Below are 72,089 nucleotides of genomic sequence, written 5' to 3'. Positions count from 1 at the left end.
TGTACTGTGCAGACCTACCCTTCTACATGGACTGTTCTCTGCTGTTGAACACTCCTTGAAAGCAGCATTCTCTAGGTATGTACACATAATCACAGTATCCCATTAGGAAAACACTTACTGCATCAGCTGCAGGCACAGCAACACCTCTCTGCATGTGATAGTGAAAAGAAATTACATTGTGGGCAACAGAGGATTTGAAAAAATAAGAAGGCAAATACAACACTGGTCACTGTCCCAAGTTTGCAGGATTAGAAAATCCATTTTGACATTATTTATACAAAAGAGCAATAACAAAAAACAGTTTAAAAAAGTGAGTTTGGGGAGGGGGGAGAAAAATGAGAACACTGAAGCAAAGCTTCCTTGCTTCTTCTGTATCTCATCATTAAATCATAATCTCATTTGACTAATGCTTAGAACAAGATGGGGAAAAACAAGAGGAAAAGATAAGAGAAATCTTCTTATGGAGAGTGCTCTAATAGCTCACATTAAGCTCTTGAAAGGCCAGGAAGCTTATTCTAATTAAGATATAGTAGGCAATATGTGGTAATTGTGTCACAACTTATGCAGTTTTTTTCTTTTTCATCCACGCTATGATATGCATTTGAATATTAGGTCGAATTATCCAAAGAATCATTTTTTTAAATTATTTTTCAGCTTTGATAGAAACATTTCCTACTTTTTAAAGATCTCTTCCACAAAAGCAGTTTTTACGAACTACTGACAGTTTCTTTTCAAAACACTGATTCATTTCTCTCTCAAAAATAAAGAAGTCTCTCCCCAGTCCTCACTGATACAAAAAGGCAGCTATTGAGCACATGTCCATTGAGAAGATATTTTTATCTGCTAATACTATAGCCAAAACATACTCTTCTAGTATGTTGTGTCTAGGCAGATTTCTACTTTCCCCGAGTACACTTCTCTGATTTCTGATGAGCAGTTCAGTCTGCACCTTCTGCCTAGGTGCTGTTCTGAGCTGCAGTAGATGCTTGTCCTTCTTACTGGCTTGGACTCTTTCTCAGTTGTCCATATTTTGATTGTAAAGGCCCAAGAATCAGAAAAGATTGAGATTAACAATGAACTAAAGGTTTGAAATGTAATCAGCGGGGAAGTGGTGGGGAAATGCCACGACTCAATTCCCTGTTTCACCCAAACCACACATTGCCTACAGATGTGCACAGCTCTTTTAAGGGTAAGGGAAAAAGACAAAAACAATCATGAAATTTGCTCTAAGAAACCCACTATGAAGGACATCAGATACCATCAGAGGATCAGTGTACCCCATACAGGCATCTAAGAAACCTGTTTCCACTAAATTAACAACCCAATGATAAGACAATTACTAGCAAATTACAAACTACTTTGATATTTTAACTGTGACTTAAAATACCAGTGATACGTTGCTATTTTAGACACTAATAATATTATTCAACAGTTCTGGTATATTGCACTATCAGATACTAGATCTGAGACAAATTCTCCATCTTTTGCCAAGTTAGGAGACAAACCTCTGGGAAACTTGTGTGTTGTTCACTTAATTGAACTCAAGTTAAATTGAGTACATTCTGTCCATTGCTAGAATCCACATTCTAATGATTTCTCACATTCATAATTCCAAACTTCTTCCATTATCTCAATGACTTAGTAGTATTCTTACTCAGACTGATCACCTCCCCCAGCCCCACCCCAGCCCTTTCAAGGACAGTTGCAAATGTGTTTTCTCTTTAGTTGCATTTTAAATTAGAAAGCCTAATTGGCTCCCACCTATGGCTGAATATAAAGTTAAATAGATGTCTCTCGCTCTATTTCCTCAGGATGAGTCATCTAAATTGTTAAAACAGCAGTGACATACACAAGTAAGAATAATAATGTCCTTGTTGGTGACAATTCAATAAAACAAGCAAAGTAGTCAATAGCGGATGACCTGAACTGTTGTATATTTCATTTTTCTTAGCCTTTTTTTTTTAATTTGATGATTGTCATCCATTTCATTTCATTAACCTGATTACAATAATTTTGAGTCTAAAACTTCAAGCATCACATTGGTATCTGTATATAGTTATAGGCCCAGAGAAGTCTGTAATTTAGCTTTATAGGACAGACAGCTAGTCCCTCTCAGTGTCTGTATAAAACTATTATGGTAGGATGGGTCTAGAAAAATCTAAGTAAGGCACCAATGCAAACTGTAGAAACATATAGACTCAATGCAGGTCACTAATCCCACCTTTCACTAATGACTTTGATTGTAATAAGTAGTTAGGTTGAAGAGGTTATCCTGGGTTTGACCCTTCCTTTTCACTCATTTCCTCTGTGCATCTGTGCTTATATTCATGTCCCTGCCAGCTTCTGAGCTAAGCAGCTGCTTTGAGTCCAGTTTGTCCAAAATACGCTTGGCAAACATTTCTTTTGGTGACTCACAACTCCCTTTTTTGTGTACAGACCCTTAATGAGAGCAGTGAAATAGCTCATGTTGCTGTGAGGTCAGCTAGACCCTCTTACTGGGAAGATTTAAATGTACACTAAGTCCCTGAGCTTGTTTACTGCCCCATGCTAGTCTTGCCAACAGCTGAACCAGCACAAGGAGTCGTGATTGAGCAGTGGGGAATTGTGTAAAAGAATGTATGGGAGCTGGTGATGTTCTAAATTTCTGCACTGTGAACGAAAGCAGGCAGCTGGGTAGAAGGTACAGACCCTTCTAATGCTCTAAACGAAGGAAAACTCTGTATGTGAACACTTCTCACTGGACATGAGTAGATCCACTTTGTTTCTCAACATAGGTATTAGTAAGGGATTTTATCTATTCTGAGTTCCAGCACTCAAAGTGTTGTTAGCCTGCTAGGACATTCGCCCAAGTCTGTTGCAACTAGAAAGCTGTTTGTACACGCTGGAGAACCTGAATTGGCTGGGTAGATGGGCTGGAAAGGATGCTCTAGGTCTTCTGGAAGATTAAAATTTTTTTTGCTTTTTTACCTGCTCAGAAGTCCTGCTGAAGGTCTGCTTAAATAGAGAATCATCTGTAGCCAGGACTGTGTGCAGATTTGAATAGAACAGAAACACAGAGGCAGCCTAACCAAACTGCCAGATTTTTCTTCTGTTGGGAGTACCCTGTAAAACTCTGGGTTCCACACATTTAATTCCTAAACATATTCCAAAATGACAAAGTATCTCTCAAATTCTCAGACCGTGTTGTTCCTTGGGAGCCATGGGGTAGCAAATGTCAGTGATCAATCTTGTTATAAGGAAGTTAGTAGGAGATTCCAACATTCCTACCAAAACTTAGGAAAGAAAATCATCTTACTTATATGGCAAAAAAATTGACACAGCAAAGAAATCTTTTTTTTCAAAAGGGTATTTTTAGGGGAAGAACAATAAGGTAGTGAGGCTGTCATTGCTATTGTAATTATGCAGCAATCAGGTTTGAGAGAGAACATTCAGATCTACAGAAATCACACAGACAACTGTTGGCTGAAACTTTCTAATTCACCTGAAATTGCATTTAAAAGTTCCCTAATGATAAGGAATACATTTGCAAATCAACATTGAGCTGATTAATAACTCAATATTTGCACAATTCTCCCATCTGATCTTTTTGGGTTTTTGTTTGTTTTCTTGTTTTTTGAGGAAGGAAGCTTCCTGGGAGATGCAGCATATGAAAAGGGTTGTCAGGCTGTAGTACATAAATCACTCCAGAGTGGTAGAGTCTTGGCACACACCCAAGCTGAAAGTTCAGTGAATGGCAGGCTATGTGTATCACCACAGTGGCCACTGAATGTGGTACCTGGAAAAAAAAAAGGTTGGGAGCTCCTAGTTTACAGTGTGCTAGTGCTATCAGGTTATGTGTGTGTCAGACCCAGTCATTTCCCTTTCCAAAATAAAGAAATACAATGTACAGGCACCAAATAAATTACTGTTGAACAGCTATATGCCATGCTGCATGCACAATCTCTTACAGTGATAGACACTAGACAGTTTCCAGTAGGTTACCCCATAGTGACAAATAGAAAAACTGCCTTGTTTGTATCATTAAGTAAGGATGATTCTGTATCACAAGGTTTGACAGGACAAAAGTTCACCTGTTATTTATCCCACTATAATTTGTAATGTTGACAGTAAGTTCAGATGTGGCAACAGAAGTCAAGGTTTCATTTTTCTCCTCTTAGAATGAGTCTGAAATATTTCCAGAGTGAAGAGAGATCTTGATTTCTGGTAAAATATTCAGCATGCATTCTGTTTCAGTATCAGATCAGCTCACAAAGGAACACTGCACTTTGATTTAGCAAAACGAATGCTGGTGGATGGCCAGAATTTGAATTTTGTGAAATATCATTAGTTATCCTCAGAAGTGCTGTCTCTGTGCTATTCGGAGTGCTGAATATTCAGATGAATTAGGAGGAGATCTCAATTTGCTAAAAGACTATGCAGCTGGAGAGTGACTTGCTCATCATTGCCAAAAGACAGAGCAGAGCACGGCCCTTTATATAATAACATGAGATTTTAATGAGATCCAGAGCTTGGTGATAAAGTTTTCTAAATGGATGCTATCAGCTTCACTTATGACAACAGAGCAACTGATGGCAACTTCCAGCTATTCTACAGTCTGTCTTTAGTCCATCGTCATTAGACATATGGACCCTAAGCATTTTCATTGGAAGCAGTGACGTGCATACAACAGTGGACTGCGTATGTTAGGTTTGCATTATGGTTTCTCTCTGGGGCATCCAATCAGGCTTTGACCTTGCTCAGGAGGCAGACAATCAGAATTTTCTAGCACTAGCCCTGAATAAATGGAAAATTACAACAATAGCTGGGGAGAATAGTCAGCCAGTCTTCATGACTCCCAAGTATTCCTGCAAGAGTAGACCCCAAAGCAGATTGTAACAGGAGAGGCAGATCACCAGACTTTCCCAGAAGTCTGCACATTTGTATCAGTGATATTACAGGACAGGGTTGCCAGGGTCTGTAGGGTCAGGAGATGGACAGTAGGTATAGAATATCCAGTACTTGCTACAGTTATTTACAGAGACTGATAAAAGGCAGTTACCAAGGTGGATAGCTGAAAGGTTATGGGCAGATGTATCATATCCTGCTTGTCCAGGTTTTTTAGTTTCCAGGGAAATAGCAAGTATAAGTTTGTGCTTAGCACAGTGCTAACACAGGGCTCATGTCAGACCACAACCACCCAAGGAAATGATTGCTTTGCAGTCACAAATCTCTCAGAGCTAAGAAGTAAACTTGCTAACCCCAGAATCATGCAAATGTTCAGCCAACTGATAAAAAAAGTCAAGGTCTCAGAGGTCTGAAGTCACGAGCTGGGCTTCTCAGGATCCTGATGTTTCAAATCAAAGTTTATTTTAGTGCTCAAATACTGCCATCCACGTTGCTCAGTGGTAGGTCAGTGAGAAACAGCCCTTTGGAATAAGACACCTACCAGCAGGTGGAAAGCCTTTGGTTTACTCACAAGAACCCAGCTATTATACTGCCAAACCCCTGTACATTTCTGGCCCTGCCAATTAGCAGTTAAATGTCAATAAGCATGTTATTCAGAATTGGTTAGTGCTTTATTAATGCAGAAGGTAATAGCAGTCCTGACAAAGTTAAACACACATTCAAGAATTTTAGGCTGTTCTTTAAAGAAGTAACCATTAGCATAACAATAAAATGCAGCGGTTCTCCACACATTAATGAAGCCCCCTCAAAGCTCTGCAGGCTCCCAGCTGACCTTGTAGGATAGTATTGTCTGGGCAGCCACTGCAGTGGCCTGCTGGCAGCAGAGTGGTACACATATACAGTTAATAACCAGCAAAGGTCCACAGCCCTTTCAATAAACACTACTGTGCCTGCTTTGACTCAACAGTGCTCTGAAGAAATGATTACTGAAGTATTATAAAACGCTGTTCTATGTGCAGCCTACCTACCACCAGTGGCACAGAAAAAAGGAGAGAGATCAGAAAGATTATGTGGGAGAAACTGTAAAGAGAGAATGAAAATATCTTATTATTCTGAATTTCTGAGCAATGCTGTGAAGAGTTAAGACCAGCTTTTCCTACACTTCTGGGAACCACAGGTTGTCATCACCCATACGCCTCTGGAAAGCTGATTGTCTCTACAAACATGACACACTTTCCTGTTTAGTGTATAATTCCGATGTTCTGACCATTTGACTGCCCAGTGCCTGCAGCTTTCATAGTGCTTCCTCAGTTGCCAATGTGACAGCAGGACATTCAGGACTCTTTGTTCTCCCTGCATGACCTCCCTTAAGACTGTGGACTTCTTTCACGGAGCAGGTATCTAATTCTTTCCTTTGTTCTTTTTTTATTATTATTTTTATAAAGAGCAAAATCAGCATTTGAAAGACTTCGTTAATAACTCATTAACCAGCAAAATTAGTTTCTCTGTTTTCAAGACAGCTGACCCTCTCTGGTGGCAATAGCTGAAGTAGCTGTCCATCTGGCACTGCCATTTTCTCCCCCTCCTGCCCCCAGAGGTATGAGGGAGTGCTGCCCCACCATGACCCTGCCCCTGAGTTTCTCCTGTGCTGACAGCTTTCCCCCCCGTCCCCACACAACCACACCAATGCAGTCGGTGAGCCAGAATCACAACCCCATTAAAGACCTTCCCAACGCGGTGCAACCCCTCCCTTGGCCCTGCTGGCCCCCTTTGCCCTCTGCCCAGGTGGGAAGGCCAGGTCCAGGTGTGCCCCACTCGGCTCAGCTGGCTGAGACACCCCAGATGGCTTTCTTGGCACACAGAGGAAGATCTCCATCTGGTTTTTATACCTCCTCTGGGTTTAAAAAAAATATAGCTCAGATACACTGATACATGAATTCATTCACATGGCCTCGCTACCAAGAAGGTAATTTATGAGCACTTTGATTTTGTTAGCTGAAAGCTAATGGCATTGTTCGCTTATCTTTCCATCCAAATTCAGTCTTCCAGGGAATCCTAAATGAATGTGCCAAGCTGCTAAGGTTTTGGCTTTTCTCCAGAGGAAGCAAACCTCTCCTGGCTGCCGTGTCGGCACCAAAGGGCGCACAAAGTGGAGGCATGGCTCCAGAGCCAGGCACAGGAAAGCCCCCTGCTCCCCAGGTTTCTCAGGGAGGCATCTCAGAAAAGGCAGTGCCTCTCTTAATAATCATTTTTGCTCAGGGACATCCCAGTGAAAGTGCAATGTAGTAACAAAACATATTGCTACTGCGGCTTTTAAAGGTTCACATGTTCACTAGCAAGCTGAACGAAGAAAGTGTTTGCAAAAATTATCAACTTGTTATCCCTGGCATTTCTATCAACTAAGGCAACTCTCAGATGTAGTGTGACAAAGCTGTTGGAATATCAGTACAAATCAATGGTTTCATTTTTAAGCCTATTACTTTGGGGAGATCAGCCTGGACATGATCAAGTGCACCACATCTTGCCCCAGTAAGCCCACCACTGCACATCCTTGCCAGCCAGGAAAACTACTCACCACAGGTCACTCTGCCAGGGGCCCCTCTGTCCCAGGGCTACACTGCTGGAATCTGCAGTTCATCAACACGAACCCTGCTCTGAGCTACTCAGTGCCGGAAGAGCCTGACCATAGCAATCACATTGCTCTGCACAAGGGGTCATGCCATCCCGTCTCTCAAGCCGGCAGTTCCACAGTCTTTACTTTTTTTTCTCGGAGGCTACGTGATAGAAAGAACCTCCTTGAGATTACACAACTAGCTGGTGAGAGCTGGAGAAATAAATTAGTTTTTTTGCAGCTGACAGCCATGCTGCTTCCTGGCCTTTTTGGTGCTCTCCAGCTTTCTCTCAAATTTCACTAAGTCTCCCTGCAGTGAACCTGCAGGTTTACAACTACTGGAAAGGGCAAGCAAGAGCAAGCCAGAGATAAGTGCAAGGCAAAACAGAGGGGTGCCCTTAGCATGTCTCCTGCCTACTTTCATAACTGTGTTAGCTGAGCAGTGCAAAACATACAAAGGCCTCAAGTTCTTCTGACCTGCAGAGTAGCTGTGACAGTCCTGGGGGTAGGACAGGGAAAGGCAAAAACAGTTCAGCTGACAGTACAGCAGTGGAACAGCATAGCACAAGTCTTCATTTACAGCAAACATAGGCATCAGCAGGCATTTCCTCATCACTTGCAAATACCCCATGACTCTGTTAGATCACAAAGCATGAATGCTGTTGTGAATGACAGCCCCATCTTCTTATAAAGGATGAAGAAAAGCAATCCCACCTACTGGAAAATGGAAACCAGCTTTAGCTAAATACAAGTATTTTACCAGTGATTCAAGTTATTCTTCTACTCATAAACTCTTCATCTATAATTTTTATAATGAACTGAGATTAATCTTTTACACTTTATTTTGCAAGACAAATTAAGCACATTTTAATAATTGATACATACTGGGCATTCTTAACACTATCATGAAAATGTAAGCACGTTCCAGCATATATCTGCTGTTAATACATGCATGCACCCTACTACAATGGTATCTATGGCTTAGTAATATAAGAAATAAATAAGCCCATACGGACCCGGCTAGCTGCTTGAGGGTTCAGCAACCAAATCCGTTCATTCAAATGAGACAACATCTTTTATACGCACCTCAAAACAACACGTGACCCCCTTGACCAAACACCAGGGGTATCTCACTGCCCATGTATATTGGAGTACCATTTGGGGCCACATATCCCAGGATCACTCTCTGGCATCCTTCCTAAAACCTGACTCCTACAAGTATCTTCCTAGAATCACAGCTTCTTTTATTCCTCTGTAGATGTTGGGACAAGACTGAGGTGATCAATGAGCCAAGTAAATGTGCTCCATTACAAATGCTGTTAACTGGGAGAGCATCATTTTCCAAAAGTTTTTTGGTTTTGGGGTTTGTTTGGTTGGTTTTTTTTCCTAACACTAAAATAGCACAGTGGTATTACAGCTAAAATATTATGTCATATATAGCATATGTATGCATCACCATACTTTCTGTCTGTCTGTAATATATATACAGTATATATTCTTGTATTATATATGCAGTACTTTTTGTATGCTAACTAGTTTTCAACCTACTTGTACAGTAAGAAATGTACCATAGTAACATACATTAACCTGCTTGTAATTTCAAAGCTAAAGGCCATGCCTCTGTCTCACTCTGCCCTGTGGTGACTCAGGTCCAATTAGCTTCCTAGAAGATTCTCAGCCAAATGCAGAATGCTTCAAAAACAACCTAGGTACCAACTCTAATTAATTTCAATACAGATTTAAAAGTTATTCCTTTCCAGATGTAAATCTATCATCATAGCGAGGTTCCATTAAAAACTTTGTCTTTGCCACTTCATAAACAATATAAATAAAACTTGACTGAATCTCACAGGCTAAAAAGAATTTTTCAGGTCAATGTTGTGCCTTAAGAAATTTAGCAACTTTTCTACAGATGGTTATAAATATGTATAGAGATGGTTTGTTACATATGAGAGCTTAATAATTTAAAAAAGAACAACTCATCTCTGAAACTTTCATCTGTAAAAAATATGTTACTTGGTGCTTGCATGTGTGCCTGTATTTGTATTTATTATGTGATGAGAAAAAGATTAGGTCTTTTTTTTGGTTTATAATTTCCTTTGACTTTCCTTTGACTGCTTAATATTCAAGGAATTCTTCAATTATATACACTACATGTTGTACTGCTGTTCTGGTATATGATATACCTGCAACTCCGCCAACACTAGGAATTGAACTGGCAACCTTTATCATTCGAGCAGTCCCTTCATATGTCTCTACAGACGGAACTAAGGAAACAAGCTTGCCAATTGATAGACTCATATTTGAGATACATCATACACATTGTGCAACAAATTAGGCAAGTGGAATTTTAGGGAATCCAAACTAGTAAGAGTATATGTTATTCACTTTCATATTGGTTCATTCATTGCCATGCAACCAACAATACCAATGAGGACTGATAAGAGGCAATCCACTGCATCCTATACAGTTGAGCCTCTGGTTCCTTTGAACTCCTGTTAAAAAGTCTTCCAAATGGTCCTCAAAATAATCCTTTGGCAGTGTGGTATGTCTTGAGGAGCAGCCAGAAGATGGTGAAATTCTTCCACAAATACTCAGTGCTTCTTTGTCAATAAATTTGATGGAATTGGGAAACAGTAATATGTCTACAAAAAGTGAGTGCTGTTTTCCAGACAGAATTGCACCCAAACCACAGGAGGCAGGAGCTCAGAGGTATTGGCAATAGGTGACAAGCTCTTCATTAGCATGGTCTAATAAGGATGCAACACATTGTGGCTGGTAGTTATGCAACTAAATACTTAAGATGAGTGTGCCCAGTTACTAACTTGAAAAACGTGTTTTTGTAGTGAGACAAGGGGGACTTTGGACTATTGCTATTAACAAAGTGTCCCTGGCAGCAGAAATATGATGAAGGACAAGTAAACCTCAGGGAGGAAGGGAAATATCCTCTTTTGCTCCAAAATAATAAAAACCGAAAATGGGGACAAAAAAGAGAAAAAATTAAAATACATGCAAAACCCACTGCACTGAAGAGCTAAATATATCATAAAGCTTGCTGGTGGGTTAAAGGAATTTTCTGTTTATGTGGTGCTGTTGGCAGTATCTGATTGCAGGTAGCAAAATGAAACTCTTTGTCCTTGAGGAAATGGGTTACTGCTGTTATCCTTGCACCCTCTTCCAGGGCTTTTTTTTTTTTATCTTTATGCATCAACTGATGAATGTAGCAGTCATCCTGCAGCTGAATGTAGCCTTGCTGGCCAGAATAAACCCATTTTCATGATCACTGTCCAACTCGGAAGGTAAAGATAGTTTCCACTGCAGAATGACTGCTACTAGACCTCTGGCTTCAACTTTATGGCTAATGGAAGTTTCACTAAAAAGGTCTTAGAAAAAAACACTTGATTTTATATTTCATGTGCTTACATTTCCAGAAATTCAGTATTCCCAAACCTGATTTTGACCTAAAGGGACGCAGGTCAGCTAATCAGCAGCATCACTTTGTAAAACTTTCTCTAAGGTTTTTTTACAAATTGCCTATAACTTAATCCCAGTATTTCAGTTTAAATAGGGGTGATCACCATTTGTTTAACAAGAGCCACTGAACACATTCAGAAGTTCACGACCTCTGGTGGTTTTACAAATGCTCTGTGGTTTTGTTTTGTTAGGCAAGGATAAGTGCTAAAAATACCTTTTCTTTGGCTTATCTCTTCAAGGGATCAGTGTAGTGGAGACAATTCTCCTGGATAGCAGCTTGAATAAATAAATGGATTCAAGTTCCCTCTAGTGTTTCTCTACCTAAAGCTAAGAGAGGCTGAAGAAAATATAATCCTTTAATATTACAATATAGAATAAAAAAATTAAGAAAATATTCCTCAGAAAATATTTAATAACTTACAGCTGTTAAAATATGAAAGAGTACTGAGATATTCTGAAAATATTTTCAGGATCCAGGCTTCCATGCAAGCACTATTTCATTTCACAATGCAAAAAATATGCTAAAATACTTCTAGTCTTTGTTGATCACCTGTCCTGTATTGTACTGCCTCAGCACTGCTACATTCATATCTAAGTTACAGCATAAATCAAGAAAGCATCAGCAGGAAAGAAGGACAGTTACAAAAATAAGTGCTCATAAACCAGTACAAAATGTGATATTTTTGCTTTCGTCCATTTCCTGAAGTGGTAATAAAGCAAGATTTTCTGCCAAAAAAACCTTCAAGTAGCAATATTTAGTGCTAAACTGGCATCCTTTTTGTCGGATAAGTGGGATTACTCATGTTAAGAATGGATAGGACCTGTATATCAAGACTGACAGGTCAGGCCCTGAAATGCTTCTGTGGTTGGCTATGTTTTCACAGTACGATATTGCAGCATGTTATATGCAAATGTTAATGGTTTTATACTGCTTTAGGATCCCTTGTTTGGGACAAACAACGTAAATGATACTAACAAATTTATTGTTTATTTATGAGGGAGGAAAATACTTAAAATACAAATTTGCTTTGGAAAGATTAATCACAGTTTGAATGTACGAGTTTGCTAAGTAAACTCTCGAACTTTCATGTGTCTTCAACTAGGGATATTCCTGACACATTCATCTTGTTGGGAAGATAAAAATCAAAAGCTGTGTACAAAGCCCAAGAAGTAAATTCAGATAACTGCAACAGGAATGAGCATCTGCCACCTGTTCTGGGCTGGCGGAGACATCAGGAAGTGCTCATGCCTGGCTTGTCCAGCTCACTGCACGGTGTTTCTTACTTTCAGTTGCTCCTGCTTTGCTCTGTCCCCACATTTTAGACAGGCAGCTCCCTGCAGATCTCTATTTTAATATTTAACAGCTGAACTGGAGCAGTTGTTTGGGGAAAGAAGTGGCGGGTTTAGTATCTGGGAAATTTTTGCCTGGAGACAAATGAGACTTTCTCATTGGAGTGGTTGGTTTATAATTGCAGAGATTTAAATGTTCATTTTTAGGTTGCAGTTCTGGTCTATTGAGATAGATGTAGCACTTGACATCTTTCACTGCAATTGTTTCAGATCTCTGGAGGGTCAGGGAGATTGCTTTCAGCTCATGTTTTTTCTTTAGATTTTTAGTTTCTTCACGGCTATAGAGGCTCACTCTTTGAAATGAAAGATAAGGTTATTTTCCAAGAGATCTATTTGATGACCATCAAATTATAAGTTAAATAGGACTCTAACCATATATATGAATCTTATCTACCTATAGCAGGCAATGGAATGGGGTATGCTGGTTTTGGATCTGTCAAAATTCAGAGCTTGATATGTGTGCACAACTGGGTTGTCTGTGGAGCACTGCTGTCTTATTTCCCACAGCTCTTCTATTGTTTATCATATGTAGAGGTGTTTTAGGCACTGAGGTAGACTCCTGCTTACCTGAGCTGCTCCACACAGACACACTGATGCAGAAGCTGTTTGGCCTCTCCTGAAGTGGAGCAATTTGTTCGGATGTCATATCTCCCAAAGAACTCTGAGCTGTGCAGCAACCCGAGTGATTCTCAAAACTCACAGTCTCATCCCATCCCTTCACTCCTTCCCTCTCTCCCTCTGCTCTGATGGGATGTTTTTTGAAAGCTCAGATTTTCACAGCCTGTTATTTTCCTCCTTCCTCCTCTAGCACCACTTTTATAAGCCAAGTTCTGGCAACACAATACGTTTCACAACCACCAGGTGGAAATTCAGGAATCCTGAAACAGGGTTCATTGGTTATTGTCTCACCCATTCCACCCCACAATCTGTGAAAACTGATTTAGTCTTTGATGACAGAAATCTCTTTCTAAAATATAGAGTCTGACTTAACAGATGCAACTATTTGGATTTATTAATATTCTTAACTACAGCTTTGACTAAGAGCACTGAATGACTGCCCCAGCTATTCTAGTATTATTCTATTATTTTTCAGTTATTGCTGTGTTATAGCCTTTTATATTTGGATATCTTCTCTATTTTATTTGTTAAATATTTTCTTCATTTGTTTCAGCTGCTCATAAATTGTACCTACAATCGAGATAAAAAGCTATATGAAACTCCAGAAAGGATGAAAGAGTAATTCCCATCAGATAGCTGACTGGAATGACCTAGTAACCTGCTTTCTTCACTCAAAATTACAATTAGGATGTTATTTCTCTTTTCTTGCCATTCCCCTCACCAAAGACTCAATCCAAAGACTTCTGAGTTCAGCAGGGCTCTTCTCAGTAGTTTTTTTTTTGTCTGAGCTGTCCGTTGGGAACCTGACTGCAATACAGATGTAGATCACTGAATACTGCAAGTTCTTTTAACAGCTTTGGAGAAATAAAACATGCTTCTGAACTAACTGGCCAAAAGACCAGAACTGCAAAAAACAGGCACATGTATTTGCAAGGGAGAAGAGCACAGAAGTCAAGCACAATCACTCTTTCAGGTGCAGAATGATAAATCTCTGCTATCTCTAGTGTCCTCTCAGTAAACACAGTCACTGAATCAAATAAGTAGATATTATAACTATTCACAAAAAATACTCAGATATAAAATATGGTTTCAGTTAAAAAATTATCATAATGAAATCAGGTGCTCTCCTGAGTACAATGAATGCAGACAATAATAAAGACAAAGTTGAGAATGGCTGCCTTTCCCCCACTCTGGCTGTGCTGGGGTACTAGGGATGTGTGGCTAGCAGAGTGAACTTGTGCAGGAGGGAGGAAGGGTTCATGGTGTCACTTGGCAAACAGAGGTATTGGGGAGCCCCTAGGAATGCCATGTCCTTACTGGTGGTACTGGGAAGAAGGGTGATGCGTAGGGTAGAGAGCCTGGCAGGGCAGAGGGTCCCAGTTGTGCCACGCTCAGGCTGCTGGTGCTGGGGGGCAACTGACCAGTGGCCCTTTGTGCCCCAGGGCTGCTTTCCAAGCACAGCCTGTTTCTTGCAGGCTGATCCAAAGCAAAGGCCTGCAATGGCCCCATTTGGCAACAGAGGAAGATATTGACCCTCACTAGGCGAGTTTTGGAAGGAAAGGCAACGCTGGGCTCAGGCCAGCTGTGCTCACTTGTCTCCTGAGTGTCATGCAGGTGTGGCACCTGGAGAGAAGACATCACCTGGATGAGCAAGGACACCTGCTGGGCAGCAGCCAATGGACATGGTCCTGCAGGGACAGAGAGCCTCTGCTGCTGCCCATAGCTTGGAGAAGGGCAGGGCAAGGTTTGGGACAGGCTGTCCTGCTGACACACCAGCTCTACGGAGCCTCTCAGATGGATCCACAGTTGCAGTTGCCAGCTCCTTGCCTGTCCTGCTGCATCACTCAGCATGGCAGGGAAAGCAGGGCAGAGCAGGCTGTGGGAGAGCATTTTATTCAGGAAAGTAATAATATATGTGAGGATCTTAAAAATATATAATTTGATCTTCTTTATTACCAAATTTTACGATAGTGTAATTATGCAGAATTTTCTACATCTGAATGTTTTTTTCTTTAAAGACATCAATACACATCTTGCATATCTACTCCATACAGGTAAGAAATTCAGACTATAATTTATTAAACAAATTTGGTTATCTGTTTTTTGTTGCTGCAGTATAAGATGACAGGAGGTAAAAATAAGAAAGGATTTAGAGATGCTGAACTAAGCAGAGAGGTGTAATAGGTTATGGGGTTTTTTCACATAATATTTTGCTATGGATGCAATATCAGACAAAATCTTACAGGCCATGATTTAGTTTACTGTTTCTATTCAGGTAAGTTTTCAAGTACATTTGTAGACAACAAAACTTGTAAGGATGTGCTTAATTCTCACTGCCTCAAAAACTGTAGTCAATCTCTATTTCAGCTCAGTATCACTATAGGAATCTCACTGGAATGCATCACTTTTCATGTCCTAGATAGATGTTGCGAGATGAACTTCAGAAAGGATTATCCTTTGAACTAGTTGAACTTTGTGTATGTTTGTACTCCTCTGTCTGTGTCAAATCTAGCCTTGCAGATCTAACAGAACAGCTGACTGTCTTCATGTATCTTTGTTCTTTCTATACTAAAGCACAAGGTATAGTCAAAGTAGCGATTTAAAAAAGGTCTTGGAGGTTTAGGGCATAAGAAAGGGTTCATTATTTGTTTCCCTTTAGTCATGTTTGGGTTTTAACATTGAATTACAGGGGCAGTATGACAGATGAATTTAGTCAGCCATGTTATGCAATAGTAAATAAATAGTTTACTGAAGTTAGAGGGAAGTCAAGGATTCTGGTTTTTCCCCAGAGATGACATGTTTAATAAAAATTTGATACTCAATATAGACACCTGTAGCCCCAGATAAGCTGATGGTGCTAAATAAAACCTTAGCAGCTGAGTATAGTGTATATCTTAGTATGATCTCAGGCATTTCAGTCAAGTATCAGACCTAAGAAGATGAATTCTATAACTAATGGTAGGTGCTTCCTGTTGTAGGTTTGATTGGTTCATGAGTGTATTGACACCAAAAATAGCAGAAGCTATGAAAGGCCACAAAACAAATTCTGCCAGAAATCCAAAAATTCTGGCCAATCTACACATATCCCGGAGAAAGATATCAGCCAACTGGCCTAAGCCTCATCAAATACTGACCGTTCATTTGTCTTAGCCCTTGATAGGACTGTTCAAGGTTTCTGTTTTCTCATTTTGACTTTTATGCTTTGTCATTATGATATTCCTGAATAGATTATAAGAACACAAAGAGTTAGATACAATAGCCCAAATAAGCTTCCGTAACATGAAAGTAAGCTACAGAACAAGCTGTTAAATCTCCCTTGGTAGGGTCATTGTTCAGACTCCAAAACATTCTTATGCTTCTTTCCTAACCTCACACATTTTCACCATCCATTTCAATGTGAGAGTACCTAAATTCAGTGTAACCCAAGTCACCAGAACAACCTAAATGAGTAACTGCATCTACACTAGATGACAAAAGAATATGGCAATTCCATGAATAATAGTTGTTAAGGAAAAAAAATACACATCTATGCTACAGACATGGTGGGATTTGCTGCACTCCAAAGGGCTACTCAGCTAGCTGGGCTCCTCAGAGAAGGCATCTGTGGCTTACAGGCAAGGCTGCTGAGGGTCAGGCAGCTGCAAATAAATACTGCCACACTACAGACAATAAGACAATACCTGCAATCTCCACAAAACCCTAAAGCAAACAATGGCCGATACAATACAGCAGAGTGGCATATATCCAAAAAAGTGAAGCCCAAGAAAGCCACTGCATTTTTAATCAACCTAACCTGGGCTCTCAAGCAATTTAATTAAGTACATTTGACAAGGCCAATTTTATTTTAAGCCCTATTGACTGTCATTAATTCTGCTTCAATCTTTTAACCATTCCATCTTTTGGCCGCAAGTCAATGCAAGAATGACCTAAAATTACTCAGGTCATTTCACTTAACTTTCTAAAAATATTGTCATGACTTTCATTCTGTCCCTACATTCTTGGAACATATGCAATTATAACTTTACAAGAAATTGTAGGCATGGCCCAGATATGTCTACTACAAATACAAGCATTTTTCTGTCATTTGGTACCCTAGTTGGAGTCGAAAGGATGGAAGAGGCTGAAGGAACTTGGATCTCCAACCTGTGCATTTCTGTACCTTGGGGTATTTGTCTGCTCTAGCTGGAGGTGGTATTTCATTAATCCCTACTATTCCCATACATCCCTCCTGGCCATGCTCTCCTCAAAATCTTAATGCATATTAGGGTGCAGTTTCCTTATACTAAGGAATTTGCAATGGGCACTTCTACAGAATTCCTCAGGCTTGTCACTTGTCACGTTAGCAGAAAAGTATACCTTTCGAGTAGCCAAGAGATAGAGTAAAAAGAAAGGGATAAGAGCAGTGGGCCCCCATGTTCCTTGCCAGAATTTACAGATCACCCAAAGAATAAATAGGGAATAAACCACACTCCCATACTCGATTGACGTGTATTACTTCATGCCCCTCATCCGTTTGCTTGCTGCATTATCAGGTGATCGAGTGCCAATAAACAAGGGGGTACACTTGTAGACATGGGGGTGGAGGTCACAAAAATACATTGCAATCCTGACAAAATGTAGAGTCAGAGCACCCCCGTGTGGGCTTAGGCAATCAATCCATAGTGGGGAAGCTTAATAAATTGAAAATGCAAATTAGTGATTGGAACCCTCATAACTATTCTGTTATGGTTGTCTCGGTTAGTGAATACATCCTAGGTATGGATGTGTTGTAGGGTTCTACAATAGAAATCAACAGTACGTATTGCGCTTTCAGTACCATGCCACGGCTACACGCCAGAGCTATCACTGTGGTACTGATATAGCAGGAAGCAGATATTCCCATAGCTACAGAAATTGTAAACATAAAACAGCATAAGATACTGAGAGGAAATGCAGAAATCCAAACGACTATTAAAGATTTTCTACAAGCAGGAGTTGTCTCTTATGCACATTCCCCTTTCAATAGCCCCGTCTGGCCTATGAAAAAAAAAACAGAGGGCAGCTGGAGAATGACTGTTGATTTTAGGGCAGTAAACAAGAAAACATCCCCCCATAACTGCTCCTGTTCCTGAGGTTGCTACATGAGTACACCAAATTCAGGCACATCCAGGGACATAGTATGCTGTAATTGATGTGGCTAATGCATTTTTTACAATTCCTATTCCTTGTATCACTCAAAATCAGTTTGCATTTACCTGGGAAGGAAACCAGTACACTTTTACACATCTTCCCCAAGGCTGTAAGCACAGTCCTGCTTTTTGTCACTACGCAATACATCACACTTCAGTGCAACATACCTCACCTGCTGAGGTACAAATTTTACAATATGTAGATGATATTTTGATTCAACGATTTTGTTTGGAACAGGTACAACCAGAAGTAGGCACTGTTCTTGCATTATTAGAGAACTGTGGGTGGGCAGTCAACTCCCAAAAATTACGAGGTCCAGCTCAGAAAATTAAATACCTGGGCATTATGTGGACTCAGGGAGTTCAATAAATCCCAGAGGAAGCACTAGCTAGTGTCTGAACCTGGTCCACCCCACGGGATAAGAAGGGGGTACAGCGCTTTTTAGGGGCTGTTGGGTATTGGCAATAATATGTGCCTGGTCTAGCAGTGTTACTTAAGCCTCTGCACAGAGTAACTCAAAGAAGGCTCAGTTTGAATGGGGACCAGAACAGCCTACCCATTAGGTTCCCAGTCACATCAATAATGTATACTAATGGTGAGGTAAATCAGGACCAAGTAGAAAACAGATATCTATCTGTGGTGCAGGAACCTGCACTGACATTTCATCCAGGAGAAGTACAGTGGTGATAAAAACTCCAGAGGACCAATAGGTGTTTTTGTACTTTCTACTTACCTCTGCTTTAGCAGCAAGTGGGTTAGTAGTGTTAAATCCTGTACAACCACGTCCTAAGGGACCATTTTCTCTTTAAGTGTTCAAAACACTGTGTCATCTACTCATATACTTTCCAGTGGAAAACTTGGATCAATTTTTTTAGGGGTTATGCCCCCCATCTCTATTCAAGGTCCTTCGCAATTTCACTTTTCAGGTGCAAATTATAGTATCAACCTCTTACAGAACCCAGCCCCACTGCTGTCGAAGTTATAGCGGCAGAAACGAATCAGGTTATTACTATCACAGTTCCAGAGGAGCGGCATTGGTGCCGAGTACCCACTTAACACCTATGCTGGCAAGAGTAAAGGAAGGGAGCAGAAGGTAGGGGAGAGGAATAACAATTCTTCTGTTTATATCTTAACAGATTATTCCAAACTCGTACTCCTTTGGATCAAAGTGTCTGGGTGACACTCTGGTTAATGCGACCAGACAAGATACCTTATGCCTCAGTACTGCCATGGCCCAGAACCCGCTCATGTGTCTGATCAGCGTCCCACTCACCGCCCTTGAGCTGCATCAATTGTGCAGCAGCACCGCTGCATCTTTGACTTGTCCAGACACCAGACTATGGCCACACCTATTGCAACTTGGGAAATTCCCAGCATTACAAGCACAGGAGTTGCACCTGTGGTGCACCTTGAATGCAGATGACAGCACTACCTTTATCTTTACCAGCACAAAGAATAACACTCTGTCTTGGTGGGTCAATGCCACGGTACCATGGTATCAAAACACTTCACACTGTGGAATTCAGCCACAGCAAGTCCAAACATGAGTTTTAACACACACATGTAACTCCTGCCAGGTATCTTTTTAATCTGTGGGGACCAAGCCTGGGTCAGAGTACCAGAAGCAATCAAAGGTGGCCCGTGTACTTTGGGAAAATTAACCTGCTTATCTCCAAACACAACTGTTGTAATATGGCTTCAACAAAACTGAATCCATCATTGTCACACACAAAACATACATGCTTTTACTCCTGACTGCAAAGATACAGTCGAGTTTTGGGATGCTGCCAAAGCAATCACTGCCTCTTGGCTGGCTCCTGGGGTGGCAAGTACGTAGGCCCTCACTAGCTTAAATAAAGTTGGTTGTTGGTCAGCAAAGTTTAGCAATGCCACTAGCACAGTTATATCAATGTAGACAGCATTAGACATGCTACTTTACAAAATCGAGCAGCAACCGATTTTTTGATTTTAGTGCATGGACATGGGTGACGATTTTGACAGGTTATGTTGTATGAACTTAAGTGACTATTCCAGCTCCTTCCGTGAACAACTACAACAAATGCGGACACTCACTCCACACCTCATCAAGAATAACGGCTGAAATCCATTCGCTGGTTTGACATGAGGCTGGGATTGGCTAAAGAAAGGATTGGTATTGCTTTGTGCCTTAAGTGTTGGGTTTTTATGTATTATATGTTATATTCCCTGTTTAGTTAGTATGTTGCATTATGCTGTTGCTCGTACGGCAGAATATTGACGTGTTCCAACCATGGACCATGGAGTGGCATGTGTCAGGGACCTGAGTCATGTCTGAGGCCCAACCACACTTGGTCTGTGGTTGTGCTCATCAATGTGGCATGGGAAAATATAGTATAGTTTCACTGTTGGGAACTAAACCTTGGAAGGAACAACAGGAGATTAGGACAGGAACTGAACCTTGGAAAGAGAAACAATAGGTTGGGTTAACTGGTGGTAACTTGACTTTTGGAAGAGAAACAGCAGAGCTGTTGTTGGCACTGAGTTGGTATCACAAGCCATTGTGGTCTTGGTTCGCACACTGGCCACGCGTGAGCCAATGTCACAATTGGAAAATGTCACTCCTGCGAGGGGGATATAAGAGGTGGTTCTGGGTTGGACAGGTGAAGAGGACGAGATGCACACTGCTTTGATCCAAGGGACACCCTGGAAGGTGCATTGTCTGCCTGCTCCTCCTGCTGAGTGCCATGCTCCGCGTCCTTCTCTGCTCAGCAGCTTTTCAGAAATTCAGGGATCAGTATGTACTAATTGCTATCGTGAGTAATAGAATAAAGTTGCTTTGCTTTGTGTCTCAGTGTTTGTGATTTTGGGAATCCTCACAAACCTAGAACAATGACTAACAGGGAAGCTTATATATTCATTGGCCAAACTGAAAGTATAGCATGATACTTTCAGGAATATATACTTTCAGGAAGCACTTCAGCCCGCGGAGCAGTTTTTTACAAGAATGAAAAATCATCCCAGGACACTAAGTACTTAAAGGCATTTCAGCAAAGCAAGTGTCTCTATCCCATGAATCTTGCTCTATCCATAAAATATTCACCTTGCAAAAAAGGCCCCAAAGATACAATGCGAAGTTCATCAGCAAAGCACTAAGTGACTGAGATGAAGTGCTGAAAAGCGCTGCAGCAACCCATTTCTGAGCATGATTAGGCAGGTGCTTGGTGCACACAGGCATTTGATTACGGTATTACAGTCTAGTGTTTATGTAATCTGAAATACAGTCTCTTGTATTTGAGATGTGAATATACTCATTAAGAAACTGATAGGAATCAGTTGTGCATTTGTCATTCAAAAAAAACAACATCTTTGTGAAGTCTTTCTTTGTGGAAGCAGTACAACACTGAGTGGTGTTGGGACACAATTGTTATTCAAACAATGAACAAAGGTTTATGATGCAAGATTTATTTTTTTTTTAAATATCCATTTTTATTCCACTTACCAGCTACCTTCACAGACTAGTAACATGATAATATCAAGTCCTGAAGCAGAGAAATAACATAATGTTTATAAAGTCTCCTTTACCTATAGGTCTGGAATTAGAATTTTCCGATGTTAACTGAATGGTAGCAAATAGCCCTAATTGCTAATGGAAGCAATTTATAAACTAAGGATCATTATGAAGGCATCTTTATAAACAACCAAGAAGAAATACATCTCAGAGAATGCTTTTCTTAAGTGATACACACTTATCCTCACACAAAGGTGCATATTAAACATCTGCATTTACGTACAATATCTGCAATTGTGTAAGCAAATTTGGAACTTGGCAAGTATTTTTTTGTTTCCTGCTGTTTTCTGGCTGTGAGGTCCCATTCGTGATGCATGTATGTGAAAGCATGTGGGTCTCAGAACTGTCCTGAAAAACAAACCCCACACATCTATGCAAAGTCCCACACTGAGATGTTACAGGTCAAGCTTACTGAATTTTTCTGTTGTTTTACCTCTCTATCACACATACATACTCTGAATGAGCCTTGTCCTCTTATGGAGAGTGAAAAATCTCTGCAATATGACATTAACTGTTGCTGCCAGATTTCCCAGAGCCCTTTACCATAACTGTCACTCTCTGGTGCTAAGGCAGTGCTCTCAGACAGGGTGGCTTCCTGCAGCCAACCTTGTCCAGCCAGCACTGACACAGCCACTCTGCTACCGTTGCACCCAGGAGTCGGCTGACTCAGTTTACTCTGAGTTGCATGGGTAGGCAGGATTCCCTGGGAAGGCACCTGTACAGGGTTGTGAGCTATTCTGCCACTCTGTCAGGACTATTTTAGTTATACTTCCAAACTAAAATAAGTACTCCGCTATCTGTGGAGGGTATCCTCTGCTGCACCCTGGTTCTGAAGCAGACACAAAACTGTAACAAAGCTGGCATCAGCAGAAGAGTTAGCAACACAGTGCTAAATATCACTGCCAGAATAGACTTTCAAAGCACCTATAGAATCAGTTGGGTGAGTAAAATCATTCCCATTCTATTGAGTAATATATAAATACCTATTTTTAATAAGATGGTGGACTTTCAGGCTGCTAGAGGGGACTCTGGTCTGAAGGTCAATGTGGATCACTAGATGCTAAGGCTCCCAGTAGGCTGACTAGTGTGGCTATCAGAAAATTGCTTATTTAGTTAAATTACAGCATAACAATGAAGATAATTCCACAAACCTGACTGCAATGGTTATAGGTAAAGACAACTAGAAGAGATCAGAATATACATAAATCATAAAAAAAAAAAATGAGAAAGAAGAAATCACTGTATGCCTGTACTGGTACTTGATTACAGAGTAATTTGCTCATAATTGCATGTTACATTTTCATAATATGGTTTCATGTTCAAAAAAGTTTACTCTTTCCCATTACACATTGCTCATTCTCATCCATTCAGTATCCGTCACCATCCCTTAAAAACAGTTGGTTGAGGGTGTGAAAAAAACAGTCAGGCAGCTGGTGGCAGTGTGGCCAGAAGGATCTTAGATCAGCTTTGCTGCTTAAAACTGTAATACGGGATTACATCATTGCTCTTTGCACAAAATGTCACTTCGGAGCCTTGACCTGAAACAGATCCCTTCTTCACTTAATCATGACACAGCGCTGGTGGCATAGTCCTTAAATAAGACACAGATGCTTCAGGGAAACCGGTGTGCATGTGTCAGAGAGGAAAAGATTACTACAGTTTCTGGGCTGATTGTAGGGTAAACTCACGATGCTACTAAGTGCGGCTAATGTAATAATCCACAAACAAAAGCACAAAGACAGGAAAAGCAGGTAAAACACCTGGGGAAATAGAGAGTCAGCATGCTGGGTCCCAAGGAAATGGGACAAAATAGCCAAGGACATTCCAATAGCTGAACTTGTTGAAACAATCCATTCTTCTCCCAGGACCCTCGTCAAGCACACAGTTTACAAAACCAGAGGGTATAAAGTCCTAAAAGCTGTGAGATTGGCTAAGTAACGCCAGGTGAAATAACAGTCTTCTGGTCAACACCTTCAAAAACGATAGTTTTATAACTTCGATGTGTCTAACTAGTTAGAAGGTTTCTGCACTGCCTCTAGAGAAGCAGTTTCCTTCTTACATTAATTTTGTTTCCTTTTTAAGAAAAATAAAATATATGTATCTGCTGAAACTTACAGGCAAGAAGTCAATAAGTCTGGGAGAATAGGGACATATGTAATTCAAACTTTACCCCACACGCTTGCATATATGAGACATGTGAAGCACTTGTCTGCTGTAGATTAACTTTTGGGGCTGTCTTTCCTTAAAAATAGGAGCTGCTTGAGAAGGTCTTGGTGAGGGTTGGGGAAAAAATCAACAAACTAGAAAGTAAGACTTTGAAGACTGATAAAGAAGTTGGCACAGAAGGTCATACTTAAAAAAGAAATTACAAAGGAGGAAGGGATGTGATAAAGATCTTTAAAAACTCAGCACACTCCTGAATAGAAAAGAGGGTGATTTGTTGAAGTCCATCATACATAAAATTTTATCAGGCAAGCCATACTGCTGCAGGAGAGGGTGACTCTACCAATACCGTCTAGGGAGTCTGTGGAAACTCCCATGTGAGGTCAGGTTCAGGGCACGTTAGGTAACCCTGTGTCAGGGCATAGTCATTAATGATCATCTCACAGCATGGCAGGGACCATTCTGCGTCAATTATTCTGGTATTATGAAGGAATCGTTTACTGAGCTGATCAGGGAAAAAAAATTATTTCCTATGTGTTGTATAAAAGAAAGTAAAAAATTCAAAAATACTCTTGCTGTTATACTTGCCAGTAGACAGTACCATGATGGTGTCCTTTCCAAACTTGAATAGTTGTATTGCTTAGGAGGAGATTCAGAGATTCAGATATACAAGGAAGTGCTTTAGATGCCTACAGCCCCATCTAGACAACAAATTTAGAAAATGTTCTCTTGCCTGAGCAGCCTGCAGTGTAAATGGGTTCTGTGTCATCTTTTCTCCTATGTTTCCATTACCAGTTTAAGAAATGGTAGTGTGGTCTTCTCCAAGCTCTTTGGTTTTACAATTAATTATAGTCTTGGACACACAGTGACTGCAAATTGAGTGTTCAGTATTAGAACAAGCTGCACGTCCTTCTGGGAACACAGTGAACATATGCCAAGAACAGCCTCCAGCTGAGACAACCAGAGCTCAGCCAGAAGAAGGCTCCACTTCATCTCACCTGGGGCGGCTTGCTGCCCGCAGACCATATTGTCCCCTCTACACAGGCCTGGGGGAACCAAGGCAGTGAGTAGGCGTTGTAGGAAGAGTTGGCACCAAGAACGGGACATGATCTCTTTACTACAAATGTGGGAGGGATGCAGAAGAGAAAGTAGCTGGTATCTGTTCAACTTTACTCCTAAGTGGGGAAAAAAAATGGTGTTTCAAAAGCTTACTCAGAACTTGGCACTTGCAGGAAGAGAAAGAACGCAGCACTCTTTCAGGAAAAGAAAAGATATGCATGCTTGTGTACTCACACAAGCAACCCTGATCACCCACTGATCCAGCAGTTGAGAAAGCAGATCTGGTGCCCAGTGTAACACTCCATTTTAGTTGCTCCTGCATATGGTGGCAAAAATCTGAGTTATTTAGGCTTTTCTAAAGAGAGCACAACTGTAAGTCTGAAGCATGTTTTCTAGATGCCTTCACCAAATGCAGGTAGGAATCTCTTTTTCTCTCCATAGGCCTGATCCTCAGCACTGCCAGGTGATCACATTTCCTTCATTGTATTTTACTGCATCTGTCTTATATTTTTACCTGCTGGGTAACCTTTAAAATCTCGCTTTATGAACTAGTAGGGCACAGAATATTTTTAGCCCTGTAAAAATGTGTGCCTAATGTGTACAACCTGCCTAGTACATAATGTGTACCTGGTGTATACATCCCAAAATTTGTTCTTGCACTTTGCAACAGCTGTCTTAGTACCAGTGCATCAAAAGCAGACAGAGTGCAGGACTGGTAATCCTGCATCTCCTATCGCACCTAGATGGCCCACTGGTGTCCACACCAGGGCAGTGCCCAATTTTGGCCAGCACTGCAGAACACAGATTCACTGCGGCCCTTCTGCACGGGGGACCTGCGTTAGCCAAGATTCGGCTGCTCTTTGGCAATCCAGCGGCGACTTGGCTTTGCTCTCTTCTGCTCTGCTCGGGAGCCTGCTGGCAAAGCAATGTCTCTTCTGCTTCTCAGCTCTTGGAGGGGCTGAAGGACTCCCAGGGACTGCCCATCAGGGTCGAGATCTCTCCAAGCGTCCGGCAAAGGCAACAACGTCCGCACCTTTGAGGCTTTGCGAACCGCTGCCCCCGCTGCCGCCCGCCAGCTGCGGGTTGGTGCGGGCGCTGCTCTGCGGGCACAGCCGCTGGGGTGCCCCGGCTGTATTCCTGGGAGGTGGAGGCGCCTCTTTCACTCCTGGCAAAGCTGCCCGTGAGAGCTTCCGCATCCCCGCGGGCTCGGCGCTGGTCCCGCAGCCGCACCCGCACCGCGGGAGCTCCCCCGGCCGAGGGAGCGCGGCAGAGCTGCTCCCTGCCGGCAGCACCACGGCACAGCGGCAGGGAACGGGAAAGGGAGCCTTTTACCAGCCTGGAAAAGGGAGTGGGATGGTTTTGGTGATGGGGTTTTGTGGTGGGGTTTTTTTCTTGGGTGGGGGTGGCTTGGTGGTTTGTAGTTCTGTTTTTTATCTATTTTGTTCGGTTAGTTTGTCTGTGTTCTGGATTTTTTATTTGTTCGTTCGTTTCCTTTTGTGGTTTGGTTGGTGGGGTTGTTTTGGGCACTGAGGGTTGTGTCAATAGGGGCTGCTGTACCTTGCTGCTGGACAGGAATTCCCACTATGCTTACAAACCTGCCGCTAGCTGTGATTATGGCAGGATTTCATTTTGGGTGCTCCTCAGCAAGATCCATTTTGGGTCACATCTGTACATGCACTGTTCACATGACCCCTTCCAAGGTCACTGGGAGGGTCACATTCCTAAAAAATCCCATGTATCTCAGATGGATGGCCAGATACACTGGAGTTGAAGCAAATATCTTATGCTTTAAAGCAACAGAGTCTCAAGTACTGTGGATGCTTGAGACCAGACACCCCTTAGCATGGAGTATTCAGATATTGTTAGTCTTTCACCTTCTTTTTTTTCCTTTACTGACATTTAGAAATGCTTTGCCTTTATAGCAGCTAATTTATATTTGCTTGCATTGAAATACATCCTAACAGAGAACTTCCTCTATCCATACATCACAAATTAATACATCTGTATCTCTATGACCCGCAGCAATCCCATAACTGACTTTGAGCAGCACAGTGTATTGACTGCAGCTACAGGTTTTCAATTTAAGCAGGCATCCTACTTCCAACTTTCCCCTTTCTTAACCCAGTCCTGTTGCCTGTCATGGCACCCGAAGTAGAAATGCATGTTCCTTGGCCTTTTACATGATCTAATCCCACTTTTCTTTGTGGCCTTTCGGTCTGTCATCAGGTCAGAAAAAAAAAAGGAGACAGATCTGAACCTCTGTTGCTTATCTGCTCAAATCCACATCCTTCCTTTGGATCTCCAGGTGGCCTCTGTGGGGGGGTCGCTGGCCCTGGCCCAGCAGTGCCCCTCAGCTGGCCATGCAGGAAGGGCCCCACTAGTACTGTTGTGGAAGGGTTCCCTGAGCGGTCTCATCTAATCTATCCCTAACAATTCATCCCAGGCATCTGCCTCACAGACAGTCTGGGAGGGCATCCAGTATAATCCCTCTTGCCCAGCGTGTCTGTCTGGACAGCTCTTCCCCCTGTTGACCTTTAGATTTGGTAGTAAAATGGTAGAAAAAACCAAACCAGTCAAAGGGCTGCAACTTTTGTGTGCAAGATGCAATGGACAAGAACCCTGCCAATGTCCCAGAAAATGGACTCTGTTGCTATAGTTTCATGCATTCAGTGGATCTCCTGCAACTGACTTTGCTGCTCGCTTCCCTCAAAAACAGGGGAAGGCACTATCTTACAAAACAGGGGAAGGCACTAACTTAGACCTTCTACTTACTGTTTTCCAGTGTTTAATGAAAATATAAGATCTCTGAAGAACAAGGAACTGAATGCTTTATGTCACCAGAAATTCTGTTTAGAAAGGGTTCTGGCTGCACTGTAGCCACAGCAGTTCACAAGAAGTGCTGTGACCATCAGCTGCATGGTTTAATGGCAACATCATAAAGGAGCTAAGTTCATGACTTAGTGATATTAATTTTCATATCTGGAAGACTGCAGACTGCACAGTGCTTCTTCAGCTGAAGAAATCCTATTTCAAACTGAATCTGAGCTTTTAAGTAGAAGTAGAGTGATCATGCTAACCACCATGATCTCAGAGGTTAAAAGTCCAACCACCTGACATCACTGTGTTTAAAAATGGTCATGCAATGAAAAGGAAAACATGCAGGTGAGTAAGAAGAGAAACAGAAGAGATTTTTTTGCAACAAAAAGAAGCCTAAGACTATTTCTTTGCAGGAATCTAGGTTTTCTTCATAATAGGCTATATATGTGTTTTCAAGTCTATTGTTATGATCTTGATCTTTCTGTGGGCATACACTTGCATCTCTCCAGCACAAAGCTAATTTGCAGTTGAACCAAATGTGTTGTTCTTGGCTTCTTTTGGGGTCTATTCTGGAATTTATGAAGCTACGGAAGTGCAGTGATGGGGTCTTGAAACTAATACAAGAAAGATGGGTGGAAATTACATTCTCAAAGCTGGCTTTGTTCTTTTTCCTTGGCTTTATCTTTGACAGCCTGTTTGTGTGGAAGATATTCTGCAAAAGGAAAGGATCAGTCAATGTTTTGTCAGTAGAGTACACTTTCTTAAACACAGGAGAGCTGAGCTTTCCTGGAGGGGATTAACTGTTTCAAAATGAGAAAAATTATTTGGTATTTTCCAACTGAGGCTCAACACGTTTTTCTTCTTTCTTCTATTGAATCCAGCAATAGGTTTTAATAATTAAATGTGCAAAATTTAGCATAAAACTTAAATAATCTCAAGCTTGTTAGTGTTAACTGTGTCAAATGATAGCCACCCAAGGATCAAATCGGGGGTTGTTAATGAAGGTGTAGAACAGGGCTTTCCTTCCACTTCAACAAATAGTCTGGTACTTGCAATATTGTAGTCTTAGCGCTTTGCTAAGATAGAAAGCCCTAGCTGTTAAACAAAGCAAACTAATTAACTACCTGTTAAATATTTCTGCCACTATCTATATCAGCATATAAATTATTTTGCAAGCATTTAGACTAAACCTATTATATGAAGTGGAGGGGCAGAGAGATAAAAATGTTCCGGTAACTCAGTTACAGAAAAAAGAATTAAAAATTGTCAGGCTCTTGTATGATGAGGTTACAACACTAACTAATTTTTCTGAAAAATTTATAATCATAGCCTTTTTTCCTTTTACAGTATCTTCACTTAACGCTGTTTTGCTCTGATTTTTTATTTGCTTCAGCAAACCTTGGAACAAAGTCCATTTCATAGCTTCAACCAATTTGGGGTTGAATATGTTTTGGCTTAGTCACACATGAAGTAAACACATGTGAATGAATCCTAAACTTGCTTTGGACACTGGATAAATTCAGGCCATAAAAACAGATATGCCGGGTTAAAGAACATGGTTAAAATCCTGTCTGCACTGAAAAGAAGAAATAATTATGTCTGCATCAGATATCTACTTTGTTAGTTCAGGAACACAGAACCCATAGGTCACTTAGAGTTTTGTCTTTTTGAAAATAAAACTTAATATTGTTTTATAATTAGAAAAAGTTGTAGATTTGTTTTTTGGGGATTTTTTTTTCTCAGTACCACTTGCTTTCCCTTTTGATATTATTAACAAATGAGGGAAGCACAGGGAGAAAAAAAGTTTTGTATCATTTTAAAAGGAAATAACCAAGTGTAAGAAGTTCAGATTTTGCTAAATCCACAAAGCAAGCACAAATGTCAACTAGTGATTAAAAAAATCTTTTTTGTATTGATAAAGAACATTCTTCTTAAATCAAAGTTCACCCTAAAGACAACTTAAGAACTTCCAGCAGATTTCTCAATGTCGAAGCTGGCAAAGCCAAACCTAAATTTGTTATAGCAAACACATTGCAAATGTGAACCATATTGATGTCAACTTTGAAACACAGTATGATCATTCACTGAGTCATACTGGGGAGGTGCAAGCTTTTAACTTAATTTCCAACAAGTTGTTCTCTGCAGACCTACTTGTTGAACTCTGTTTCAACAGGCTGTGCATTGCCTAGCATAACAGCTGTGGAAAATACAAATATGTTCTCTCTCCTTCTTTGCTTTTCAAAGCCTTTTGATTGTTGCTCTCCAGCATACATTTGCATTGTATGTGTCATATCAAAGGGAACAGAATGGCAGCCACTGAAGCAGTGGCTTTGTCTTTGGGTTTGCATTTCAAAGTGGAAGAACCATTTCCCATATTTACTTCAAAGCAGCCACCCCTTGTGCCTTAACACTTCTTGTATGTTCTGTTGAGGACAGCCTAATGCTACCAGCAGCACTGGAAAATACATTAAAGCTTAGGTTGGTCCCATGTCAAAGAGCACTTGTTGCAAACTTAAATCTTTCACTTCTCCCTTGAGAAGTAAATGGGTATTTGTGAGACTGCAGATTGTACAAAGCAAAGCACACACTCACTATACATGAAGCAGAACAAAGCAGGCTCAGCCTGTCTCCCAGGAAATACTTCCAACAGCTGTGTGAAACCACACAGACCATCTCTCCCAACTATTTTAGTTTCTACTTATCCATCAGTATGTTTTGAGTATGCATTCTTATTAATACTTCAGCATTTCTTCCTTGCTGCCCTACTACATGTTCCAGGCTCACCAATATATGCAACTGACTTTATTAGGATGAACCTGGAGCTAGCTCTGGCAGGAGTGTCCTGGAGCAGAGGATCACGCCAGAGCACCAGGGGGAGTTTTCCTAAACCAGTAAAACCTCAAAGTTAGCACTGACAGAGGGACTCCAGACCCTGGGCAGGGAGAGCTGAAGCTCCGAGGGATGGTAGCTATCCCCCTCATGGACAACAGCCTCCAGTGGAGCACGAGTGAGCAGGATGGGTAGCCAGAGCATCTGCTCACTCTGCCTGAAAAAGCAGTTTCTGAGACCCAACAAAAAACGGTGGCAGGGCCTGAAGGAAAAGCCCACCAAAACAATGTGTGCTGTTGTACTGACTGGTCTCACTGAAAGTTAGAAAAAGTGTGGTGGAAGACAAACTCATGTTCAGTTACTCTTGATTGCATTTACACCACAAATCTGAATACTGTATGTTACTGCCCTTTGATTACAGCAGAAATACACCAATATGGGTGCTGTGACTGCTAGGTGCTGGCTGGTGCATGGGGAACTGGATGGGGCTCAGAGATGGCCAGCCTGCTTCCATGGGCAAAACACAAACTGGATAAAGTAAAAAAAAAAAAAAAAAATCTATAAATGAGCAATAGTATTAAAGTATTTGGAAAACAAATAGGATTTGCAGAGAGAAATCTTACTGATACATCCTTTTCTCTCTAGTGTCTTGAAAATAGATTTTCCATCCCTTTTTATGATGTGACCATAACAAAGTGCTCTGAAAGAAAATTAAAATAATACAAACCTGGTACTATACATGATTTTTCTCTCATAACAACTCCTAGTCTTATCCTTCTTCATCCTCATTTTTCTATCTCAATAGCTTTCTAAAATGGACTCTATCATCATTTTAAAAAAAGATAAACAAACAGTTTGAGTTACACTTACTTTGTGTAAGAGTTTGCCTGTTCCCCTGTGAGGCAGGAAAAAGTTTTAATAAAACCAGCATGAATGAATTCACACCTGCATAAACACCCTGAAGTATCAGAGGGTGCCTGATATATAGCACCTTCAAAATAAGGGAAGAAGTGACAAATTCAACTCGGGTCTGGAATGTCTGTGCAAAACCTGCTTCCTTTGCTAGTTATCTCCTGAGTAGTCTGTGAAGAAGGGTTCTTCCCCTTCTTCGGTCCACACCCTGAGTGGGTATCCTGTAGACATGGCCACGGAGTGTACCTGCCAGGGCAGAGATACAGGAACTGGGCTTGAAAGGTGCCCCCTAACTTCATTCCCAACTCTAGATCCTTATAGTAAGTCCCAAGAAACAGTAGGGAGGAAGGTGACAAGTGTCTGTGTTGTCTACAGATTTGGTGGGGAAAAAAATGAGGAAAAGTAATCCTGTCAGCTCCACTGGAGTACGTCACATCATCACATCTTCTTCTGACTTAGTGTTCACACATGCAGGAGATGTACCATCAGCACCGGCACAGGTCCTTCTGTCCTACAGTAAACAAGCCCTTCAGCCTGTACACTTTTGGGTGCATAGGAAATGACCATCCCCTGCTACCTCAATAATCTAAATACCTTGATGCAATGAGCACACTTAGTCCAGCACTATGCAAAATCCTGAATAAATTGGTCCTAAGAACCATTCCCAGTATTATTTGAATGAGTCTCAGTGTCTTCTGACCTTCCTAAAAATTTCATGAGTAGTCAAGCAACTTTCTGGAAAAAAGATACATGCACTAAAACACAAATATAAATGCATATATCCAGATGTCTATAATATAGGTAGGTTCAGTGAGGAATGAAATGAATCGTTTTCCCCAGCCAAATAGTTAGTTCAAATTCCTGCAAGTCTCTTCTGAAATGACTTCTCAAATGAATTCTCAGTTTATAATCATCATTCATCGCTTACCTCAGTTTTGAAGGAGTATTTATGAGACTTTTTCTTAAAGGAAATTTTTTCCTTCCACCAGTTCAGTCATGGTGGGTTTGCAGTACACTATATAGCAAAGTAGGATGACTCACTTAAATTGCTTTACTAAAAATTCTACCCTTAAAAGCTATGCCACAGTTCTCTTTTTAAGAAAGGACAGATAGATATGAAGACAAGACTTTTTTTGAGATGGACATCTTTTAAATCAACACAGAGTCTAAATATAATCTTTTTTTTTTCTAAGCACAGGCAGAAATGAAGTCATTTGCACATTGCGCCATTTAGGAAGAAACTGGGAGAAACACACTGAACGTTCCCCTGTTTTAGCCCACCAGGTAGCCATGGTGGGCTACAACACCCCCACCAACCCCGGCAACAGCCACTTCTGGACAACATGCCAAGTGGTTCTGCAAGGTGTCCATATTTAGCAGCACCGGTGGGAACTTCCTCGGCCTGCCTGGCTCCCTTCCCTGCTCAACCATCCCGGGAGAGCCACCAGATAGTCTGAGAAAGAAAATAGTTCTTTTTCATTTTCTCTGATTTTTTAAATTCTTTTTTATCCCAATGTGAGTTTTCTGTCTACCCAGGGCACTTTCTCTCCACCTTCATCTGATAGGTTGTATCTCTACAAGTATAAAAGTATAGCTCTGTATTTTTTTTAATTCCTTCCCATATCATTACAGTGCAGAGGAGGAGAGGATACTGCTGCTGTAGTTGTTTTCAGGTCTGAGAAAAGAGCAGCAGGAAATCCAATAACTGCACCAAAGCTGAGCTGATATAGGCATGATAGAGGGAAAGAGAGGCAGAATTTAAAACACAGACAGCAGAAAATTAATTTTGAGAAAACTATTTTTTTAGACTGCTTGAGCCCCCTCACTTCTCTATTGCAAATGTCTTATGGGAGACAGCAGGCAGAAGGAATAAAAGGGTTAAGAACAGGACTAAGCCTGTCAAACCAGGCAGGCTAGCTAGAACAAATGGATCCTTTCAGCCTAAGTTGAATTTGCTCAGTGCAATGTTTATAGTTGGGCAATAAATACACAAAAAGCCTCACAATTTTGCCAAGGAGCTAGAAATATCCTTCAGGCCAAGTCAAAGCTACTTCTTTCTAATTTGAGACTCCAGTGCAAACTGAAATTCCCTCTCACACAGATGCACCGTTTGTTTTTCTGAATCTCAAAATAAGCTTTCAGGAACTTGGTACTGAATAGGAGCTGAGCCAAAGACCATCTCAGCCTTCCCCTGATGGCAAGCACCCCAGAAAGCAGGAGACAGCTCTGCATTCATGTGCTGATGGGGCACTCAGAATATTCTTCAGCACAAGCCTTTTTCGAGAGTTTCCTCAGCCACCCTTCTGTCTCTATAGTGGCAGTTTTACTATGCCTCAAGCAATAAACAAACCTGTCATTTATACCTTCGAATTACATACTTGAGGATGGCAGTCAAATCAAAAAGTTGCTCGTGACTCTCTGTTAAGGAGCACTGAGGCACCCATCTGCCAGCCTGATAGAGAGGCACAAGAAGTATGCTGCCTACCAGGGCCTAAGATCTGTGATGCTGCCAAGAGGGTACCCCAACCTATCAAGACCATGGGCTACTACCCACTACTACTGTTTCATGTGGGTACAAATGGTGTTGCAGGCCAAGAAATGGCTAGGATCAAGGAAGACTACAAAGTCCCAGTGAGGCAGGTAAAAAATATCAGTGCCCTAGTCATCTCATCCATACTACATCTATATACACCTATACTAGAGAAATGGGGACAGCCAGAAGTAGACACATAGTGCATTGACTGCTTTAACTGCACTAGCACAGCTCACAGGACATTGCCTGTGAATACAGCCTCCACCGCAGCTCACACAGCTGGCCTGGAGGCAGCAACCACCAGAGGCTGAAACTTTAAAACATCCTGCAAACAGCAGCATTGACAAATGTAAACACTGAATTTTTCAAAGGTATGCCAATTTAAGCAGTGGTACTAATTTTCAGAACTGCAGAGTAAGGCAGGTCCATCCAACCCGACGTTTCTTGGCAGAGCTGCTCAGGTTGGAGAGCCAAGTACCATCTGCTTCCTCTGTCAGGGAATGTGTAGGTCCCCTTGAAAATGCCCAAGAGCCAAGTTCCTTCTGGATGCACATTTTCTTTCCCCAACTGGGGAGGGAGGGTCAGGCAGCCAAGTTCCTAACATCAGCATCTTAAGTAGAAGCCTGGTACTTAGTCCAAACTAGACTCCTTAGTCCTCCTAATATCAGAGGTACTGGTGTATGGGCAAACACAAGAAACAAAAGCAGTGCTTTCTCCCCTCAAATAAGCTATTGTCATGTATTGCAGAAAACATTATTTCAACAAGGGTATTTCAGATGTAATAAGGTGAATTACTAACATACTGTATTTCTGGCTTTTATTAAAAACAAACAAGACATCACTTTTACATTTCAGAATATGTTTTAAACAAGGCCTTTCTGTTAAAGCTTTTGATTATCTAAAAAGTGTTTACACAATTCACATCTGCATGAAGCTTTGCAAGTCACACCATAGTCACCAAACAGCTATATTGCACAAAGATCCACACATTACCACACTATTTTTAGCTTAGTCTACATTGTAAAGTGCTGTTTCATAGGGATAAACTTGAAAAAATAATTATCTGGACAGGCAAGTACTGCTGAACTGCATTTTTGAAAGCTGACGCTTCCATGGTAGTGGAAAAAATATCACAGCATGTTGTCAGTGCCTCTTGACAGTGTGTTTTTTTATTTAATAAGCTGAAGTAAGCACCAAAGAGTACTGTCTGGAATGCATACTAAGTATTCAAGTAACACCGAAAGCCAAACCAATTTTTAAACTCAGAATGAGATAAATTCAAACAGATATATCAAAAGGTAGATAGAGGTTTAAAGTAGCAACAGTTTCTGTCCCATAGAGTAAGTAATTGCATAGCAAAACACATCCTAAATGAATTTAAAACTATAGTAGGAAAAAAAAAACCTTAAATTTTTAATTTCTTACTTCTGTATTCTCAACCAGTAATCCCCTTTTTTAAATCAGTGAGTCTGAGACACTGTCTTCATACCTAAGACAGAGTGTTCCATTTATGAATATTTCCATAAAGTAGCAAAAGGCCTGGTGATATTGATCCAAATGCTTATAAAGAATCTAAATGTGGAACTGCAGAGTGCTAACCACGACATAAACCCTCAAATTTAGACCAATTTCTGAAACAGAGGAATCAAAAGTGAAAGATTTCTCTAAGGAAGGAGATTTGGTCTGGAAACAAGAAATCAGAAAGTTCAACCCTATGACATAGCTTTAAGCCAATGTTACATTTGGTAGATGAACCAACAAATGCCAGTTATACAATAGGAGAAGTCACAGCTACTGAAGTGAGAATCCCTTCTCCTGGGTCTACTTGACTGCTGCACTCAAGTGTCACCTACTCAACAGAGTGTATCAGTATGTGAGAGTTTTCAGTGTTTGACTTGTGGTTTAATAAATATTGAAGGGTAAAAAAAGTGGGAGGAAGGAAAAGTTTTAAAAGTAGATAGACTTGCTGTGTCTCATTACAACTTTAATTTACTCCAAGACCTGGAAACAAACAAACAAAAAAATGGTCATGTTTGTGTTACCTATGAAGCTACTCAGGAACATCCAGGTCTAGAAGTGATTGAACTGCTGCAGAAGGCCCTCAGAACTTTGTGACTAGGTAAACAAGCATTATCAACATTAACAAATGCAAAACAACACACCGGGTGGGGAAATCCCTATGTGCAAAGCTTGTTTAACCATCAGGATTGCATGGAAAACAAGGGAGAAGAAGCTTCATCAACATCAGCTTAGTATAAACAAGCAAAGGCAAATACAATTTTAGGGCTATGGAAAGAAGGAAAACTCAAAATGTTTTCATCCCTCACAGCAACAGTATCTTATGGAGGGCTTCTTCAGTCAGCCTCAGAAGAAGAGAAGAGGGCAATGGCTTCAATCCAGCAAGAGGAAAGATGAAGGAGAAGGAATGATGGAAATGAAAGGCTATGATGATAATCACCTATCACAAAAGAAATTACCTAAAGGATAACTAGTGGGGGACAACGTGCCTTTTCTCCTGCAGGAGAAAATTCCAGAAGATATCCCCTGCTTCACATCTGCTGCCTGGAACAGGAAAGTGTTTCTCACACAAGCCCACACTGAAGCTAGGGAGTGCACTTCCACACAGCCTTACCAAGATAGAAACACTTGCAGGTGAGACCCAGACAAGAAGTTGCCCTTGCTGGGCCTTTCTAGCCCCAAGTGAGCTGTCATGCTCACCTTGGAGCAGATAACATTTCTGCCAAGTTTTTCTGACAGTGGCCACCAGTCAGAGGCTTAGGAGAGAGAACACTGGGAGGGGTGGATCTGTACAGATCAGATTAGTACAACAGTTCAGACAGTAAAGCCTACAAAAGTTTTGCATTATGGCCTACATTCATTTAACTGTATTGTGATTTTCAGGTCTCATTTCACAGCTCTACAGCTGTATACATGTACTTAGTAAGCATACTTCACACACATTCATCAAGATGAAACACTATCCCCAAATTACAAAGCATATCCCCAAATTAGAAAGCATATCCCCAAATTAGAAAGCACCAAGTATTTATCAGAAACATCCTTCACTTTAGATCCTTACTTTTCCACAAGTTGACAGTGCAAGCAACCTATTCTTTTATATATAGGTTTCTATAAATAGAGGCAGTCCACCTCCATGTCCCGTAAGATCATGTAACAGATTCACCTGGAAGATAAGTCAAAACTTATGGAAGACAAGAAAGTAATCAGGGACAGCCAACATGAGTTCACATGCCTGATTCACCTGATGGTCTTCTGTGACCATGTGACTGCATCAGTGGATAAGGGAAGAGTGACAGATATCATATACCTGGACTTCTCTAAGGCTTTGATAGGATCCCCCATAACATTCTTACCTCTAAACTTGAAAGATATGGGTTTGATTGGATGGACTGTTCAGTGGATATGGAATTGGTTGGATAGCCACATCCAAAGAGTCACAGTCAATAGCTCGATGCCCAAGTGGAAACCAGTAATGAGTAGTGTCCCTCAAGGGACACTCATGAGGTTCCCCAAGACTGAGCACAAGGTCCTGCACCTGGATCCAGGTAATTCCCAGTATCAACACAGACTAGGGGATGGAGAGCAGCCCTACAGAAAGGTCTTGAGCATCCCAGTGGATGAAAAATTGGCCATGAACCAGCAATGTGTGCTTGGAGCACATAAAGTATCCTGGGCTACTGGGTGGCCATCAGGGTGATTCTCCCACTCTGTTCTACCAAGACCCCACATGAAGTACTGCATTCAGCTCTAGGGCTCCCAGTACAGAGGAGAGACACAAAAATTGTCAGAGGGCTGGAACACCTCTCCTGTGAAGACAGGTTGAGAGAGCTGGAGTTGTTCAGCTGGGAGAAGAGAAGGCTCTGGAGAGACCTTATTATAGCCTTTCAATGTACAAAAAGGACTTAAAAGAAAGATGGAGGAAGGGGGAGACTTTTTACCAAGACCTGTAGAGACATGACAAGGGGCAATGCTTTTAAACTAAAAGAGCTTAGATTTAGATTGGATATAAGGAAGAAATTTCTAACAGTAAGGGTGCTAAGACACTGGAGAAGGTTTCCCAGAGAAGCTGTGGTTTCCCATCTGTCATAGTTTGAAATTGCCCCCCCCGAGAGTTCGGGGGCTCAGAGGTGATTGTGTGCCAGGGCAGTGTTCCCTGGAGAGCCAATCACCGTCCATGTTGTTTGCTTCTGCTGAAAAATCATATATCACAGCACTGGAAGCGGTTGGCAGTTCTGCTGCTGGTGTCTGCTGCTTGTTGGTGGAGAAGGCCAGGGGGTGGCTGGGCTCCTTCTTTCCCCCTCCAAGGGGGAAGGGGAGCCCTGCGGCCCCCCACCTCTGCCCAGGCCAGAGTTAGAGACAGCATTTAGAGTGAGTGTTTGTAAGGGACGCGACTCACAGCACCTGAGGTAAGAGGAGAGAGGTAGGCTTTGCAGCCAAGCCCTCTCCCCCCTCCTTTCTGCAGTTAAGCTGTGGAAGGGGGCTTTTTTTCTCTTTCCCTCCACTCTAAGTGGAGGAGAGGCTCAGCATTGAAGCTGAGCCAAGAGATGAGCCAGAGGAGGCTCGGTGCTCGGGAGAAGAATTCCAGGTGAAATTGGAGATGGGCCAAGAGCTCGGGAGTTGCCCCACCAAAGCTGACCGGGGGCAGCCTAAAACTGACTCGGAGGATACTTGATAAGCTGAACTACACTGCAGCAGCCTATGAACCAAGGTATGAGACTGAGAAAGAGAGATCACACAGCAGACCAAGGAGAAAAGACTCAAAGCTATCTTCTTGGACTTCGTGAGGAGGAAAAACTTCCACAAACAGCTGGAGCTTGGTGAGGGGGGAGCATTCGGGTTCCCCGAACACTCCCACAAGGGAGAGACTGGTTACTTAGCAGCCTGAAAAGGCTTCTCCAAGACTAAAGTTAAAGGGAGGGGCTTAAAAGGACTGATAGAAATGTAATATATATATACAGTTGCCGTTAGTTTGTATAGTATTTATTTGTGTAAATAAATGTATATACTTCCCCCTTCCCCTATAGAAGCCTCTGGCCTGAAAGTTTCTCTCCGGTGTTGGGATAAATTGTGGGAAGGGGTGGGGGGAAGCCTGGAAATTGGATTTTGGATTTCTAATGTGGCTCAAACTGCCACACCATCCCTGGAAGTGTTCAAGGTCAGGTTGGACATAGCTTTGAGCAACCTGGTCGAGTGGAAGGTGTCCCTGCCATGACATGAGCACTGGAACTAGACAGTCTTTAAAGGTCCCTTCCAAACCAAGCTATTCTGTCTTTCTATGATTCTAGGAAAAACTACTGTGTGATACAGTTTTTAACATTACAGGAACTGAAAGTTGAAGGGAGACATCCTTTAAGGCAGAAATTAGGTCTCAAAACTTAATCAGTGCACTTTTAACATTCTTACTAAGAAAAACCCAAGCTGCTACTAGATAAAAAAATTAACCTATAAGAGTGAGTGTTAAAAGAAATACCTGATTTTTTTTTCAGGTTCACATATGATTACTCATGTCAATAACCCTCTTGGTTTTGCTTAAATACCAGGTACTATTATTCACAAATGCAAACACTTCTGATTTTTTACTCCAAATTCTAACTTTTAAGGTTAAATTGCACTTTATTTTAAATAGCTTATAGTAAAAGCATGGAAGAGTAAAAAACCTACCATTATGCCACCAACTATATGACACCATGTGTCAGAACTTGAGTTTTAGCTTACAATCACATTAAAGATATACAACATGCAATCATATTCAAGTTTACCCTCCTCTTTCCAAGTATAACTTAAATGTTCAACGGTATTTCTGATTTCTTCCTGGTTTATATTGCAATTTTTAGAATGCTATTTTGTGCTGAAAGGCCCAACTGGTGCTCAGGGGTTAACAGGAAAACATTTGACCCCTCAGAGGCATTCAGGTAGATTTCTTAAAAGAAGAATAGCAATTACTCACTGTCAGCTTTGACTTCATTAAATACAAAACTGACTATGTAAGGATTTAAGTTAAATAAAAGGCAGATTTCTACCCCTGAAGAGTAAGTTTTGGTTGCTAGTCCTGAAGAGCAAATTTTGGTTGCTAGTCAAACTTCTTCCCTGCTTCCCCCAGAAAAAAAAATCTGTGGAGGACAGCATTGCACAGATCACAAGAAAGGCAGGAGAATTCCTTTAGTGCGGAAAGTACCTGGACCGTTTATCTCAAAAAAACATGGGCCAGAGGCTTGTGAGCAACACGTAGGTAGAATATAATTAATCAGGACTGAAAACTAAGGTAGAATTCTTCTGCTTTCATTTTCCATCTCAGAACAGCAATGGGAAGAGATATCACTGCACTAGATGTCGTCATTGTACTCCCTGTACTTTGCTGTGGTAGCTTCCTCAAGATGAACTGCAGCACCACCCATTAAAGCAAATGCTGGGTACATTATGCCAGAGCAATCCACCTCGCACTCATAAAGGCATTTCATACGGCCTGCATCATAAAACCCTACCCTGCCTCTGTCACAGTCAAGGCAAATGCCCAAGCATGACGGCAGGGGAAGGATTCTGCTTGCTGGATCCTTGAGAGCAGCAGGTGTAGTGGGGATAAAGAACTTCTTCATGCCTAAAGTGACCAGTGTGCAAGGCTGTGATGAGTCAAAGAAGGCATCTTCACTCCCACTGTCATGACCACTGTCTTGCTCGTATCTGGAACAGAAAAACAACCATGTGCATTTGTCAAATTCCGAAGCAATGTGAACTGGAGAAAACATGTTTGTAAAAAAGGAAACACCACATGATCACCCACAAAAACCTCAAAGAATATCAGAGAATCATAGAATACCCTGAGTTTGAAGGGACCCACAAGGATCATCAAAGTCTGACTCCTGGCCCTGCCCAGGACAACCCCAATAATCAAATCACGTGCCTGAGAGCATTGTCCAAACACTTCTTGAACTCTGTCAGGCTTGGTGCTGTGACCACTTCCCTGGGGAGCCTGTTCCAGCGCCTGACCACCCTCTGGGTGAAGAACCTTATCCTAATATCCAGCCTAAACCTCCCAACACAGCATTATGCCATTCCCTTGGGTGCTGTCGCTGGTCACCAGGAAGAAAAGATTTGTACCTGTCCCTCTGCTTCCCCTCAGTCTCCTGTTCCCCAGGCTGAACAAGCCAAATGACCTCAGACGCTCCTCATACAGCTTCACTTCTAGACTCTTCAACATCATCATAGCACTCCTTTGGATGCTAACAGCTTAATGTTTTTTTTGTATTATGGTGCCCAAAACTGCACACAGAACTCGAGGTGACACCACAGCAGTGCAGAGCAGAGAGGGACAATCCCCTCCCTTAACCAGCTGGCGATGCTTTGCCTGATGCCCCCCAGGACACGGATGGCCCTCCTGGTTGCAGGGCACTGCTGACTCATATTCAACTTGTTGTTGATCAGGACCCCCAGGTCCCTTTCCATGGCACTGCTTTCCAGCATCTCATTCCCCAGTCTGTCCATGTATCCAGGGTTCTCCTATCCCAGGCTTAGAATTCAGCACGTCTTTCTTAACCTTCATAGGGTTGGTGATTGTCCAGTCCACTAATTCGTCGAGATCTCTCTGCAGGGCCTTTAAAGAGTAAACATCTTCTCCCAGTTTACTATTTACTTAATGTTCCTTTGAGTCCTGCATCCATTTGAGAAGATATTGAAGAGAACTGGGCCGAGGAGAGAGCCCTGTGGAACCTCACTAGTAACCAGTCACCAGGCTGATGCTACCCCATTCACGAAAACTCTTTGTGCCCAATCCATGAGCCAGTTGCTCACCCAACACACAATTTATTTATGCAGCAGTGCACTGGGTGTTTCATCCAGAAGGATCCTGGGAGAAGCAGTATCAAAAGCTTTACTGAAATACAAAGAGATTACAAATGGTTTCCCTTGGTCAGCTAGGTGGGTTACCTTTGTCATGAAAGGAAAGGACTTTCCCGTGCTGAACCTGTGCTAGCTGTGACTGATGACTGCACTGTCCTTCAGGTCTTGTTCAGTAATTCCCAGAATAATCCTCTCCATAATTTTAGCAGTCACTGAAGTGAGACTGACAGGCCTGTAGCTACTGGATTCATCCTTCCTGCCCTTCTCAAAAACCAGAACATTTAACAGCTTCCAGTTGACTGAGACCTCTAAAGACCATTGACATTAGCGAGATCTCACAATGACACCAACCCACTCAGTACCCTAAGGGTGAATCCCCTCAACCCTCACAGACTTACAGAGATTCAGGTGGAACAGAAAATCCTGCACAAGTTTGGGGTTGGCTGGGAGTTGATCATTCTCACAGTCACAGTCCTCAAGCTCTGGGACCCCTAGAGCCCATCACCCTGGTGTTGAAAACTGAGGTGAATAAAGCACTAAACACCTCTGCCTTGTCTATGCCCCTGTTAGTGAGGTGACCATCCCCATCTTGTAATGGGCCAATGTTATTTCTGACTGCCTTTGGCTACTAATTTTTTTTTTAAAAACCCTTATTTCATTGTCCCCCACAATATTGGCCAGTTTCAACTCCAACTGGACTTTGGCCACATGAATTTTCTCCCTACAGTAGCGAATGGCAGCTCTGTATTTCTCCCATGATGCCCAACCTTGCTTTCATTGGTCTTACTTTCTTTTTTTGCCTTAAGTCTAGAAGATCCCTGCTCAGCCAAGTCAGCCTTCTGCCTTGCCTGCTTGACTTCTGAAATTTTGGAATTGCCTGGTCCTGTGCCCTTAGCAGGTGGTGCTTAAAAAATGATCAGCATCTTCAATAGCATTTTCCCAGGGGACCTTACTCACTAGTTCCCTGAGCAGCCTGAAGTCTGTTCTCTTCCTGTCCAGAGTTGAAGCTTTGCTGGCACTTTTCCTCCTGACAACAGAGATTTTAAGCTCAATTACTTTGTGGTTGCTGTGGCCAAGACAGCCACCAATCACCAATTCATTCATGAGACTCTCACTGCTAAAAAAGAACAAATCAAGGAGGGCACCTTTCTTAGTCAGCTCCCTTAGTACCTGTACCATAAGGTTATCTATCATCCATGCGTTTTAGGAGTCTTCTGGACCTGTTTGTGCCAGCTGTGTGATGCTCCCTATTAACATCTGGCAAGGTGAAGTCCCCCATAAGGACAAGTGCAGTTGATGGGAGAGATGTCCCCTGGTTCCTTAAAGAATAATTCATCAGTGTCGTCATCTTTGCTGGGTGGCCTGTAGGAGACTCCCAGGACGACACCTACTTTGTTTGTCCCTTAATCCTTACACAGAGGTTCTCAATTGTGCCATCACCAGCTGCAAGCTCCATACATTCCAGCCCCTCCATTACACACAACGCCACCCCACTGCCTCGCCTGCCCTGCCTGTCCCTCCTGAAGAGCCTGCAACCATCCAAGGTGGCACACCAGTCATAGGACTCCTCCCACCAAGCATTGCTTACACCAGTGATACACACCTAAGCCAGGAAGGAAGACACATTTAGTAGGTGGAGAACACTCACTTGGGCCACTTCAAATAATAAACTCTAATAAGGACAAGACCACAAAAGGCTTTACTAAGGAGCGGATGTGTCTAAACGTAGTTTTGCTGGGCAATCATTAATGAACATACAGGTATAGTAAATTAGTTAACTTGAGAAGTGATTTAGCAAAAATGACTAATTCTTACAGATAAGATGATGTCCAGTGAGTTTTCCATATTGCTGCTATATTACAGTATCTTTAAAATTCACAACAAAAGATAGTGGCCTAATTAGTGGTTTAATTTTTGGGGCTTTTTTTTAAGTACTCTGTCTGAAGGCTTTTCTGGACCACTTCCCATATGGTTACTGGAGAAGGTCCTAGCCATATTTGCTCAGTCTACATGTTTTTCCCCCGACCTCTGTCCAAGAAAGACATACCAGAAAAGCATACATTTTTCAGTGCAGGCAATCCCTACCCAGGGATTCCAGGGGTTTCAGTTTCGGGGGCCTTGAGCGGCAGCTGGATATGCGTTGGCTAAAGTTTTGCAGATACATGTGTTGATAAGGGAAAAGAAATCAAGAAATCTGGATCTAATTTTTCACTTTGCAAAAATGCTCCAACTTTAATCTGCTCAAGATTGAGTTGACACACTTCCAGTGTGCTACATAGGTCGAAGCCAATATATTTGTTAAATTTCTGAAAAAGACTCCCCAGGAGATAGCCTCCCAGCCTGCAGTTCCTACACATATCCAGGCTTACTACAATGTAATTGAGAGATGGATATCTTTTTATTAGTTTGCCCACTGTACTTTGGCTTGTGCTTAGTACTGTAGCACTCCAGTACTGTATGTAAGCACACAGCCTGAGATAAGCCAGTGACTTGGAATCCACTGTGACGCAAGTTACTGCAAAAATATGCAAATATGCACAGTGAACATTGTACCTCTGAATGGCTGCCAAATCCAGTAAAGGGGATTCCCTAAGCGAATTAAGGCACTGATAATTAAGCATTGCTTCCAACTTACAACTTTCACTTTTTTTTTTTAACCTTCTTGCTTTAACTGACATACCTTTACATCTACAGGAATCTGACTTCTTTCCTAAAAAGAAACAAAATAGGACTCTGGATATCAGAACATCTTCCTGTTAACAGTAGGGATGAACAGGACAACCTGCTTATACCATGTTCTTCAAACCACTTTTCGCTGGTTAGGCTCACCTTGCATACTGAGACCAGACTTGGCCTTAATTTACTTTTTAAACAGCCATCTCCTTATATAGAGTATACATTAAGCAGAGTCTGTAATTTACCTTGGACTGGTCACGTCATGGGTACTGTGGAACAATTTCTGTATCTTGTTGCTAGGAACAACTCCCACTTTTACCAGGTATGAATAGGCTTCCACACGAAAGGCCCAGAAGTGCTTCCCTTTGGCAATCCCAGTGTCACCAATGATGTAATCCAGGGTTGTGTAGCATCCAACCTGCAAGCGCTCAGATCCCAGCAGTAAAGGAAATCCAGCCCTACTTTCCACAGAGGTTCTTCTTGGGTTCAGCTGGAGATGTTCACTGTTGTACCCACATTTGTCATCAAAAAGAAAACTGAAAACTGAAAAACAGTATCCCAAAAAAATTCTGCTTAGTTAACTATTTGGCCTTCTGTGCTTATAAACTACATTATAAGTCACACTGGCATTAGAATTTCTCACTTTTAAATGCTACCAGGAATGTCATGCAAGCAACCAGTCTCTGTATGTTACCTACTTAACTTTTAATAGTGTTTCTAAACATTTATGCAACTGGTAACCATGTAGTGGACATCTGGGAGCTACTGGAAAGTACTTACAGCTCTTAACACTGACAGACACAGAATCACCACATAAGAAAACCCAATACCTGGAGCTGGAGGTGTACGCAAAATAACTTCTCGGCTCCAAGGGCTACAGATGGACCCTTTATATCCTCGAACTCTAAAGGCATAGCTGCTGTCATCATCTAGATCAGACACTACTTTGCTCTTGCCACAAACTTCAGTCTTCTGCCATGTCACATTCTCCTCTTCTCTATTAAGCTTATGATACTCAAGAACATAGATGTCAGCTGAGTCTGTCTTCCCAGGGCATTCCCAACTGATCAGAGCTTGGTTGTACATTCTGCTCTGCTCTTCATTGATTTCTGGTATTTCCAGACCTGAAATAAATGAGAAAAAAACACTCAAATTTAGATATACTTTGTTTTAGAATTAACCATCCAACCCCTTTGTTGAGTGGTTATAGCCCTGTGTAAGGAGTGAATCTGGCTCACTCAGTTAAAGAGAGCAGATGAGGGTGGTTTTCTGTTCATGCACTTAAGTAAATCTCTTAATTTTTGTTTCTACTTTGAAAGGCTCAAGCCTTTATTTCTGGCAGCCAAAAAATAAATGTATTAAAACCTATTATTTTTTGTCATGCAATAAGAAGCTTCTAGGAAGACCGAGTACGATGTAACTACAATATTTTGGAAGCAAGTGTAAACTGGTACTGAATCCAATGGCATCTTAGCTTCCTTATGAAAGCTGAAGATAACACTGCTGCCAGGTAATGTTTTCAGGATTACAGACACAGAAGGGACAATGCAAGTCACATCACAAGACTGAGCTCTGCAACTGCTGCCCTGTGTAAGTTTTGCCTTTCCCCAGAGAAGCCCTTAAAGCCATAACTTGAGAAAGACTTGATGCCCTCAGAATTTACCATTGGAATGGAAGGACAAGTCACCAAGGATGTCTTCTTGCTTAGCAATGTCCACCACAAAGTCTTCAAAAGTAGTTTCAGCTGCTGGCCTAAAGGTCTTCAGAGATTCAGTAGCTTTTTGGATTCTGAAAGCAGAAGAGAGAAAAGGGAATTCAAGTAGGCATTCCTTAAAGTAAAAATGCTAGTTTGTGCTTAAAAAAAAGTTCCACTTTCAGTACTTACTGATGTCTCCCAGAAATTTTTGTCTCTCTAGACAGAATTCAAATGCAAAATTTAAAGGCCTTTTGTACCCACAGGTAATTGTTCAGGTGGGAAAGCATTTAAACAATTTGGAGCATTATGTTCAAAGAACAACATAGATGTGAAGGGCTAGTAAAGAACATAAATATCAAAGAGCTTAAAGCCAGAAGAAACCTGCTAGATTAACTTGCAACTACCTGATACAATCTCTGAGCAAAGGAATTTGTCAGGGAGCCGAACAGACTACCTTTCCACTGCAGTTCCACTGAACAGGCCTAGGCACTGTTGCAGGACAGATCAGCACTGTTGCAGGACAGAGTTCTTACTCTCCTGTGTGTTGTTTCCTAATGCACACTCTACTGTAGCAATTTTGACTGAACAGTACCAGGACCATTTCCTGAGTCTCTGAAGTGTAAGGTACTGTGTTCAGTACTTTGCTAGCAGGTGCCAAAAGAACACAACTGCACGGAAGTCCTGGAACAGTACATGTATCTCAAACACAATATATTTTAAGATACCTGACATGAAGTTGTTTTGCTGTTTGAACAAAACAAGAGGGATCAGTTTCTTTAAGCACTTCTTGAGCATATCCTACAAGGCCATTATTTTCCAGGAGCCCTTGATATTCTTCCACCTGCGTTTGCAATTTTCCCAGCCTTATATTCTTAGAAGTTTCAATTGCCCTAAGAGCTGCAGATTTCTTCTCTTCCAGAACATGATATAATTTCTCAAAGCTCTGAGATGCTTCTTGTTTAGCTCTTTCACTGTTGCACTAGGAGCAAACAAAAGACATTTCAGACAGATTTCACAGCACTGTGGCTCTGTACAGAAACATACTTAAGTTTGTTCAAGATATCATAGTGATCTAATCATCCATTTCACAGACAACACTAATGAGCTTTGTTATGCTCTTTAGCACTGAAAATGAGATCAGCACCGCACCCAAGCTAGTCAGCATTTACTGTCTTAACACAGAGAATGAAGAGCAGGAAGGTATTCCTCTGATTATGTCTTGAGTTCTACATTACATTTGTCAAAATAGCTCACGAAAAAGCACTTAAAAACAGGTCAGTCTCTGAAGTCCTCATGCACACAAGAGCTACGTGCTCTTCCACCTTCCCCAATAACTCTGAACTGAGGATCCAGCCGAGTTTCTCTCCCTCTGAACTGTAATGTCCTTTCTGACTACTGCCTTCAATAAAAGGAACTGCAAAGCACAGAGGCAATCTGTAATCAAGATACACAGGAGCTACTCCAACTTCTCTTTTGTGTTTTTCAGCTTGTGTGTGAGGTTCCAGCTGTGACTCTTCTGCAGGGAGATTTTGCCCTTAATTCTGACCTCCTCAAGGCAAACAGGCAGTCTAAATGGTCCAGCACCGTTAATACACAAGTGCCATAAGTCCAATGCACCTGCCTTTGGTTAAGGTATCAATTAAGCTTTGTTTTATTTAAATTTACAGAGGCACACAAAAATTACCTTTCCTCTGTATGGTTCCCTATTTCCCACACTGACAGGGTTAGGTCTCACCTCATTGCTAACACAATTTGTTCAGAAACTGCTTTACTACTTAACTGAAAAAACCCAAAGTTTGCAACACTTCACCAAAAACAGTTTTGAGTCCTTGCTGTGTCTCTAAGAGGCATCTCCAGACAACCTGCAAGCCACTCTTACCTCTGTTTCTTTCAGCAGCAAATCCAGCTGTGTGATGTGAGCTTTCACCTGGCTTTCCTTACTGATGAGGTATTCGATATCTTTTGAAAGCTTCTCCTGTTGAAATAAAACAGTAAGATGGTAGAATAAGGGTATCCATCACAAAGTGACAACCAGCACAGGCAGGTCATCAAGCTAGTGCTCAATTTACATAGCCACAAGGACAACAGCCTACAACCAGTTATGAGCAGCAACCCTGTGGAGAATTGCTTGGTGACCTGAGGTGACTGCACAGGGACAGCAGGACTGGGGACACAGCCTTGAAGGACAAGAGGTAACAGTGTCAGCAGGCTCATTCCTCTCCAGCCACCCAGGAGTCACCCTCTCTTAGGTTAGGAACATGAGGCTTCAGGACATTAATAAAACTTACAGAAAAGAGTTGTTAGTTATTAACTCATTTGTAGTAAAATCTGCTAGAAAAATGAGTGGATCAAATGACAGTATTATGAGAGTCTCTGTACTTCCTTAGCTGCAAGAGTTAGCAGTTGTACAGAAAAAGCCTTGCAAACTGCTGAGGAGGCCAAAGAGCACAAGGCAGGCTAGTCTGTTTTGTTTTTTTTTTCTCTCCTGTGAGCAAGGGAGGAAGAAAAGGAAAAGGAGGAAATAGGAGGAATCATCATTTATTAACAAAGCAGTGTTTGCAAGTTTTCCCTGTTGTGCTTTGTTTAGGAAATTAACAGCTATGCAACTTCAGAAACATTCAAGGTCCCAACAGATACTTCTGATGCAAACTTTTCAGAAGTGCTTCTGAAATATCAGCTACCCCAAGCTACCAGAATATTTATATTAAAAAAAATTGACTGCAAAGTATTAACTGCTTAAACTTTTTGCACTGTATGTACTGCTGTACAGTTGGCTAAGATTAGGTGAAAGCACTTGTAAGGATTTATGTTTCAAGCCTCACAGAAAACACAGTGTAGTTTCTAAGACATGAACTACGTTACGCTAATATGTACATTAACCAATGTTGCACAAGAGCATGCCTCAAGAGTAGTTCAGGGTCTCCTAAACACATGTCCTGGCTTCCAGCCAGAGGGAGTTTGCCCTTACACCAGAAGCTCAATACTCTTCCTCGTCTTAAAGCCAGGTCCAATGATATTTACTTTTACCTTAAGGGTTTTGTAGGCAGTGCTCATGGTTGTTACTCTATGGTTTGCGTGACATCCACCCAGTTTACAGAGATGACAAACAGGCCTTCTGCAGATTTCACAGTACATGTTTACCCTCTCCATTTCATGTTCTGGACACATCAAAATCTGTGGAGGGGGGGAAAAAGCAGAAAGAATACAGATTTACTTTATAAAACCGAGGTGCTCAACAAACCATCAAAGCAATTAACCCAAAGCAGCCTGAGATTTCATCAGTGGATTTTCTTTATAGTCAGTTTATCTTCCACGTATTATATTTGTCAATGTCACATAGTTTCACAAGGTTTACGTCTAAATATGTCTGTGTACCCAACATGCCATGTAGCCTCCATATGGCAACCAACCCTTTTGCTAATCTCTGCCCAAGTTGTTTGCATGCCTCCAGCTCCCTACACTCCTGATCAGAGATGTAAATGCAATGTATAACATACCCAGCCTGTCAAACAAACAAAAAACAAAAAAAACCCGAACAAAACAAAACAAAAAACCCAAACCAAACCAACCAACCAACCAAAAAAACAAACAAAACAAAACAACAAAAAAACCACACAAAAAAAACCTGAAAAAAGTTCATGCCAGCCTCTCTTGAAACAGCTCTGAACTGTTTCTTAAAGCAAGAGCTGACATAACACTGCAACAATTTACGATGATAAACCACATAGTCACTGGTCTTGGAGCAACAAAGTAAACCATCACCACCAGCCACAATTATTTTAAGACAAAAGGCTCCAGTGTTCCAATCTTTCTGTCTGACTCCAACTACAAGTTGTTCACACTGATGCTAATTCCAGGATCAGCTTAAACAGCATTGCAAAAAAACTGGTGTTCGCTAAAAATCATCTTTCAAAAACTGGACACATTGAAATAATTGCTCAAAGAGAAAAAATATGCCATTCAACTCCAAGTTCAAGCAACAGACAAAACCATATAAAAGGGGTGTGTACGTGTATTGGTTTAAAAAAAGAAACAATGCTTTGCCTCATTCCAGAGCACTACAAGGCAACACTTGGACCACCTATTCCGTAGAAGTTACCAAAGAATAGCTTTCGAGAAGTTTTTCAGTTTCAAGATGCCCATACACAGAAAGGACAGGAAAGGGCACAAAAATAGAAAACTGTGAGTAGCACAAATATAGACAAAACAAGCTAAACTGCAGACCGTCTCTGAAACCAACTTTCAAACCTCAAATGTTATCTTAGGGTATGGTGAAAAGCCCAAAGACACCAGTCTCACCAGTGCCTTGGTACATTGAGACTATCATTAAGCCAAATATGCAATAAGCAATCCTGTTTTCATTGACTACTGGATTTGGAAGGAAAAAGAAAAAAGAAAAAAAAAAAGAAAACTGCCAGGAAAATCAGTTGTGCAGGCAGACATCTCCAAAAACTACAGTCATTCAGTTAGTCTGTGGAAGTTATTTTTCCACAGCAGCGTATAACTACACCTAACAGAAAACATGTATTTTTATTCATCTCCTCAAATAAGCAAGAATTAAAGCCTGAGAGCTAGAGTCAGCAGAGGTCAGCAGACTACCTTGCCTAGTTCTCTCAAAACTCAAGAACAATCAGCCCAGTATGTTCTTCTCCCATCCACACCACACACACTGCAAAGTGCTCTCCAGTCTGCTGGTAAATTAAAGTGACAACTGTCAACATTGTTTGGGAAACCAACAACTACGCTTTCAGCTCAGGTCTTCAGAAAGCAGGGCAATGAAAAATGCACTTTTCTTTCTTTATATAAAACTCAAACATTCCTCAAAGAAGTCTCTATAGGAGCAAAGTAAAGATCAGTTTACTGATGTTGGGAAGCTTTTCCACAAAGCAGACCTATCTATAGTTGATTTACCTATACTATGTTTTTCTTCTTTCTTTCCCCCTGTTCTTCACATATACCTAAAAGAGCTAAACTTCACATGCACAGACATAGTCAATACATCCATGTCAGAACAATCTAAACCACTTCTTCCCCCTTTGCTCTGCTTTAACAAAATTCAACTACTGATTTTCAATCCCACATTCAGTCTGCATGTAGTGTAAGATCACCTGGTACCTTTAAGAATACCTAAGGATCACAAGATGCCTCTGGCATTTTCAAGTAGCAATGTTGCAGCTGTGAAGGTTTAGATACCATAGAAGCAAAGATTTTAAGGAGTTGTACAGCATTTTAAAGCAAGAGCTAGAAGACAGCATGGAAACTTTCACCTTTCTCATTTGTCCCATAAAGGGACATTTCATACAATGTATGTGCTAGCACATTTGAAAGCATATGAAGCTCCAGTCTCAGAAGGAAGGTACACTACGAAGTCAAGACCTTCTTACACACCGCACATTAATCGAATTTACTTAATTTAATCAAAATTAATCAGGACTCCTTGACCATCAGCATTTCTGTTATCTGTGGGACCTCCAGCAAGGTCACCAGCCAGAGGCACAAAGCATGTGCTGGGACATTAAGACCTATTGTGGTCCTTTGTTAGAGAGATGGTATCTGTGACAGTTTCTCCTGTTGTGCAACTTGAATTCAATAAGGCACTGCCATGTACTGCACTACACTTAGAAGGAGAAGCAAATGTAACAGCACTTTGCAATCACTCTGCTTCGAATGCAGCAACAGCAGCAGCAGTGTGTAAACTAGAAAATTTGCCATTACATTTTTCTCTTCTAGATGCTAGGAAGGAGAGAAAGAAGATACTTCAAGATGGATCAGGCACAAAGCATCCAAGGGGAATGTACCTTAAGGGGGCATGGAGGAGGTCAGGTGTTTTGGTTTTTTAAGTTTACCACGCATCCTCCCTATGGCAGTGCCATTTTAGATGCTCTTCTGCAACCCAAATTCTGTAAGATATGGTATACTTACCTTGGGTCTGAAGTTGGTGGTTGGTCCTACATATTCATGCTGGGCTTTCAGAGTTCCCCAAGGATGGTGTATTTTGAAACATTCATTGCAATAGCTTGCACTGCAGTCCATGCAGCTCTTTGTAGACTCTTGAGGTGGAGGTTTGCAGAAATCACACATAATAGCAATGGCTGCCCTGGCTGCCTGTCTGTACCTTTCCACAATGGTTTCCAAAGTAAAGTTGCGAAATAACCCATTGATGCCACGTTCTCCGAGGTCAATATCCCGCTGGCAACCCGGACAAGGAAACAGAGTCGATCTAGGAGTCAGTGAATTGCGTTTTCTGCCTGTGTAGACACCAAATTATAATTTAAAAGCAGCATAAACAGAACTGGTTTAGATTTTAAAAGACATACGGGTATGAACCAAACTACTGTAACACATTGTCCAAACTAGTACAACACCAATTCATATGCAGTCTGCCAAGCCAAAGAGAATACAATTACCATGACAAGGTAGTGTAATGTCTGACTCCAAGGGACATTACTCCTCGAAAATGTAATACTATGTTAAAATAAATTTAGCTGTTCCAATCCTATCTTCTTCATCTAGTTTTGGATGCACTTAAGTTGGAGTGTTTTGAAACACTAAACACAAAACATTGTGGAAGCCAGTTGGTTTTTAGGCTGACTGCCCATATAGAGAGCAACAGCTTTGTAGCATATTGAAGTGAAAGACGCTTATTCCCAGAGCAAAACTAGTTATTCCCAGAAAAATATAGCCAACTTTGAGCTCCCTGAAGTTTGCTTTGGCTTAGTCAAATTTATCTTGCTCATCCCAAGAGACATCATAAAAAGAAGGGAACAAGAAAACAGTATGACATGTCAGTCAAATCATTCTGTCACAAAATACAGAGGCTGACTTGATGCTTGTTAAAAGGCCTTATAAAGGATGGTTGCTAAATAAGCCCAGCACACTACAGAGGATCCTCAGGTATTTATGTCTGAGAGATTCCTCTACCCTGAACTGAGAAACCACAGATCTCCACTGCTACGCAGGGTACATCCATCTTTATTCATTTCAAAAGGAAAAGATGCCGAGCAGATGCACCCCTACCAAACAGCTACATCCAAATTTCTTCTCTCTCCAAAATAAAATCACAGGTTCAAGAAAAGCCACAGACCTAAGGAGCCTTTGGAGTCTGTCAGGGGGACAGCTCACACAGACTCAAAGGCTATTTACAAGGTAATGTTGTTGAGGTTATCAGACAGGGAGTGCATCCCATGTCTCACTCATGAATGCACAGGACGCAACTATCAGAAAGAATCCTTTATGTAATTTAGGAACAGGCTAAACCAGTCTTTAGGCTTAACTTGTATTCTTCCAGCTTCTCCATACGAAGAAACAAAAAACTCCATCTTCTGTAGCTGGTACATTGTTTTAAGACCCCTTTGAGATCACTGCATATTGGTTTAACTAACTGTTCTGGTTTCAGCTGGGTTAGAGACAACTTTCTTCTTAGTAGATGGTACAGTGCTGTGTTTCAGATTCAGTATGACAATAACGTTGCGAACACACTGATATTTCAGCTGTTGCTAAGTAGAGTTTGCCCTAATCAAGAAATTTTCATTTTATCATGCTCTACCAGTGAGCAGGTGCACAAGAAGCCAGGAGGGGAAACAGCCAGGACAGCTGACCCGAACTGGCCAAAGGGATATTCCGTACCATAGAACGTCGTGTCCAGTATATAGACTAGGGGGATTCAGCCAGGAGGGGTGGATTGCTGCTCTGAAACACGCTGGGCACCTGTCAGTGGATGAACAATTGCACTGTGCATCACTTGCTTCTCTTGGGTTTTATTGCTCTCTCTCATTACTAATTTTTTTTATTATTGTTACAGTCCAGTTATAATTAACTCTATTCCAGCTGAAACCAGGACACTAACAAATTTGTAAATGGAGGTATGACTTTAAGGTGAATTCTTAGTGTTGAAACAAGTTCTTCTTCTGAAAGGGAAATTTGTTCTCCACTGTATTTAGTCAGTATTTTCTCATTAGAAATGCTGATGTTTTATTTCTTTCTGAAGTGTCCTTTGATGTTACCCAAGACACTTGCCTTGTGCTGTTCTCCTGCTGATGTTTCACCTAACAATTCAAAACCTCCATTCCTATCATGCCCTCTCCAGTCTCTTCAAGAAAACACCAAACCAACACTCCCATAAGGAATTAGTTCCTTTAAGTATCTTTGAAATTTGACCCATGGTAGTTATGCATGATTGTCAGCTAAGAAGCCACAACCAGAGCATAAGTAAGTGTGTACTAACCGACAGTCTCAAACTCAGCTGGTCTCGTGCTTTCTGCAGGTTCTGAGCAGAACAACTAGACTGCATTACGTAACAGGATGGGTAACACGAGGCACAGGTGTATAACTGTCTTGCTAAGGGAAGCTGAGATTTTTTTCCTAATTTTATTTTTTTTTCAGTACTTACTTGAAGTGAATTAATTACCCAAACTGCACATCCTTCAGTACCTGTAAATTGGCATACACAGCAACACAGGCATGCAAGGCACAGTAACAGCAGTGAAACACAAACTGTATTTCCAATGTATGCTCCAAGCTAGCAGTGCACACAGGAACACAGAGAGAGATCTTCTACACAGACTTCTACAATGGCCTAAACAAAAAGATGACTTTGCATGCAGTGTCATGCAGAGAACAGCTACAAAAAAGGATCTGAAACTTTTGCTGAAACTAAGAAAATCATACATTGTTGTGGTACATATGCTATAGCAGAGAGCAAACAATGACTAAGCAAGATAACAAGAAAAAAAAAACAAACATGGTGCAGTGGTCAAGTTTAAAAATACAATCTGAAATTCATATTCATCTCTATGGAGACCTTTTATTCTGTCCATGCTGGACCAAAATGAGACTGCCATCATGAGCCATGCTCTGCAAAGACTGGTGACACTGCTTATGGAAAGCAATCCAGTATCAGGGAAGTCCCATGCACGTGTAGATGTCTCATCCCTTTTCACTGATAGCACTCTGAGGGTCTAAATTGGGGGGGGGTTCCTGTTTTAAATCCCCAAAGTTTACTTGCTAAGCTCCTTGGAGTGCTCTGGCACTTTAATACTCAAAAGAAAGGAAACATTCTCTTTCTGCCTAGCAAGTCTTAAAATATTATTATGCCTTAAGAATTAGTCTGCTTTCTGTTTAAAGGGTTTCTACACTCATATTTTTTTTAAAAAAAAAGCCTTGATTAAGTAATAAATTACTTTGAGCACTATCTTTCCTATCTGTCTTGTGCCCAATTTGCTAAAACGAAATTCTACTTATACACAAAAAAAAAAAACACCAAATAAACAAAAAACCACATGGAACAGAGCAGCACAACCCCTGGATCTTGTAGACATGTCAGATTTGAGCTCAGTGAAACTTAGGTCCTCCCCATATTCTCTTTTACACTTTGCCAATTCAGGTTGCAACAAAAAAAAATGTATTTTGTGATGCATTTTTGTAAAATATTAGGAATCATCACAAGAAATTTTCCACTGTGGTTTGTAAACAGATTGCTCCACTTGCAGTAAGTTGCTCAATCGGTAACAAAAAAATTATCACAACATATGCTCATGCTTAGACTGCAAACTCACAAATATTACCATATAGATTGCAAAGACCAAAGACTCAAGTCAAAGAGCAATCTTAAGTATGTCTTTTAAAGGCAATGTTCAAATGTCCTCTTCCCAAGGAATTGAAAGGTCCAAGCTGCAGTGAATGGTTAGCAAAGGGATAAGACATCTTAAAGATAAAATTGTGTTTTCCAAGTAAACAGTATTACCAGAATTCTATGGTTGTGGAAGACATGGACATTAAATGTGTGAGAGTTTAAAAAAAAATAAGATTTTAAAAGTCAACTGGATTCTCTTAAAAGGTTGGGAGGTTTATAATATAACTGTATATTACCACCCCCCCAAGTCAGTTAATGCTTTTGGATGAACTTTGAGGAACAAAAAAAACCCCAACAAACCATGAGAGAAGTCAGTAGCTCTAAACTGTTACTTTCGGATACCTTAATTTTTCACAAAACAAGGGTGCTTTCTGCAGAAAGAGCAGATAACGATAGCTTTCCAAGAGCTCTGATGGTATCATATGGTATCTTTGTTTTATGACACTTTCAGCCTTCAATTGAGGCACTTTAAACTTCCTCTTGTGATTAGCTGCTTTGTCCTCCACTGAGAGTGAAGTTCAGATTTGTGTTTAGCTCACATCTTTCTTGGAGGATAACATATTCCTATGGATTGCTCATGTGCCTGCAAATACTGTCGCAATATGGAGTTGAGGGATTTTTTTCCTGTTTTTGACAGAGCATCACATTAAAAAAAAAAAACAGTATTAATGTTAACAAGTCCACACAGTGGCTGAGTTGCGCAGACGAGCTGACTTTTGGAAGTGAGATATACTCAAAACACTGGCTATCCTTCAACCTAACTGTTTCATTCATTAAGCACACCAAACGTTACAATTCTGGAAGTTTAAAATGTTTAGCTTCCCTTGTATATTCATGTGCTGTGCAAAATTTTCAGATCCAGAACTAGCTACTCATATTAACATGGTGTAAATTTCAGTCTGTTTCTTTATCAAATTGAGCAGGCTCGGATACAATGAAGAACTAGTAATACCTTCCATTTAAAAGTGATGGCCAAACATGACCTTTAAAGGTTAGGAAGATCAGCCTAATAATTACACTTCACTACCAGTAAGACAGCAGTTTCACTAAAACTTGAGCACGTAAACTCATGAAAATTAAAAAGTAGGGGGGTGGGGGGGTGGGGGAGATGGTGTGGTGACTACTCGTGTTTTGTGTGCATTTTTGCATCCATCAATGTATATTCAGTCACATACACACAGAAGGAAAAAATATAATGCAACTCTTAACTGAATTCCAGTCCAGTTGACCTTTAAATCAATGTTACACAGAATGAAAAGCCGTCCTTATAGAACTTCTTTGCTGTACCTTTGCTCACTGAAAAAGCTTTTTTGTCGACTTGACCACTGACAAAAAGCTATATGCTAACCAACAATATTTAACTCGAAATCTAAATGCTAGACTATCTGTAGCCAACACAAGAAGTGAAGCAATTCTACCTCTCCACCCAAAAGACCTCCTCTGTGAGGCTGCAAACAATGAACAGAGAGCTGTTTAGACACCAAAAGACAAGATATACCATTGGTTTACAATGGTTCAAACGAAAAGCATCAACTGTTTTCTCTCCTGTGGCTGTTAAACTTCTGCAGGGCTGAAAGGCAAGAATGTTTAGTTTCCTAGCACATGAAACAACTCTAGTATTTAAGCAGAACAGGAAAAGGGAGAAAGAAGAGATTGGGGGGAGGGGCACAGGGAGAGATATTTCAAACATTCAGTTTCTGCATTACCCATCAGTGCTGCACAAGAGTCAACACAAATACATTACATGCTTTAATTACATTAACATTGTAATTACAGTAACATTACAGAAAATGAATTAGCAATAAGAAATATCCCTCATTTTACATGCAACTTGATTTTTTAAATTAAAAATTATTTTAAATATGATATAAACAGGAGTGTTTTTAAACCAACACACTGGATATTAAGCAGCACACGCACTCCGTGTGAAAAATACAGTTTTACCAGTTCCATCCTTTTTACATTAAGATAAACTATATTTGTAAATGCAAGCTGTGTGTGCACAACAAATACAGAACATGAACCATTCCTCCTAGAATTTCAAGAATTTAAATGCCAAATCCATTTAAAAAATAGAGTATATTCCTTACGGAGACAACAGGGATTCCCTAAGTGGAAAAAAAAATAAAAAAGAAAAAACACACAGTGGGGAGAAAATGGTATATCCATTTTCAAATGCAACACTGATGTCTTGACAGTGATATGCTCTGCAAAAGCCTATCAGAAGTTATACATGTGAGACCATACTTTGGATGTTTTCTAGAACATTTTCTCTACTATGGAGGTATTCTATTACAAATTCCCCTATGGATCACAAAACAAATTAAGCAAGGCAATGCACATTATGAGTACCTCAGGCGCAAGATGACAAACGTGCAGACGTAAAGTGCAAGCTGGTTCACCATTACTGCTCTCAAACTGGTCTGAGAGCAATCCCACACCCCATACAGCAATGACGCTATAATGCCTGTAACATTAGAAGTGAAGATACTATAACCTGAATTTACAAATGTATTCTTTAAAGCTCCCATTTCCATATGCTTTTCATTTTGCAAATTTGAACTGTTTGAGATGATAATTTTCCTGTGATGTGCATCTGCCCAACGCTCTTTGGGGGCAAGCCCATTATGTCCAAGTCTCAACCCTCTCTTGCTACTCATCCAACAACTCTTCTGGAAAGCAATCACCCCTCTAGTAGCAGGTCAGATGAGGAGATATCTTCCCATCAGTTTGCTGGGACGGTGGCAGACTACTGCGGATTTAAAGATTACAACTCCTGCAACAACTTGTGTGCATGTATCTCAGGGCAGTCTGAAAGTGGCAGGGGGGAATACCAAGAACTGGCTTTTTGCTTATCAAACTGATTTGAAGGAGTACCAGTACTAACAACTCATTAATTGTTTAAAAGAAGCGGGTGAAATTGCACATTTGAACTGTGAATACTGGGGAGGATGAACTTTAGTGTGGTCGGAGCAGAGAGATTTCTCTGAACAATTTTTCCTGCATTTTGTAGGCCTTGCTTGACATGACTTTAGAAGTCGCAAGAGGTGTAATGTTTATACTTATAAGCTGTGTGAAAATATGCAATGTTTATACTTGTTAGCTGTGTGTTTATAATTATAAGGTATGTGAAAATAGTATGTTTATAGTAAGAAAGCCTTGAGAAACTGGAGATAATGAGACACCTGCAGATCTCGGGAAAACCCCTAAAGGCAGATCAATAGAAGGGACTTTGCACGCCAAGTATGATTTCAGGCCATGTGGACAGAGCACTAGGTCCAATAAACTGAAAGCATGAGACACGTGCAAAGACTGAGCTATCCAATCACCTTCTTGTGAGCATGTACCCAGAACAAACTAAACTGTATAAAAGTTAACTCATTTAAATAATAAATTGGACATTTTGCCGATCAAATTGGTCTCTGAGTAATCTGTCCATGCCTCTCCGCTGATACTTTAGTAACAGGAAATGCAAGACAGAGCTTTAGAGTTTGCCTTGTTGGTGACTCTTCCAAAGCACCAGGGAGTGTGGTTTTAAATGGATAATTACGTCGGAAGAAAGCCTAAAAGCCAAGATGAGGATTCTTTCAAGAAGTACAGCATGCACAAAGCATTTTCGATGTGTCTCTGTAAGAAAAGATCAAGTCATCTGTGAATTACGTGGACAGCTGTAAGAATCTTTCTAATATGATACCACAAAGAGCATGAGGAGTCCTATAGCTAAGTGCTCTTTAAAGCTTTGAGCAGACCACACTGAAAGAGATCTGTCCTCCAAATCTGCAACTGTGCAGTAATCATAATCAATGGGAAAATATTTATTGTAAGCATAATGAAGTGGGCAGATGTGGGCAGTTTGGTCTAGGCCTTCCTTGGTGACCAGTTTGTAGCCAAGGAAGGGTCCAGATTTACCCAGTATTCCCTACGATTTTTACGTAAGCCAGACTGTAAGAAGAAAGGAAGAGAGGCCTTCGCTCTCTTTCCTTCCGGCGGCTTGGAGGTGCAGGTTCCCTGCTGTTGAGTCTGCCAGGTTGGGGAGCGAGGCCTGGTAAGGCCTTGTCGTCCTTGGGAGGCGGAGGTTGCCGGTGATCGTTCCAGCATGACTCTCCATTGTCCCAAGGAGAGTAGTAAGATAGTTTTTTAGCCAATTCCTTTAGTTGCTAGATATTGGGCTACTAATCAGGATATATATATATTTTATTTTGGTTTTGTTCCTTTTCCCTTCCCCCTTCCCTTTCCCTTGTGAAATTATATATATATATATTTCAATTGTATATAACTGTAACATAAGTGTAAATATATTTATATATATTGCTTTAGCTGTTTCTCTCTCTTTTCGGTTTTCTTGGTTGTTTTTTCCCTCTTCTCCCTGAGGTTTGGGGGGGAAGGGGGACTTCTTGTGGTAAGGTTTGGGGACTTGGCAGGGAGCCAGCTTCAAATCATATCAGCAGAACAAAACTATAACTTGCAAAGTCTCTCTACAAGCTCAGAAGGAAGTCAGAACTACCGCACTGAGACTGGCTGAAACAAAAGAGAACCACCTCAACCGTGCTACTGACAGGCAATCTACATCTCTACGCTACTGAACATGATGCTATTGCATTTCAGTGTAACTGAATTACAGAAAAAACAAACACAATGGTTATAAAGATTTACAGGATGCCACAAAGACAAATCTATATGAAACAGAGCGCATTGTCTTTAAAAATATTCCCATTGTTATTGACACAAAATGAACAAGACTTGCACTATCCCTAAGTCATCTCTCTAACCGCAGCAGGAGTAATGGGAAGCCATTTTACCAATGCAGATACCAGTCATCTTAAGTCAGTATACTAATAAAATTAGGAAAACATGCACAAATTCTTACATACCTGATCTACTAATCCTGTCAATTCTGTCCATGCTAGAAGCAGAGATTCTGATTCGAGGGCTACTCTGATTAGAGGATTCAGAGCCTCCATCAGCAAAAGAGTCTTCGAATGCAAAAAGTATTTCTTTCACACATTTGTGACAGACATTGTGCTGGCATGGAAGGATCAGTGGATGGGTAAACAACTCCTTGCATGCTGGGCAGATAAGCTCTCTTTCGATACCCTTAATGGCAACCTTCATGATAGAAAGAGGGAGAAACAAGTGTAAGCGCAGGAAAACACGAGCCATTAAGATTTATGGCACTGCTCTGTCATCAAAATTCCATCTCTGTAGAATAAATCCACCCAGTTTTATCTGGTTTAAGGCACTTCTCTGGCTAAAACTGCAAACAAATCTCAATTAACATTTATGAAAGCACTGACAGTGTTCATTTCAACTGAAGTGAGCACTGCCACTAGGCAAACTCAGTTCATCTTTAGGTCATGTCTGCATTGCAGGGGAGGAAAGGAGGGGAGTAGTCTTAATTCCACTCAAGGACCTAGTGGAATGAGTGCAACCATACTTCTTAACAATAGGAGTCCATATGTTTAGCTTGCTTGCTCGCTTTTCAGGAAGGGAAAAAAAAAAAAGAAATGATACTAAGTGTCAGATACTCAGTACTGGTTAAACAACAGGCTTTCCTCACGTGTAATTCACATTTAAGGGCTGCAACTATTAGGACTATAGTTCTGAGTGCGGAACATCATTTATTTATTTGTTTATGAGTTTATTTACGTCCTTATCTGCCGCACAAAGATCCGCCCGTGGATCGGTGCAGCTCTTCAGCAATTCCGTGGCCCCCACGGTTCCCCTTGGCCCCGCGCCCCGCTAAGCATCAGGTGTCGGCGGGCGCAGGCACCGCCAGCCCAGCCCAGCGCCGCTCCCCGCGCCAGGGCCGCCGCCGCTCCGCCCGGGCTCCCTGCGGGACCGCTTCCCCCGGGACCGCTTCCCCCGGGACCGCTTCCCCCGCGCCCCGTCGGAAGGGCTCCGAGCGAGCCCTGCGCGCCGTCCCAGCTCCGCGGGGCTGCCGCCGGCGCCGCTCCCAGCTGGGCGGGCACGGAGCTGTCGGCGCACACCCATGAGGACGGACAGACGGACAGACAGACAACCTCCAGCCCCCCGCACCTCAAGCGGAGGGACGACGCACCCCGCGCCGGCGGCCGCGCTCCGCCGGTTCCCCCCGAGCTCACCGCGCTCTCCGGACGATCGCCCTCCATTCCGGTGCCTCCGCCGCCGGCTCCGGCGGGCTCCGTCAGCCCGGGCGGGCGGCCGGGACGCGGACGGGGAGCGCCCACGGCGGCGCCCGGCGCAAAATGGCGAGCGAGGAGCGGGCGCGGCTCGGGCGCGGGGCAGCGCGGGCGGGGCGGGGCGGCCGCGCCCGCGGCAGCCGCCGCAGAGCGGAGCTGTCCAGCCGCTCCCGTCGCTCCGGTCCCCGCGGGAGCCGCCGATTTCGTGGCTATTGTTTTGGTTCTTGTCTTTCGCCGAGCGGCACCGGAAATGCCGCCCGTCCCGGCGGCCAGGAGTATCGAGTGCTCTCCCGCTCAGCCCCTGCCATTGATAGCCTCCCTTGGTGCCCGTGTCAAGGAATCACTGAATCGTAGAACGCTTTCGGTTGCAAGGGACCTTAAAGAGCACAGAATCAATTAGTTTGGAAAAGACCTCTGAGATCATCGACTCCAACCTATGAGTGAACACTATGTCAGCCAGAACATGGCACAAAGTGACATACCTAGTCTTTTATTAAACATCTCCAGGGACGGTGACTCTGCCATCTCCCTGGGCAGCCCATTCCAATGTCTAATCACCCCTTCTGTGAAGAAATTCTTCCTAATGTCCAACCTAATCCTTCCGTAGTACAGCTTAAGACCGTGTCCTCTCGTCCTGATCATCTCACTCCAACCCTCTGCTATGGGCAGTTGTCCCTGCCCATAGCAGAGGGTTGGAGTGAGATGATCAGGATGAGAGACTTCCACTCAGCCCCCCATTCAACCTGGCCCTGAACACTTCTAGGGAGGGGGTGTCTACAGCTTCTCTGCACAACCTATGCCAGTGCCTCACCACCCTCATACTGAAGAATTTCTTCCTAGTATCAAATCTAAACTTGTTATCTTTAATTTTGAAGTCATTACCCTTTTTACACTCTCTGCACACTTAAAAAACTCACTCTCCCTCTTTTTTATAAGCTGCCTAAGTACTGAAAGGCCACAGTGAGGTTACCACTGAGCCTTCTCTTTTCTGTCCTGCGCAGTCCCAGCTCTCTCATCCTGTCTTCACAGGAGAGGTGCTCCAGCCCCCTCATCATTTTTGTGACCTTTCTTTGGACTTCTTCCAACAGGTCCACATCTTCTTGTGCTGAGGACCCCAGAGCTGGACACAGTACTCCATATGGGGTCTCATTAAAGCAGAGCAGCGGGGAATAATCGGCTCCCTCACCCTGCTGTTTTGATGCAGCCCAGGATAATTGGCTTTCTGGGCTGTCAGCGCACACAATGTTGGCTCATGTCCAACTTTTCATTCACAAGAACTTTTCCACAGGGCTGCTCTCAATGACTTCTTTTCCCTGTTTGCACTTCGACTTGTTGAACTTCATGAGATTCTCCTGGGCCCATTTATCCAGTTTGTCCAGGTCCCCATGGATGGCATCCCCTCCTTCTTTTGTGTCAACTGCATGACTCAGCTTCATGTCATCTGCAAACTTGCTGAGACTGTGCTCGATCTCGCTGTCGATCTCTTCAATATAAAGATATTGAAGAGCACTGATCCCAAGACAGAGCCCTGAGGGACACCACTTGTCGCTGGCCCCCACCTGGACATAAAGCCATTGACCACAACTCTCTGGCTGCATCCATCCAGCCAATTTCTTATCCGCCAAATAGTCCACTGCCCAGGCTGCCTCATATCTTAACCTTTTTAATGAGCTGAGCTGCACTGGTGATCACCAGGTTCAGTAACCCTTCTCCTCTGGCTGCTTTTTCTAATATTTGCACCAGGAACTTGTCCTCAATGCACTCCAGGAATCTCCTGGACTGCTTACAGCCAGCTGTATTGCTTTCCCAGCAGACATCTGGGTGGTTGAAACCCCCCAACAGGACGAGAGTCCGTGAGCACAATGTAACTGAACCGAAGCAAAAGGTCCTCACCAACAGGCTCCCCCTGATCATGCAGGCTGCAGTAGACCCCAGCCACAAGATGCCCTTTGCTGGCCTGGTCATTGATTTTTAGCCATAAACTTGCTCATGGCAGTTTCTCAGAGGCAGCTCTTCACAGTCTATCCATGTTAGAAAGGTGTATGGCTTTCTCTGGGAGGAACACCACCACCTTACATGCGGTGTGGGAAAGGCAGCTGGACCGTACGCTTTAAGGGTGCAGGAGGCACACACCAGGCAGCTTTTGTGGCAGCCAGGATGAAAAAGGGGTGGGGAAGTGGTTATGACTGTCAGCATCCCCTACTCTCCACTTACAGTGTATTTCCATTGGAAAAGGGATAGTAAATACCCTTTTCACCATCTGCCAGAACAAACAAAAATACTTTTAAATCTCCAACATCTCTGGGTTTTGGGAAGGGTGTGGACACCACCATTGCAGATGCAATAGTTAATATAGCATTAAGCTAAGGGATAAAAAAAAAGGAAACTTGGAATGAAAGCATACACTCTATGTGCATTACACAATGGAAGGAGGTTTAGTTAATTAAAACAGATGAAGCCTGAGCTGTGTGAATGATGAAACGCTGTCAGTTTGACAAACTCTAAACTTGACCTACTTGCCTATTTAAAAAACAAACATCAGGATAAGTTCATTTTCCCTCAAAATTACCCTTCCTATGAGTCAATAAAACAAACATGCTTGAAATGTCTTACTTGGGTATTATTTACACCTGGTTTTTGGTGGCCTGGACATGAAATTCAAAGGGAAAATTCCACTCAGAAATCATGAAGGTGGGTGATTTTTTGCATGTTCAGTACTACAAAGAAGAACTTTCTACAGAAGACTTACAATGTTTCACATTTACTTTAGAAACCACCCTCATAAAAATAGAGAGTACTGTGCTTGAAACTGTTCTGATAGTACCAGTAAATGGACAGTATGCATATTCAAATTGAAACATGTCACTTAACTGAGAAGGGGGGAGAACGGGTTGGTAAGGCCATGGGTTGTCAGCCTTCCAACTACATTTTGACTAATGATTTGCAAGCCTCCGAATCATTATCTTTATATTATTTACTATTCTTTAACCACCTCTACTCTCCCCAAATGATGCTACAGGCAGGCTTTAAGGTTGCAGGTCTTTATAAGCCCTTTTCTACAATAGCACACTACCCATTGCTGACACTGGATATCATTGATTTGGGACCAGATAAACAATCAGCTGCAGATTAGAACAAAGACCCCTTGGCTGCCTTTGAAACAGTAGGAAGAAATTTTGTCTTAGGTGGCAGAGCAAGGCAAATCATTTTGCTTTCATTTCAGAGGTGGAAGTGCCAGCGCAGGTGGGTGTTACTGGTGTGGGCAAACCTGGAGCACACATTTTCCTCCTGTCCTCCCACAGCCTTCACGTGGGCTACAGTGCCAGCTACTGTTAATGGCAGGACTTGTGAGTGATTCTTTTTTCAATCCCTTAATAGATCATTAAGGTATTATCTTGTTTGTGTGCCTGTTTGCTCTGGCTTCAGGGTATTCAGGATTGTAATTACCACCTCCATCACATTAAGATGTTACATGGGTGAAAATGTCCTTGAAGACCTCCAAAGGTCAAAACTTCCCCTTCTGCACTCACACCTTTTTAGTAGCCTCTGCCAGCCTAGGACTACTAAATTTGCATTGTCAAAATTTGCATTAGCTTTATGGTACTGAGAAGAAAACACAGCAGTTAGGAATCACTGATACATTAAAAAGATAAGAGCAGAAATCAGTGTCAGAAAAAGCTCCTGTCCTTTGCCTCTGCAGAAGACCAACATTGCCACAGAGCTTGGACCTACTCTTCTGCTTTGCTTCCAGCTAAAGGCACGTTTCAATTGGACATCTGTTCTGCTCTCAAAGGACTCATGGAATAATGTCTGGGAAGTGCCAAAATAGTTCTAACACATCCTTCAGGAGGCAGGGTCTGACCAGGCATTATGGCGTGCCTTGCATTCACAAGACAGCAGAAGATAGAAACTGGAATGGGTAGAGATTGCCATCTTATTTTCCCTCTTCTCTCAGATTAAAAGTGGTTATTAATTTTATAATTATTATGCAACAATCTCCCAAGTGCTCATTCCCATTAACTATCAGTATAATTTCAAGAAGGACGCAGCACTGGTTTTCAACAAGCTGTAAAAATCCCATACTTGTTAAGCAGTGCAGTTGCAATCCTACCGCGTGAAGCAACACAAGCCTGTCCCAAGGCACCAGGGAGGTTCTGCCAACACCTTCCCTGCCTTCAGTAGTCAGGTCCTCAGACCAAAGCTTTTCAAGATATTTATTTTCATGCTGCTTTTGCAACCATGGCTCAAGACTCAATCAGTTTCCTGATGGTCTGCACTCCTCTGACTGAAGAATAGAGTCAATGCATCACAGCAGAGATATGCAGGATGAAGGTGGATTTTCTTTCCTGAGCTGACATGACTGACTTGGGGATCAATCACAGACGCTTTTCTCTCTGTGCAATGTAAGTATTTACTTCCAGGATGGATGCAGAGGGGTTTTAGCCTGCATCCCGCTCTCTGTAAATTGTCAGTGATACAATTTGCTTCTCTACTTAGTCCTGAAAAGTCTAACCTCATGAAGATGACTCCTATCCAGAGGATTTTCCCAATCATCCCAAGATCTATTTTTAGCTCAGCAATAAGGCAGGAATTTATGTTGCCTGAGAGAAACGTGCCTGTTTTGGCTCAGAAATACAGGCTTAACTTTGTCTTTGCAATGGTTACCCTTCAACCGTATGACCCTGAACAGCCAGCAAAGATATATAGACCTCGGGTGTTTTAAAGTTATCATGACTTGAGAATTTCTTGTTGTAAAACAAAAGTATCAGTCCCTACCCCTTTGATTCAGGATTGTTTATCTTCTCTGCAAAGGTGTCCTACAAGCCCATAAGCCTCAAGTTTGGATGGGATTCCTAACAGATCCCATAACCTGATCAGCTGAACTGAACAACTTTTGAAGGTCCCACATGACACTGCTATGCACAGGGCACTGAGTCAGTAAAGACTATGCTCATCGAACTGTCAGAATATTAGGGCTGCAATCAGCTTTAGGTAGGATTTGTAACGAGAACATCTCAAAGTATGCTAAGTTGGCTCAGAATATCTTTACTTTTTCACTTACTGCCATATGTACAGTACTCTGCTTCATGTCCAGGACACCTGGAAAGCAGTACTTGTGGGAGACCCAAGGAGCAGCTACAAGCAGCAGTCCACACAGAGGACTCTGCTCTTTCCCTTCACGCATTGTAATCACTTGCCAAGCAAATGAAAAAATTATAATGAAAAAGCTTTACAAAAATACATGATATTCAAATCAAAATAACTTCCAGCTCTGAATTAGGAGAGAGTCATACCTGTGAAGAAATGACTACTGTTAAGTAGAAAGGAAGTGTAAAGGTTACTCTCAAAAGGATTTAGAATATAAAACATTTACATTTAAAAAAAAATAATCAAATCAAATTTACAGGAAGACCAGTCACAGACTACATTTCTGACACCATAAAGGTATTACATGAAAAATAAGGACAGTATACATGGAGCACATGGGGAGCCTTCTCTCCTTCACTTCAGATTGTAGATACCCCTGTCACAGAGGACAGGGTTGTCAGCTCTCCCTTGCCATGTCATATCCCATGCATTTGTACATGCTTCAGGGACCCAGCTACGGGAATGATGAGGACATGTCTAAGATGTGGAAACACACCTTTGTCACACAGGCTGACTAACTCAGATAAGTAACTGTGATTAAAAGCTGTGAAGACAGGCAAATTGGATTCCGATTGCTCTTGACTGCTGGGTTTCAAACTCAGATCCCTCTGCGGTATCTAACTTAATATTGTTACTTGAAATTGAACTCCAAGTTATCTTTACGTGCTCTTTCACCAAAGTCGTCTTTTTGTGCAAATACCTTTCACAGTATATACACAGTCTGGCATGCTGTAAATCAATACTCTGTAAATTAAATAATTCACTCTTAAAGGTGAGGTCCTCCTTATAGGCACCCAAACCCCAAAGAAGTGCTTTTCTACACATAAGCAAGAAATACGTAAAGCCTTATCTTCTTCAGCATGAGGAACAGATCTCCAGTTCTGCTGAGTCAGGCAGCCCAGAGCAACCTGCCAGCCCCCACTACTAAATTATGCTGTATTTCCCTTCTCCAGCTTCTCATGTGGTTTGGATTTGGACCCCTATATGCTCTATCCCTTAATTTCACCCTGACAAAAGCTGAAATGCTATCACAAGAGAATTTTCCATCAGTCTTTATGTGAACCAGGCTGAAGAAAGGGACAGAAATCAGTGTCACCTGCTGGTTCCAGGAGGAGAGCATGCAGAATTTCAAATGTTCTTAAAATTATCTTTATATATTTCTCTTGTTCACATCATGTGGGGTTTAGGGCTTGTTTCTAGTAGTGTCTGTCTCTCTACATGCTTTTCCTGGAGAATTGTTTTAAAGCTGTTCCTCCCGAACCACAAATTGTCAGTTTCTGCAAAAAATGTGGAGGGTAGGAATAGATGGTAAAACAAAGCAAACAAGTGAGGGAAAAAAATTTTAAAATAGGGCAAGAAATCAACAACTAGTGCACAAGGATAGTGTCAGTGTCATTAGTCTACCTTTGAAACTCACACATATCACCTTATTGATTTTATTAAGTTACAGAAAAATACCAGAAAATGGTTTTGCAAAACAGATAGCAAGCATTGGTGTCATTTACCCCATCAGACATGAATATTTCTTTACAGCACCTAAAAATTATTTGAAGTTAATATTATGAGAGAATCAGATGCATTAAAAAAACCCAAACCATACATCTATGCAAGTAAAAGAGTTTGAAATGGAGTTTGGGTGAATAATTGGGGGGGCGGGGGAGGGCTATCTGTATGTTTTGACTACTACAAAAGTCAATTTACAGGGAGGAAGTTGGGGGTGGGACAGGGAAGATGGGGGGTTGGAAGAAGCCTAAGACTGTGTCTGGAATATTACATCATTTTGAGATGGTTGAGTGTTCATCCTTGCTGTTGTTTGAGCTGATACTTCAGAGTCCTGAAAAAAGGTCCTTCTGCCCCAGTGCCTCCGACACAAAATGCAGTTAGTTGTTAATCTATCTCACAGGGGTATTTTTGAGTTCTCAGATGCTTCTGTGACATTTGTGACAGGTGCCTTGGAGGCCCAGAATATCTCAGACATTGTGGATATATAACAGATGTTGTGGATATATGGATTACACAAGGACTGTTTTACTGGGACTAAAAGTACTACATGAACCTTTCTGTTCTAGGTTAAGCATGCAAGTTGTGTATGTGAAAGAGACTCACAGAGGAATAATTAGTATAGATCATTAATAGAGACAATAGGTTTTTGAAGTGACATTCCCCGGGGAAAAGTGGTATATAATGATTTGCCCTGTTTGAGAGGCCTGACACAGGCTGCAAGCTAAGTGGAAAAACAGCATGCTTGCCAAAAGATGTCACACGCCCAGAGTCTAAGAGCTGATGCATCATACCTGTTGGGACCCATCGGGACCCTACGTATGGAGAGCTGAGTGTGCAAGTGTAAAGTATTCTTTATTGATCCTGTTGTTCTGATAGTTCTTTGTTCGGTGAAAGACAAGATGCTTAGCAGTTAACTCAGAGCACGTTAATGCTTCCAGGCTTTATGGTAAAAATTTTATTGATGTAGGGGAATGAGAAAGGGAAAACTGGAGTTCTGGAACTTCTAAGCAATGATACCCTGGCCTCAAGCAAATATAGTTTACCATACAGAAGAGTCCTTTTGTAGGCATGATTTATGTAATCTGAGAAAGCAGTTTAATTATCCCAACAGAACACCTCCAAGCTGCTGGTTAACATCAATAAATTACAAAGTGGAGGTAACCTAAAACCCTGGTATGAAGGGAAAAAAATGCAAAAGGCAAATGTGGAGAGCAAGAGGTCTCAGAGCTCGGCATTGGAGAGGGTCAAGCAGTGACCGCCACTATGGAAAGTCTGTGAAGGTCACAGAGCTGATACTGCTCCTCTTTTCTTCGAGTACATCAAGTGTCTGTGATGATGGGATTTGGCAATATTTTTGTTCATGTATAAACAACAGCACTGTTTGTGATTAACTTGCATATTTCATATTACTGTGCTAACTGCTGTCTACCGAGCCATATGCTTTTCCAGAGGGTGTCTGATTAAAGCACAAACTGTTTAACTGTGGGAAAAGGGACACACATGGCACGCCATTACAGGCTAAGGTAGTTTCTGGCCTGAAACCCTTTATGATTTTGTTTATTATGTAAAATGAACAGTAACAAGACTTGTTCATCTGAATTTTCCTTTAATACCACAGGCGTGGTTACTCCTGGGCAAGGAGAAGAAAATTATGCAGGAAGCGCTTCATTCACCTGCTCTAAAGGTTCATCCAGAACTTTTAGAAGAGGGAGGGAGAAAAGGGAGGAGGAGAAAGATGTGCACAAAGAACAGGCTGTAAAGGCAGCCTTTGGAGATATGCTAGAAAGCCACCGGGATGCATTTGAAACAATCTTTTCAATAGCACCATTGTTTGCTACACTTGTTTTTAAGTTTAGAAATATTGTGACTGCTTCAGTGTTTTGAAATCCACTGTGGCAGAGTCTTTGGGGTTCCCGGGTTTTCATATATACCAGCAGTTCACAAGTAGAAAAAGTTGGATTCCCTCCTTTTTTCAACAAAAGACACGTACAAGTCTCCCTCAAAACACTTCCCAACTCTGAATCAGTTCCTCAGAGAGACACTTCAGCGTTGCTCGCAGGCAGTTGCTCACAGCAGAATCCCGCAGGGACAGGGGTGCACCGGCCGACGCACCCCACATCCCTGAGCTGGCAGACCGCCGCACACGGAGCAGGGACAGGGCTATTAAGGCGCCGGATGCCCAACTGTGCTGTGCTGAGGGACACTTCGCATTGAAATTTAATTTTTTTCTTTTAAATTTTTTACCCCACAGCTTCGGAAGCACGTGGCAAATGTAAGTCGAGCCTCCGAAGTACATTAGCTCTAAAGACGGGTCATTCATCCCCTCAGCCTCCCTCCAAAAAGCCCCCCAAAAAAAAACATTTCAGGAGGGAACCCGCTCTCCCCTCGGGCTGCGCTCTCTTCCCCGCGCGCTGTCCCGGGGGTGCCGAACCACGCTCCGTCCTTACCCTGTCCCGCTTCAGCAGTTCCAAGATGTAGGAGAACCGGCTGCTGTCCGCTGCCACCTCCATGGCCCCGCAGCCGTGCCGCGGGATCACGCCGCCCCTCCGGTCCCCTCGCCCCTGCAGCGCAGCCCTTGCCCCCGCTGCTCTCCGGGGGAGGGCCGTCGTGCTGCGACAGATGCTCCGCCCGCCCACCCGCTCACGCGTCTGAGGGTGCCCGTGAAAACCTCTCACCCTGCAGCAGCGTGGGACGACTGTCAGGTACCTGGAGGTGCTCAGGCACACCACCTCTGCTCAGACGCTGCGACCGTAAAGGCTGCGTTAAGGCTGGAAGAGTTACACTTACTTGTGGTCTCACCAAATCTGAGTGGTACTGTATAAATCACTCTCATCTTGCACGGAGCTGATGGTGGTGCATGCCCACAAGGCCAACACTCAAGGTGGGCATGCCTCTTTTCAAAGAATGGCTTGATGTGGGATATATGCTGAGGTACAGCATGATGCATTTGCCCCCGGGCTCCATTTGGTTTTCTTAAATTCCAAGTATTTGTTTAGATGAAAAATTGTGTCTAAATACATCTGCAGAGAAGAGCATCTACTAATATAATGTATGTAGTTGTGTGTATGATCTGCCTTGTGTTTGCACCTGGCTAGTGGTGTGTTTGTGAGGTAACTCAAACAGGAGGAAAACTTACTATCGTCTCTTTTTCTGCGTCCCAGAAAAATTTCTCATCTCCCACCAGAGATGAGGTGGATACAAGGTGCCTATATACAACTGTGACAGAAAAACTGGTCCCAGCAACTCAAGTACCTTCTACTCCTTGATTAAGGCAACCCTAAGGTCCCACTGAAATGTTCACACCAGAGGGGAGAACCAGCTACCAAGAGAGGCAGGCACAACCACCCAGACCCAGTGGGCAAAGGGGCCCCAGAGGAAAGGTGGGGAATGGTGATTGAGACATGGCAGACATTGCATTCCTGCTCCCTGCCTGTCTCCACTCCATGATGCTGCTATA

The 72,089-nt window shown here is 42.0% G+C and overlaps 1 protein-coding gene across 3 annotated transcripts; it reads right to left on the bottom strand.

The window, feature by feature from the left end:
• Positions 1-39,109: 39,109 nt before the first annotated feature.
• On the bottom strand, positions 39,110-71,184 carry TRIM36 (tripartite motif containing 36). 3 transcript variants are annotated; one of them, XM_032676383.1, is made up of 10 exons: positions 71,080-71,184; positions 60,695-60,929; positions 52,115-52,440; positions 49,220-49,366; positions 48,072-48,167; positions 46,918-47,171; positions 46,160-46,284; positions 45,327-45,620; positions 44,742-45,039; positions 39,110-40,665 (listed from the first exon to the last, which is right to left on the bottom strand). In XM_032676383.1, the coding sequence occupies exons 1-10, from the start codon at positions 71,140-71,142 to the stop codon at positions 40,311-40,313; spliced, it is 2,193 nt and encodes a 730-aa protein (XP_032532274.1). In that variant the 5' UTR covers positions 71,143-71,184; the 3' UTR covers positions 39,110-40,310. The 3 variants fall into 3 exon arrangements, with proteins under 3 accessions (XP_032532274.1, XP_032532275.1, XP_032532276.1); XM_032676384.1 differs by lacking the exon at positions 71,080-71,184 and adding an exon at positions 61,925-61,970; XM_032676385.1 differs by lacking the exon at positions 60,695-60,929.
• Positions 71,185-72,089: the final 905 nt, after the last annotated feature.

Source organism: Chiroxiphia lanceolata, chromosome Z, assembly GCF_009829145.1.
Source record: "Chiroxiphia lanceolata isolate bChiLan1 chromosome Z, bChiLan1.pri, whole genome shotgun sequence".
In the NCBI taxonomy this organism is placed as follows: Eukaryota; Metazoa; Chordata; class Aves; order Passeriformes; family Pipridae; genus Chiroxiphia; species Chiroxiphia lanceolata.
This window is presented reverse-complemented; position numbering and strand designations above follow the sequence as displayed.

What these genes read in the sequence shown, in the direction of transcription:
- TRIM36 (XM_032676383.1), bottom strand. Translation starts at nt 71,142, where the DNA reads ATGGAGGTGGCAGCGGACAGCAGCCGGTTCTCCTACATCTTGGAACTG. An exon ending in CTTGTCCTTCCATTCCAATG is followed by an intron (nt 45,621 to 46,159) that starts GTAAATTCTGAG and finishes CATTTATTTCAG; the next exon opens with GTCTGGAAATACCAGAAATC. An exon ending in CATGACGTGACCAGTCCAAG is followed by an intron (nt 40,666 to 44,741) that starts GTAAATTACAGA and finishes TTTCTGTTCCAG; the next exon opens with ATACGAGCAAGACAGTGGTC.